This window comes from Gouania willdenowi, chromosome 24 (genome assembly GCF_900634775.1).
Source record: "Gouania willdenowi chromosome 24, fGouWil2.1, whole genome shotgun sequence".
In the NCBI taxonomy this organism is placed as follows: domain Eukaryota; kingdom Metazoa; phylum Chordata; class Actinopteri; order Blenniiformes; family Gobiesocidae; genus Gouania; species Gouania willdenowi.
The window spans coordinates 16,956,797-17,028,885 of NC_041066.1; the positions used below are offsets into that span (position 1 = coordinate 16,956,797).

Below are 72,089 nucleotides of genomic sequence, written 5' to 3' on the forward strand. Positions count from 1 at the left end.
CAATCATCAAACTACCTCTGTGTGGAGGAGTTACAGCTCTACTCTTTAATAACTAATGTACACATTTATGTATTGACCAATAAGGATTGCATATTCTGAATGTATTTAGCACATTTTCAGCAAATATGTTTGATTTCGCAAAGTTTATACTACGTTTTATTCGCTTCTAAACCAGGTTTTCTACTTCTGTCTAGTTAGAGCTGGGTTACAATTATCGATGAGTTGATTTTCCTTTGAATGGCCCGATATCGATAAATAAAATCCTAAAATCGATCATTTAAATATTTTTTAACTTATGTAAGGCATGTGCTGTGGGCTCAATTGGTAATGTAAAAACATGATTTTTTTTAAATTTTTTATTACTGCTCTAATTTAGAGTTATTTTGTACAATTTACAGCTTTAGATCCCTAAGAATTGCTTCCATATTTAGGTAAAATTCATACCGTGACTGAAATATCCTTAACCAATGGATATCCAGCTCTATATCTAATATATGAGAAACAAACACAGTGTTGCTCTTGTTGTCCCAAAATCTTTAAACTGGAATATCTCACACTGAAAAAGCTGTTTACTATTGGGATGGTCCTGTGTAGGAGTGTGCATTGCCATGAATCTGACAATACGATGTGATTCACGATTTGCATGTCACGATATGAAACAATTCGATTTACATCGCAATATACTGTGACATCAATAAATACAAATTTCACTTTTACAAGTGCAAAATGGTATGAAATACAATTTATTTCTTTAAAACAAACAAACAAAAAGCAAAAACAAAACTTGCGAAAACAAGTAAATGGTAACTAACTGTAATTCAAGAACTAGGAGTGTCCCGATCCGATATCGGATATCAGTCCGATATTAGCCTGAAAAAGGAATATCGGATTCAAATTTACAGATTTTCAGATTTTTTATTCATTTTTTTTTTTTTTAATTCATTTTTATTTATGTTATTCAATTGTAGAATACTGTAGATATTATGGGTGACGAAGGTTAAAAATTATGTAACCAATTGGTTAATAATAAATGGGTCAGTTTTTCTCATACCTACTGTTGCTGACTATTGTTCTCTGTTTGAGTAACATCACCTTGATCAAGCCTTTTCTAACATTCCACACTACAAAACAAGTAATTTTTATTTGTATTAAAGAAAAGAGAGAGAGGAAGAAAAAAAATCAAAGAAAAAAAAGTATTTATGATTCATGCTGATATCTGATCAATATCGCTATCGGCCGATATGCAAGGCTGCAATTTCGGTATTATATCGGAAATGAAAAAGTTGTATCGGGACATCTCGATCAAGAACCAATACTAAAAACAAGTGGTATAGTTTATCAAACTTTTGCTTCCACAACAAATTCTGATTCTGTTAAATTCTTAAATAAAGGAACCACATTCATCTATAAAAGTGCCCAGTAAATGAAGTGCAATGAACTTCAAGGCTAAAATGCATTGAGGAGTGAGGTAGTTTAACAAGGTCTGATGTGGTTCACTGACACCTAGTAACCAGCCGTTTTTGTGTTATGCATATGTTGGCACAATTAAGTAGTTGTTAAATTGTTAAAAAAAAAAATCAATTTATACTTTTTTTTTTTTTTTATCGATAAGATAATCGCCTGGTGAAATATCGCGATATATTGCAGAATCAGTTTTTTTCTTACACCTTTAGTCCTGTGTTTATTTGCAGCATGGCGGGCTGTGGAGAAGTGGACTGTTCCCTCAGTGCCGTGGCTTCCTCTAAGCTGTCAGGAGAAGTAAACGATAAGTGTCCAAACTCCAGCTCCTCCACCAACCCGGAGTGTGCCATCTGTCTCCAGAGCTGCGTCCACCCCGTTTGTCTCCCGTGCAGCCACGTCTTCTGCTTCCTGTGTGTGAAAGGAGCTTCTTGGCACAGCAAACGCTGCGCCCTATGTCGGCAGGAAATCCCAGAGGATTTCCTCGAGCGCCCAGTTCTGCTCTCGCCTGAGGAAGTGAAGGTTGCCGCCGCCGTAGGGCTAAGCCGAAGTGGAGGCACGGGCGACGAGTCCAAGGGAGACTACGCTTGGTACTATGAAGGTCGCAATGGGTGGTGGCAGTATGACGAAAGAGCCAGCCGAGAGCTGGAGGAAGCCTTTTCTAAGGGCTTGAAGAGCACAGAGATGCTAATCGCAGGCTTTCTGTACGTGGCCGATCTGGAGAGCATGGTGCAGTATCGGAGAAACGAGCACGGCCGCAGACGGAAGATAAAGAGAGACGTTGTAGATATCCCTAAGAAGGGGGTGGCAGGACTCCGATTAGAACCTGAAACTTTACCCATTTCTGCACTCTCACCCGTTACCTCAACAACGACTGAGCGTGTGAGCTCAGCTGATGGGTCAGACTCAGCAAACCAGTCCCACCCTTCCTCCTCGTCCTCCTCCTCCTATGGTATTCTACTGTCTCTACCTCCGGTCAGACCACAAACACTCCTGGGGCGCCACCTTACCAGTCTTCTGTCCCCCCTACCTTCAACCCTGGAAGAGTCTTTCTCTCAGCTTTTAATCAGCCAGCCCGAGAGTGACAACATGGATGCAGACGAAGACGACCTGCAGACGTACGACTTTGCGTCCGGCAGCAGCGAGAGCGACGAGGAGAACGACGGTGAGAGAGGGAGAACTGATACAACGAGGGAGGTTAAAAGACACAGACTACGGAGGGAAAGTCAGCCCACCAGAGTCCCACCGAGGGGGATGCCATCCACCTCTGCACCCAGCCTGCGCTCACGCAGCCCTGATGGACAGTGCACAGTGACAGAAGTGTGACCACACCGTTAGTTTGTCATCTATCAGCTCTGCAAAAAAAGAAAGTCTTAAAATTGGTGTACGAACGAAAACGTAGTAGCGTTTTTACAGTTGTGTTTTCACGCATCAATTCTGTGCCAAACTGTTGCTAGAGACATTTTTTCTCCACTATTTTAGTTTAGTTCAGTGGTTATCAACCTTGGGGTCGGGACGCCATTTGGGGTCGCTTGGAGTTTCAATGGGGTCACCTGAAATGTCTCGTAATTGATAAGAAATAAAAAAAAATATTACTGATTTAAAAACGTATTTTTGAAATGTTTTAATTATTATTCTTTTACAAATTAAAACAACACACAATCTTAAATAACTGTATTCTATACTTTAACATTGTCAAATATAAATCTAGGTAATAACAACAAAATGCAGTATAAAAATATCAAAGCTGGCACAACTTGTTACTAATACTGGCAATTATGTATTTGTAATATAACAAATAAGGGTCACCAGAGATTCTTGATATAAAAATGGAGTCACTATCCAAAAAAGGTTGAAAACCACTGGTTTAGTTGATTTAAAAAAAACAAAATACTACAAATAAATATCCTCACCTGGTTGGTGACTGCTTCCATTTTTAGCCACCCAAAACCAAAAAAAAAAAAAACTTTTAAGAGATTTTATTCAACATTCAAAAACTTCTTTTTGTGAAAGAAGTGCAAAGCTTCTTTAAAACTACGTTGTTTATGTGGAGCTTAAATCTATTTTGCGTGGTTCCAATTTTCTGTTTTATTTCCCATATTTGAATATGAAACCATCTTGAAATGTAGCACTAAATGATTCCGTAAAACTGCTCCCTTTTCTGCTGCATCAAGGGAGGGATTATTTTAGTATGATTCAGGATCGAAGAACTACAGTGAAGTATGTTTTTGAAGCAAGGTAAGGTCTCATTAGCTGCGCTTTATTGTGAAAGGCTTATTATAATAGTAATGGCAGGCGAGCCGCATCGAGTGTTGAAAAGCTACTGGCAGATCTACTGGAAAGTGTTGGCTAATCTACGTAGAGACACATTTGGGTTTCTATTTCTCCTCTCGGTATTGGAAGCTTCTATCTAACCAGTGACATTGAAGTGGATACGCATGAGTTGACCTCTTGGGGTTTTTTTTTTTCGCCTTAACTTTTCACTGCTCGTGTCTCATAACTCTAAAGTGATCCGTGACTAATTTTGTCTGTGTAGTGTTTCCACTGTGGTGTTTCTGTCAAACCAATAAAAGAAAATTGTGTGTTCTAACCTCACACTCTAATCCATGTGTTTGTTTTTTCATGATGTGATGGAAAATCCTTGGCGGAGATGTGGCAGCACTGGAAACAAGACAAGTGGTGATCTTAAGGTTAGCTTTCTGGTGAGTTCTTGAGTGTGATTTACTGATGTCAGTAAGTGTAGCGAGCGTTGAGTCCATAGGATGGAGCTGTTGCACAAAACAAGAGGACTGGACACGGTACTTATTTTATTTCCAATGTCATCCATTTAACCAAATCTTGGAGGTTGTTTTTCATGTTCAAGCATCGATTCAGTACATTGGGATTAATACTGCTTTAGGTTTTTACCTTAGTAACCAGCTAGTCTTACTGGGGTCCACAGAGTCAGCAATAAAATCCAAATACAGAAAACAGACAATCACATCAACAACGATATATCAAATTACAAATCCAGTTGGAAATATACAGGCACAAAATTAATCCGAAAACAAAAAAGAACCACTGTTCTATTTTAAAATTAGATTTAAGCTTCTTTTTAAATGGTTCCTAATTACCTTCGATGCACGCAGATAGTAAGGCAAACCATTCCAAATATTAATTGCTCTGTCGATAAAATATTTATATTATTATTAATCCTAAAGGGAAGTTACTTTATTTCCATAACTGAAAGATTCACGACTGTACCAAACAAAAACAAAAAATAAATGAATCCCAACTGAGAAAAAGAATAATCTATAAAATACTGTATGTGTATGAGTCCTAAAGAGTAAAAAGACACCAAGCAGGTTTTTGTTGACAATATGAGACTACAAATATAAAAGAAATGCCTTGATTATGGGCGGGGCTCCTGATCAGTTAAGACACGCCCAGTCTATTATCAAAATCTCCAAAGAACAATCTACTATGCTAACTACCTATTCAGTACTTGCCATGATACCTCTGTATTCACAATTCTCTGAATCCAACCTATTCACCACCGATTGCAGAGTTCACAGGTGCTAGTTTTTATAGACGGGGGCGGGGCCAACAGAGCTGATTCGTGACGTAAAAAGCCACCAAAACATCCCAAACCGCCATTCTCAGCTAATAGCAAAATGTAGGTGTAATAGCCTGGTTTCAACCCATAGATGGCAGTCACTCCTACATATTGACAACAAAATACAGTATGCCATATAGACCCTTTGTTTGTAAACATTGACGTATTTTGTTGGGCGGGGCTTAGCCTGGAGGCTAAACCACAATTGTCTTCATTTTTTTCTGAGCACGAGTGTTTGTTGGAATCCTATAAAACTTCAGTTTACGTCCACTAATGTTATTCCTCCTATTCTGGCAGCCAAACACACAATGAGCCTCCAGTCTTTAGCCAGCGGCGTTTCCTGTTTTTGCCTCCAGCTACAGTTGTGACGTCACTCGTGACGTGAGTCATTAAGGGGTCTGTAGCTATACTTTGACTAAAATGTTAAACAAGAATCAGTCAACAACACAACTTCATACCAAATACTTTTTTCCCCAGCAGAAAAAAAGTGGTTTTGCGGTTTAGTTTTCCATGAGTTCACCACAGTGTTGTTAAAAGCTGTATTTTTGTCTTTTTAATTGGTTTATTTAACAGAGACTGTGTACATTAATGTCAATACTGAAAGTATACCAGATTTAGCCAAAAGACTATTTTTCATCTGCAGTCCCTGGACAGAATGTCTTCTTGTTCTGCAGCTAATCCTCCACACAGTCCTGACCTGCATTCAGATGCATACGTAGAAGGTTCATGCTATTTTATTGCATCTCCCTCCAGACTAGGACTGATTTTATGCCATGGAAACAGACTGTATATAGATTGAATACTTATAGAACATGCAGCGCATGACTTGTGGGGACATGGTGACGCATGTCTGGGACTATAGAGGTTAAAAAAGTGACAATAATGGGGCAACATTAGATAAAAAAAAGTGGTGGAAAGGGTTTATATGTGTCGAAAATGTCTTGAAAGTGGGAGAAATATGCAGAAAAAGCATTGAAATTTGATGGAGAAGTGGCAGAAATGAGAGCAAAGATTTGGTAAGAAAAAGTGATGAAAATAGGTTATAATAGGGCAAGTTTGGTGTAGTTGTAGAAAAAAGGTAAAAATAAGCAAAAATGGGCATGAATTGTTAAAAAAAATATTCTTAGTTTCCTGAAGGCATCTGGCGACCCCCTCCCAGTGTCAAGCAAACGAAAATGGGGTCCTGACCCCAATGTTCAGAACAAGTACTTTGAGAGACTTTTTCAGCTGAACACAGACAGACAGACAGACAGGGAGGCAACAGCACTGACCACTTTGAGACACATTGCAGCTCTTTAACACTTTCGTATGGGTCGTATCATGCTCAGAGGCTTTTAGTAGATATAGTCCACACAGTCTCCAATACATCCACAAATAGTCCACCATACATCTATCATCACACTGAGGCAGAGCATTGTTGTTGTCTCGGCTATTTTTACTCTTGTTTTCATTGAGCACAGACGCTTTAGTCTGTATAAATGTTATCAAGAAAATGTAGTTGAATGTTTTTAGTTCCTTTTTCCAGGTTTATGAGCAGTGCTTATGTTTTCTGTCAGTATTGTGAATCATTTTGATTCATAGACAGGGTACCTCACTCCTGCAGGAGCCAGAGATGACTTCACCCCTACTGTAACTCTCATCGAGCTAACACCATTAGAGCCTATCAAATGACACGCCTCACTCAGTCTGGTGCTACTGAACCATTTATAACGGCCACGTATCACGTCATTACTATCACGACTCCTAAATGTGTAAAGTTGTTATTAGTGCTGCTGTAGGAGCGCGTGCACACTCAATCTTCAGAGCTTTGACTAAAGACCGCAACAAGGGTTGCACGCTTTAGTTTGGCTTTGCTCACCGTTTACTCATCCTTGCATTACAGCACTTACCGGGACTGCCTGAAAGGTATTTAAGATAAATCCGGCACACATGGGTAGTGTCAGTCAAGGGTGAACAGATGAGACGGTGGTCAAGCCTCAAGGTCACTGCAGTCTCACACGTTTCCTATTTGTGTAGGAGCGGCACTTCAAGAAAGCTTTAAGGGGGCGTTCTCATGTTGAGATGAAGTCTGAGAGGAACCAGGAAGATGTGGATGGTCAAAGGTCAAGGTGACCTTCATGCTAGTTAGAGCTGCTTTAAAAACTTTGTTGACTAAAAATGTCCTTTATAGATTTTGTCGACTACGTTTTTTAAGTAACAAGACTATGACTACCATAATTTCTGGACTATAAAGCGCACCGCTTTATTGGCCGCATCTTACCACACACTATTGGCTGATGAGGATGCCCTTTAGACGTTTAACGGAGATTTCCGTGAATTTCCTTGTATTCTGATGAGTTTTAACTGATAAGTTTCCTTCTCCACATCAAGTTCTCCTCCTCACTGCTCCACGTCTGCTTATCAGTCAATTTACAGCTTTTTATGGTCACTTTTCACTGGATCCAGACTGATGCACCGCGACTGCCGCGGAGCGATCACTCCGAGTACAGAACACGGACACAAGCGCTTCTGAACTAGACTTTTTATTTGGCAAGTTTATGCTGTTTAGTTTAGTTTGTAATAGAAAAAAACAGTAGACTTTTACTGTATCCAAGCTGTTGTGATCTCCGTCTCTGTCAGTTCTCCTTACGTAAGCTTCTCCATCAGCCTCAGAGTCCAGAGCACTGATTGCTTCTCTACAAACCAACTTGGTGATTTAACAACTTTATGCTGTATGTAAACTGCTTCACTGGTCCACCTGGTCTAATGTGACAGAGCTCAATTTTTTTGGCAGCATGAAGCTTGTAAAACGGAAAAAATACACAAATTAGCCGCGTCATTGTTTAAGCTGCAGGGTTCAAAGCGTAGGAAAAAGTAGCGGCTTATAGACTGGAAATTACAGTAATTCAAAAAAGTACAAGTGAATGAAAACTAAATCAAAAATATATTGATTTTTTTTTACACGCAACTTAACTATAATTTTCACAAGGGATGAAATCCAATCAGAATTAAGTTTCTTTTTTGGAAGGTATCCATAAAAACTATTGTTGCGTGGAAGGCGGGACAAGCCGATAAAGGATCTAATAGTTGTTTCAAATGTTTTTATTAGAACATTTTCAGGCAGTATATAAACATACAACACACTTATACATCGAGGTAACTTTTGTGTGCTCTAGTAAAACAGACAACAAACAATACCACTAACTAAAATGAGCAACATCCAAACCAATAAGTAGGAAGTAGATTGGTCTTAGCATTGGTTACATCAAATTTACAAACATTAATACTGTCTCATATCAGGTTGATATGGGTCGATAAGGTTTTCCTTTGCACTTTTTGATCATGTAAATTGAGTTGCCTTGTGTAAAAATGCGCTTTACAAATAAATTTGCCTTGCCTAATTGAAACTTTAAAAATTGGATTAACTTTTGCACTTTATCGTTTAGTTAACTTCAAAATCTTAACTTCATTTAGTTACTGTACCTAAAAGTAGACTATAACTGAACCTCTGAACCTGGTTCTGCTGGAGCGAGTTTTTTTCTTCCCACTGTTGCTAAATGCTTGTTCATGTGGATCTTGTTGGGTTCTTTTTCTTACTATTTTGTTAAAGCGCACCGAGTTGGCTTTGTTGTAATTTGCACAATATAAACAAAGCTGAGTTGAGTTGAAATAGTCCTGATGACGAGACTATGACTAAAACTAAATCAAAATGACGTTTTTTCTCCAAACAATATTTCTTTAACCAACTGTGTGACCTTCTCTTTGTCACCTTTTATGAGTGAAACCTTCCAGAGAAGTCTACACAGGATATTTTATGTATTACATTTCATAAAATATGATCACCACATGTATCATTAATGTCAAGAACAAGATGATCAACATCCACTCTTGTCTGTGCGCCGCAATGCTGCTCATGAGACATGTGACGCCTCATGAGTGAGCTGGAATCTATCGCCCCATAACACCTTCAGACAGGCTTCCTCGAGTGTTCCTGAGTGGGTGTGACGCCGCGCGCAGACCTCGAAGCAACACAGTTTTCCAGTAAGACAGAAATATAGATGCATTAATGTCTTTACCAAAAGCCAGGAGAAGATGAACAGTACAAAAAAGTAGAATGGAATGTTTGTTTTGTTTTTTTTTTTCTTTTTGCAAAGAAATGAATACTTTGGTATTTTAATTCTAAATGATAAACATCGCATGCCCTGCACTTCATATCAGCGATGATTAAGTTGAGCATGAGCATACGCAGTTAAGTGTCTCTAGAGTCCTTTTGTCGAGCTTTAGATAAGTGTGTGCATGTGTTTGCGTAACACAAACGTGGACACACTTGTGGCATGCCCGGCAGTCAGGGGCCAACTAGCAGCTCCCAGCTGACCGCTCCACTGAAGCAGGTTTAAAATTGGTCATTTGTCACCCGATAAAGAGACCACCATAGTCACCTCTGCCGAGCAACACCATCTAATCCCACGAGAGCACTCCGCTCTTGTTTTGAAAGGCGACTCTGGCCGGGTTCTCTTTCAAAGGGGAGATATTTGGGCCCCATTCTATTTTAATGGAGAGGGCTGAAATTCTTAAGAACGCTTTAGGTTCCTCATGGCTGTCCTTAATGGTCCCACCTCTTACAACGCCGCACTCATCATGAGGCACACGAGACGACCATTTCAATGGATGGACGCAGACTCACTGACAGTTCAGACAGGTGGACGAAGATAGAGCCAGCCAAACTCTGACCCCCGGCTTCAACCAAACCAATGGGAATTTTTAGACAAAGTGGGTGAAAATGGCTGCGTAGAGTAGTGGGATTTAAAATGAACACCTTTATTGTAAAAGTGGTGATCCTGGAATTCAGTCTAGGTCAGGGGTGTCAAACTCATCTTAGTTTGGGGGCCACATACGACCCAGTTTCATCTGAAGTGGGCCGGACCAGAAGAATTTATGTTTTTGTGAAAGAAAAGCTGAGGTTACAATATCCTGAATGTCAACCATTTGGTCAAAATTCTTTGAATTTGCAACTAATTTGCCAGAATTCTATGAGACAATTTTACAGGAATTTTCCAGGTTTTAGAGGAAAACTCCAAATAAAGTAGTGAGTATAGACTCAATCGTATTTTGGAGGAGTTTTTGAATTTGAAGGAAGTCTCTTATTTAAAATACAATGTTGAGGTATAAAACTGTCAACACTTTCTCATCAGTTGCACTGACTTGGACAAAGAAATTATTGTTTTTCAATTTTTTTCTGTTTGTATGCTTTACTATATAGCCTTACTTCTGAAATGTTGGTGTTTTTCACATTTTTCAAATTTTTCATGCCCTACTCCATTTTCACTCCAGTTTAAGCGTGCTCATTATATTTATCTAGTTTTTAGGGTCTTATGATAGCTCAGAATTCTTTTTCACAATTTTTTTTCATTGTTATGCCTTACTATATATAGCCTTACCTCCGAAATTTGGGTTCACATTTTTCTAATTTTGTTTGCCTTACTCCTTTTTCACCCCAGTTTAAATGTGCTCAATGTTGTACACTAGTTTTTAAGGTCTTGTGATAGCCTTATCTCATAAAAAAAAATTAAATTTTTTTTTCCATTCCTCAAAATTTGGGTGTTTTTGACATTTTTCACATTTTTCATGCCTTACTCCATTTTCACCCCAGTTTAAGCATTCTAATTGTATTTGAACTAGTTTTTAGGGTCTTATAATAGCATTTTCTCAGAAAAAGAAATTCTGAAATGTTTCCATTTTTCCATTTTTATGCCTTACCTCCAAAAGTTCTGCGTTTTTCACATTTTCCAAGCCTTACTCCATTTTCATCCCAGTTTAAGTGTGCTCACAAAAATGAGGGAAGGATGAATTCAAGTTTCTCTTATTTAAAATGAAATGTTGAGGCATAATAAAACTGTCAACACTCTCTAATCAGTTACACTGACTTGGCCAAAGAAATTAATTGTTTCCTCCACCTGATCTCATCACATGAATATGTTATGTTATAATTAAGGAGGAACTTTCTATGTGATGTAATCAGAGGAGTATTTATGTCGCCTTTAGTTTGAGATTTTCTTTCATTTCATCAAGTCGTAGTCCACATTTATCATATGAGATTATTATATCACTATAAAAATATTGAGACATGTAAAAAAGCTGGGTGGTTTCTTGATGACGAGCTTCAGCTTCAGAGAAATTAGGTATGGAAAATAATGCAGAACGAAAAAGAAAAAACTATTTTTCGATTTGAGTTTTTAGGCAATCCAATAATGCAGGATAATTGACACATTTTATGAATCATTTGTTTTCTCTGTTGTCATAAAGCAACATGTTAATCGATACAATGAGTCCAATGAAAATGTGAAAGTTAAGGTTGTTAGCTTTATTTTATTGTGTTTTTTCACAGCTGACCACAACGGTGCAAAAATCAAACCAATGAAGAAAGGAAAAAACAAAAAAAACAGGCTAAAATGCAGCTGTAGAAAGTAATCATTTCCATTACAAGTTGCTGCCAAAAGTTACATCATTTGTAATGTTGTTACTCCCAACCATTGCTAAATATAAGCACCAAAGTTCTACCCTTGGTTACAGATGGTGCCAACAACTTTCTCATAAACAGGTGTCCAGGTGTTCTCTCTGCCTGTTTATGAATTCATGTCCATGTGAAAAAACATTATTGCACTTACTGTAAGTAAACTCAAATGCCTGTTGTCCAAGATATGCAATATATCTGTCCACTTATGGTTTAACAAGAAAAGAACATTTTGTGCAATGCAAACAGGAAGAGCCGGGGAAGCGTGTAAAACCGCTCCAGTTCAGGTCGCACGGTTCCCTTTAAGTTTGACCCTTGGAGCAGGGTGGCCCTGTCACATTATTGCAAAATGTACAACAAGCACACACACACACACACACGGTAGTTAACCGTCTATTTTCAGTTAGTTGCACTAGCAACTGACACATGCTGAAGAGTTCCGTGTAGGCCTTCTAACCTAAATCCATTAAACGGCAGTGAATGGGCAAAGGGCAGAGGCCAGTGAACAGGTGGAAGTGAGCGAGATGAGCCAGGAAGGAACATGACTGTCCTACATGCCATGCACATGCAAGATGACATCATGCCAGACACCTGTGGCTTGGACACATGTAATTTGTTCAGTTACTATGCTGTATATGGACCCATTGTTATGGCATTTTAATTTTCAAAAACATTTAGCATTGTTCAACTTTAAGCAAACAAATCCAAATTAAACAACGCTTGGATTAGTTGAATAAAGAAAAGTGTCAAAAGATAAAAAAGTGGTTTTGTCAAACAAGAGCACATTTCTTTGGTTCAATATTATTATATCTCACTGGGGAAAAGCTATGGTGGCCAAAGGAATAAGATGGGTTTAAATTAACACTGCATTTGTGTGATTGAATGCAAATTCTCTTATAAACAGTACAACAGACGTTTTCTTTTTTAGTTCCCGTTTGACCAACATGTCAGTCTTGAATTTTCACTTTCATAAACTCTTTATTTTGTCACCTTGGACATCTGAAGACGATTTGACTTTTAAGGCTTTTGCAGCTCAGTGTATGGATGGAATATCCATTTTTAACAACTACACTCATTAAGCTAATATTAACTCCCAATCAACTGCAAAGAACAGTTAGTCTGATAATTATTTTCACCTTATCCGAGATGGGATTAGATTGAAATGTTAAACATTGATTCCATTCGTTTCTGGTCTCAATAGGGAACAAATGCCATGTGTTTGTTCCCATTTGTCTGCACTGGTCCTGTCCCAGGATGGTGGTGCATCATTAAACACTCCGTAGTAACTCATTCTAAAGGGCAGATCAGCACCATGCCATGATCAAAGTGGCAATCCAGCCTTTTCCCAGATGTCATAAATAGTTCTTTACAGAACTATCCATGGGCAAATGTATTGTTCACTTAGAGCACAGGAACGTAACGACGCACAATAAAAGTTACGTAACTTTTACGAGGTAGCTCCAAGAAGCCATCACCATTGTGACACAAAGCCTTCCTTTGAATGGGTTTCATCTCCGTTGGTTGGGGTGAGAGTGGTTGTGTCAGTCGGCTTTGCTGACGTAAAAGCAGCCATGGTTATGGTTCAGCTGTCTGCTCCCTTTCTTTACCTCGCTCCCATCTGTCTGTCTCCACTCTAATGAATCCCTTGCCCAGTGCAGAACATGCTGTGCTAGGTTCTCCATGCTGTCTGCTGATTGGACTGTTTGTTGTCTGAGATAGGCATAGGCAAAATTAGCTGGGTTTCCATTACAGATTTTGGCAAAATAAAAGCGATATTTCTAAGTGTCGACAAAGTATAGTTGCGCTTTGAACGTGTTTACATTGAAAGTTGGTTTGGGCTAAAGCCTCGTAACTCCCGTGAAATCTCATCCCGCGAGACTTCGCTGCAGAAAGGTGGATGCTCAAAACCCCCTTATAACACCCCGTATTCCTTTGTTGGTTCACGTGTAATGTAGCAGTAATAATTTTAAAGGATAATGCTAAGAAATGTAGAAAAAGACTCTGGTGGACATAAAGAATGAGGGAAAACAGCTTCAACACTTTTTCTAGTTAATGATGAACAAGAGAAATGGATAGGAAGACGGGGAGGAGAACCAAGCCTCCATCCCTCTCTTTATTTATACCTCTAAAGACAGCAGGCTAAGATTTCTGGCACCAAAACACACGTCACGCTTGCTATTTTAGTGTGAGGTGCCACATAGCAGCAAGAGGTTGGGTGACAGGGCTGAGGCATCGTGGGGCCGATAGACTTCCGCGCACGCACTCAGCCTTTATGTGACATTTCACACTATGGCTTTGTGTGTGCATGTTTTATAGAAATGTGTTACTTGGTGGAGATGCAGTGAGGTGTTTACTTAAAGGAAACTTTGTCCTGCATGTAAGCTTGAGAAGGGACTGAATGTGGGAACCCCAACCCGGCAGTCTGGGGGCGAAGGTGACACGGGAGAGGGCAGAGGTTGTTGTTGTAGTCTTATGAGGCGAGAAACGCTGAGAGGAACGCAATCTCCCAGGCTGGACACAAGATAGACTGATAACGATGAGCAATATAACTGCTTTTGGATGGATACTGTTGTGTTATGGTATCTTATAGTATGGCTTATGAGAAATGTTTTTTTTATATATATATAATTAAATGCACACAACACCATAGCATGTACCAGTATCTGTGGCAATGACTTGTGAAGTTTCTTATGCAATCAGTTAATTATGGTGTGTTTATAACGGCGACTATCTAATTTTAATCAACACAACTTGAGCTCTGACATGCACGATTGACTTGTCATATGTTGTGCTTGGTGTTTACTATAAATACATGACTGTTATACCAGGATGATTTAATGCTGTATCATAGAGAGGCGGAGTCACAATGTCAAAGCACTGTCATATTTATTACCAAGAAAAATACATTAAAGACATGGTGTCATCTTTGCCTCAGCTGTTTCTGAACATCTTAAATATATTTAGACAATATGATAAATCCAAACACACTGTTGCTGACGGTTAACACGTTCATGCTGGGGAGAACAGTTGCAACTTAATCTGTTGCCAATGGAGCCCAGGTTGAACTATTTTTTTCAATATAGCATCTGTGAGGACAAAACTTATGAGCATACATCCTTAAACCAGGGTTGCATGCAAAATTGTAACACACAGAAACCATCGGAGGGTAATTAGAAAAAAGGGAATATAGATTAAAGGGAGAGATGAAGGATAGCGATGTAAGCGATAGGCACAGAAGGACTTTAAAGCAATAGCAGCACTGGAAATGTCTTAATAGTAAGAATTTCTCTGTTGCTCACAGAAAGCACTTGGTTCTTTGGAAATGTTCGTACTATTTACACTTGGAGTTGCCCCAGAGGAAAAAAGAAAACCCCAAACAATCACATGATGACGGTCTCTGGCTGAAGAGAATAAGAAATGACGGGTCGCTGCTTCAGTGCCGGACTTGATGTCCTGGTCATAGGGCTTGGGGTGCGAGTCCGGGGACTTGGGGGGCGATAGATTGGGCCTGATGGTGCCATGATTCTGGCAGAGGGGGTCTGACTGGCCCACCTGGAAGGAGGCCGCTGGTTGGCTGGCCGTGCGGGACGAGAGAAAATCTTTCTGGGTATTGCTGGCATAACCTTAGGTTGGTTGACCTGTTGGAAAAACATTTTTTAAAAAGGCGTCAGCGTGTTGACTTCTATCAAGATTAGGCAATAAAATGACTGTTACAACCCCTACCTGTTGGGGCTCCTGTTTGTAAGAACTGTATCCTGTTTTGGAACTTGAACCATACTCATGTTGGATCTCCAACATATCCAGCAGCTCAATAAGTCCTTCATCCATTTTTTGGCCAGAGCTTAACAATTCCCTTTCCACTAACCCTCCCCTCTGGATTCTTGGGGCACCAGGTGAAGCACTTGAGACCCTGTAGTCCATTTTGGGCTCCATATGTTGGACCACAGGCTTCCTTGCAGGCAGTCCTCCATCTCTGTCAGCCCCACTGTTAGCCCTTGGTCTAATCTTTGGGCTCCCAGCCACCTGTGGTCGCCTCTGGGTCTGATGGGGACTGGGCTGGGACACTTTGGTACAGCTGTAGCCCCCTCTCTGATCCTTGTAATTTTGGCGACAGGAGTCCAAGGCTAACCCCCATTCTTGGCCTGGCTCTATCTCTGCTGTCAGCGCTTCAGAATCGGTTTGGCCTCTCTGGGTAGGCACACGCATTGGCACTTTGCCTGTAACTGCAGTGGCTCCCAAAGCTCTGCGCTGACAGCTAGGAGTTGGGCACTTTGCCTCTGGGGTAGGTCCTTGATTGGTCACCACCCCTGATTCAGTAAGTGTTTTACCTTCATTTTCTTGTAGCATGGCTCCAAACTTCCTGAGAACGGAGGGACTGTTGCACTTTCTTTCTCCCAGAACTCCAGGACCAAAAGTTTTCCGTTCCAAAGCAGGAGATTCAGTTGTGATAACAGGAACCTGTGATCTTGCCTGTGTGGACGAAACATCCCTTTGACCAAGAGGGGGCTTTGCACCTGTGTTTTCCTTGTTAGGGGAACTCTCTCTGCAGGGGGAACTCTTTGGATGTGACCCTCGGTTTTTCTTATTTTCAGTCCCTTCAAAACCACCCAAACACTTGTCTTGTCTGAGCCTGGTCAAGAAAATTAAAACAGAAGAAATGAAAAACCCTTAAATTTACCTAAACTCATAAGAATCTAAATGAACAAATCAGTAAAAGTCTCACCTTTCATCTTCAAAAGCTCGTAATGCCTTATCCTGGAGTGCAGCATCTTGACTCACATTGATCGTGTCACTAAAGTGCTGAAAGACATCAGAGAACATATCATTACCCTCAACATAAACATTCGTATTGAAAGAAATTATGACTTTTTCAATATCACTGGCAAGTAATTAACCCCTGAGGAAAGCTCAAATATAACCTCGCAAAGATTTTAGGAGTTTAGCGTCTTGGTGTTTTTGCGTTAGGAAAGTGCAAGAGTTGGGTCAGAATGTGAAACCAACTCCTATTTTGCGACCTGTCGATGCAAGCAGACTTAAAGGAATCTGTAATCAATATGTTCTGACGGAACACCAGCTTTGACTCAGAGCACGTCCACCTTATCTGGTTTCTTCAGATGTGCAAATGCCAACAGAATGAGTCGCAAATACAAGAAAACGTGAGCGGACTAATGGGCCTACTTACCACGTGACGGACTCCATTGTTCTTGCGGCTTATTGCTTTCCCTTTCCCCAAGTAATCCTGCAACAAGTTTTCGATCTCTGAAACGTTGTTGGGATGGCAGTATCCATATCCATTTTGGTGGCCTCCAGGGTAGCTGTACCCATTAGGGCCATTGTTACAGCCATTGCTATAATGAGGTTGTACATTTGTAGCTCCAGGATGGTTCTCTCTGTGATGCCCGGGCGGAAAAAGGCAATTTCCATGGTACCCTAGTTCACAATCCAATGGACCACCATTTTTCTGGTTGTCAGTGGGGGTTTCATTAGCTCCCCTACGGGCTTGCACATCATGATACAGCTAAAGGACAGAACAACAAACACAACTGAGTCAATAATGTATTCTTAGGGTAACTTTCTTTGTATGAGTGGTCTAGGAAAAAAAGTACATAAATCTTTTAAGAACATCACATTTCTATCTACAATTTTTATCCCTTTCTTTATGGGAAGCACATGCTGTACATACCCACTTTGCACAAGCATCTGTTTCTCACTGCATGCTTTAATACTTCTTTTAGGATAAGTTCTTAAACTCTGCGGGTTTAGCTTGTCTGTCAGCGTATCACACCTTAATTAGCTTGTTAGCATTTGTCTAAGGTTTTGAGGTTGAACTATTCTGGGAGCTTTCAAGTTTATTACATACATACATTAAAACAATGAAGGAATTAACACCAACCATTGAGATTTTTGTTTTTTAAATCTGTGTAGCACAAATGTCCTACCTCTTCAATTTTCCTCTGGATATCTTGAAGCTGGTCCTCCCACTCTTGCATTTCTGAGTCAAAGTTGTCCATGAGTTCCGGCCTCTGCTGCCCCCAGCCCCGGCTGCCGTGCTCCAGCCCGAGCTCCAGTTCGATGGCTGCCATGACACAGGCAGTTCAGATACCCAGAGCTCTTTTTAAATGGTGGTTTCCCCTTACTCCTGTTTCACTTTCCTGTCAGAGGTCAATGGAGGGTTCCCAGTGGGGGGCCAAAGGATCGGTAGCACTGGAAGCACTGCAGAGTTAAATACAAGTGGGACAAGCAATGATATGTTAATGATTTGCACATCCCATCATTAAAATTTTGTTGACAAATTCACGCTTGTCTTGTTGTGCTATTTGGCATCAGATATGTCTGATATTGCAGTACTTTCAAACATGATGGCCTGGTACAATCAAATCAGAATTAATTACCATATTGAACTAACTTGTAATTATTTTGTTCCTTCATGCTAAGGCCAGATATTTACAGCTCTGCACTTTGGCATTCTTTGGCAAAATTAACAGCCGTGTAAGCACAGCTCCTCAGCACGTGGGGACAAGAATATTGCATGACAGCACTACGGCAAGTGTTTAGACTCTTGGTTACTTTGACCTCCTGCCTGTCTTTGTACACCTCACTACATGTGAAGAAAAACATCTCAAGCATGCAATAAGTTATTGGTTTTCTTGGAACCTGACCTACTGTAGATGTGCTCACATGGTCCCACTTCTGTAAGCCTAAAGGCATTGCCACTGTTCCCACTTCTTGCAATGTTTGCCATCAGAGGTCCATCACCTGTTTGTTTAAACCTAATACTTCCCAATGATTCCAGTCCAACACCTGAAAGTGGTATTAAATCTCTATTTTGTTGAACATAACCATAACTTCCTGATGCATATTTCTCATTATTGACTCTTGAGAAGACTTTAGCAATAAACTTCAACAAGCTCTTCATCCTTTAGCTTTTTTTTTTTGTTCTGTGCCGCGTCTCTGATGAATTTCTATTCAGATCCTTTAAATCAGCCTGGTGGTGACAGCGTCACAGCTTTTGGCAACTAATCTACCTACGTTTTGTTGTTGTTGTCGCTGCAACCACGGTTGGGTGTTACAAGCTTGGTTGAAGTGCCAGAATAACAAGCTACATCTCACCGTCCTGTGATGTAAGCATAGGGATATTAATAATCTTGTAACTATGGTCGGTGATCAGGTCCCAGCGCAAGCAGTGGTAAGAGTAAATACAAGACGAAAAAATAAATAAATCTTAAAATAACTCCCACTCAAGTTTGAAAAATTTGATCAAAATATGAAAAATTCTTTATTATGAATAACTCCCAGTTGACATTTCAGATAACGTCATGGTTAGACATTTATTTACTGTGTATTTATTTATAACATTTAGGGAGTTATAATTATTTAAATGAACTTATTTTGCTTAAATTCTTGACCAAACTGTGCTTTAAAATCAGCAGCTGTTCTTACCCTGCTCTGATCCAGTAAAAAATCCACTGCTTGTTCTCTTGTCCCAGTAAGCAGTTCCACTCTGTGGCAAATTCCCCTTGTAGTCAAGTCCCCTCTGCCCAGTGCTTCCCTTTCTCTTTTCCTCCGCTCTGTTACGTAAAACCCTGATGAGTGGATTTAAAGAGCCCCCTTCCTCCAGCTGTAGAGCGAAGGGGTAAACAACTTTTGTTCCAGACGGCGTACCAAGACTTTATACTGCCCCTCAGAGTTTACGTGGGTGTGCCTTTGGAGGCGGGATCTGGTCTCATAATGTCAAATTTATTCCAGCATGAGGTCTCGATAGGACAACTGTCGTCACCAGCCTCCTGGCTATAATTACAAGGGCTCACGGAGAGAGAGAGACAGAGAGAGAGAGAAAGTGTTTACATAGCTATTTCAGCTGCTGAACACTCCGGACCAATGGGCATCTCTGTTGCTACTCTGTTTTTAGGATGCTTGGGCAGATCTGGTCTTGTGACCGTGTCCTCTTGCAAATAATTTATCTAAGGGAAGCCAAATGAGCGCGGGTGACACAGTGACTAATAAAGTGTCACAGTCAATAATATCTTTATTGAGGATAGTCACGAGAATATGAGACTAGAAGGCAATTTAATGGCATTATTGGCATTTTTAGTATCCCGGTCAAAACTGAAATCCTCTGGCTTCCTCTAGAAAAAGGGACTTGGACTAGAAATAATCATCAGAGCATGCAATCAGCAAAGGATTGGGATTGTTTTTAACTTCAGAGTGCTGAAAGGAACCTTAATGTGTATAATCTGAGTGAGCACGCAGCGTCCTAGAGTAACCCATACTCCAGTCTGTGTTCTTGACTCATCCTCCTGCAGTTGCTACCAGTCATCTACCAGTCCATCAACTCCTAATGCCTGCCTCTAATCAGGGCTCCAGCTGGGGAAATCGCTTTAACAACATCTGACATTTGCCGCTTGACATGATGATCAGAATTCCTTCCTTCACCTGCTCTGTTCCCTAATAAATTAAAAAGCCCTCAGGGTTTAAAGGAAATGTTCATCACGTCACGGCAGCAGGAGGAAGGTTCTAAAAACAAAGAGGGCATCTCTGCTGTCATGACCTGACACGGGAGATTGGACTGTATATTTATGTACAGAGCAGTCACACCAGGACACCAAGCATATAGAAAGGCAATGTAAGTACAGACGGAAATTATACTTAAAGCTGCTGGAGATAAAACATTTTTATTACAATTCTAGGTTAAATATGCTGATGAAAAATGTCACAAAGGCACATTTATTTAACAAACAGCTGCACAATATGTCCCACTTTTGGCTTTTTCTCCTCTAAGGGACAGCACGTGTGAGTGAGTTCTGTAGTGTGGCTTGTTTAGAGGAAGGTCTGGGTTAGGACGCACTCAGAATTCCACCTAACTGAGCTTTTCATGCTGTTCTGAGAAGTAGCAAAATCAGCAACTCCTAAAATAAATATTTTAATCCAAAATAATCTATAAAATAAAAATATTTCAATATAGGCAATACTGTAATTTTTATATCGCCAAAATGGAAAACTCGATATATCTTGAATCTCGATATATTGCCCAGCCCTACTCAAAGGTTTGTTTTTATCTCCACCTTAAACACTTTCATTTACATTTTTGGAAAAGATTTGCGCATTGCATTGTGGGATGTGGAGTCCTGTAAACGGATGCAAAGAAGTGTTTTCCTTAATTCTTACTGTGATTTCTTGCATTTCCTGCCAGGCAAGGATTCAGATTACAGAGAAATCCCTGTAAGAATAAACTAAAAACACTACTTTTCATCTGTCTACACGACTCCACATCCAACAACACAATGCACAAAAGTTTTCCAAAAATGCCATGAACAGAGTGTGTACGGTGGAGATGAAAAACTTTCGAGCAGTAATTTCAACCTTTTACTTTAATTTTGAACAAATGATCTTCAATTTATGGATCTATGAGGCCTATGGATTTATCTGATTTAAAAAAAAAAAATTGTTTGCAGCAGCTTTAACCTTATTTTACAGTAGCTTCACTTTCCCTTTTTGCACACCGACTACCAAGTCAGATTCCTTGTGCTGTTCTAAAAACTGTACTTGGTCAATAAAACATTTCTGATTCTTTGCAAATGACAATGAGCACTGAAGGGACACAGTTTTTAATCCTTATTTTCTCAGCATGGTGAGGTTGGTTAGACGTTTTTTTGCGGACAAAATGTATAACAAAAAAACAGAAACAAAAAAACACGAATGGTCAAAGTGCAACACTATTACTAGGCCATAAGGAGAGGTACTGTATATGTTTCTTATTGCCAGCAGAGCCACAAACTGATGCCTCCGAAACATCTGTCACAGATATCCACTCGTGACCATGTGAACAGTATGAGGAAGAGAGACAAGTAAAATAAATGATGTGGGAGTAATACGGAAGGGAGTGTGGACATGTGGGTGATGTGTTTGTGTGCTGACAAAGCGGCTCTGAAATGGATGGATGGATGTGTGTGTGTGCTGCCTGATGGAGCGCTGGGTTGTGAGTGTGTGTGTGCCTGTTGCTGTGATGACAGTGTGTGTGATTGCTGTGTTGCTGCTGAGGTGTCACTGCATGGAGTTGCTCCGTTCCTTGGACAAAGGTCTTCTCTGCCTTTTTTTGCTGGCTCCGCCATGATATAAGTTTGAGAAAAGTGAATTTGTAGACAACCGTGTGCAGCCACGGGGCTGGCCATAATAGCATTAGTTTGTATTAGGCTGCCGTAAAGCAGTACGTCTTGACACCGGGTCGGAGGCAGGGAAAGTTGCAAGTGCGATTTTCTGGCCAGAGACAGCAGGGAGAGATGAAAGACCCCCCAATCACCCCATAAACACTTGTATTACCCTCACAGAGAATTTGAGAAGGATTTATTAAGGTGAAAAAGTTACTTAGTTCTGCTTTAAATGAATATCAACAAAAAGGGACAGCAAATTTGGATCCAGCCATTACTTAGAAATGCAAAGTCTGCTTTGCAATTTGCTGCCACCAATGTCAACATAGCTTTAAATAACTACTTATTCTGTTAATGGCATGTGATACTGAAAAGCAAATTCAAAATGAAGGAATTAAAACCTCTTCATCTGCAGAGGTGATATTAACAAAGTCTAATGAGTCACTTCATGACTCACCTTCTTCAGCAGCGGATGAGCAGATTGACTGGTGTAGAATGATGAAGGTAGATCCAGGGTTGCGAATAGCCACACTTCCACATACGTAGGTGCAGCCTTGGCGAGTGCTGAGCTTTTTCTGTGCTTCTGATTGCCTTGGCAACAAAGGATGCAGGGATGGGAACAAAAATCAACAGCAAAACAAAAAACAGACAAACAAGGGATGATGAGAACAACCCGGTGGCAAAAATCACAGAACAAAGAAAAGAGTAAAAAGAAAGACAAGTTTGAAGATGGTGGCATAAGAAAGGGATGAGAATAAGACGAGGATGAGGATGAGCAAAATGATGGGCTGGAACATCTGGGCGGAAGACGATGGAAAGGGAGGGTTTTTCAAATATTGAAGAAGAAGCAGAATTAGGATTTGGTGTGTGAGACACTTTCAGAAGGATATTTAGTCTTTGTCTCACCGACATTGGCTCCTCCGTCTCCCTGTCCTCCAGCCTGGGCACTTCCAGTCTGTCAATAAACGCCTGCAGCTCCTTTCGAAAGGCCTTCATCTGAGCATTGATGCGATACAGCAGCTCATGTTCCCTGATCCTGCTCCCGTCGTCCTCTCCTCCCTCCTCCCCCGCCCTCCCAAACATCAGGTCGCCGTTGGATACGTAGACTCTGGCCTCCGAGATGATAGTTGCTGTGTCAGCGATGAGCCGGTCGATGGTGCGGACGAGTCGCTCGGCCTCCACTCTGATGTCTATCATCTGCTGCCTTTCACGCAAGCTGCAGCGCCCGCTCGGCAGAAACCGGGACAAGGCGGAGGAGGCGGCGCCCTCAGGCCCAGTGGGCGTGTACAGGCCTCTAGTGGGCGTCAGGCATCTGCTGCTACCGTTATTGTTCCTCACCTCGTCTGAGTCACTTTCCCCACCGACGGGACCCTCGCGCTTGCGGTGAGGAGGAACCAGGCGGGAGGAGGTGGAGTCCTCGTCGCTCTCGCGGCGCCCACTAGCCGCGCCGCCAGCATCGCTCTCTGCGTCGCTGTCCCGTGGGCTGGGCCTTAGTGAGAGGTGGGAGGCCAGGTCATAACGCTGCATGTTGGAGAGAAGCACACGGTTCTCGTACTGAAGCTGCATGACCTAATGAGAGAGAGAGATAGGTAGCTGGGTATTACTAGGTAGACAGGTAGAAAAAAACTTAAATATCACCTTTTTACAGAAACTTATTTTAACAGTTAATGCCTCTTTTAGTCCTATCTTTTAATATATGTTGTGTTTTATTTATTTATTTATTTATTTTTTAATCCTGTAGCACTTTGAGATTTGGTATCAAATGTAAAGTGCATTACAAAAATGTTTTATTATTATAATTACTCCTCCAGGGTTCTCGCCAGTGCTGTTGTTGAGTGTAGGAGCCCCCTACACTGCGATTTTGACCCCCTAAGGCATTATTTTGATCCCCTACGGTGTGTTTCAACCAGCGTAGGGGGCTTTTCTGTTGTTTTTTTCCTTTTTCAATCAGTACTGTCATAATAACTGTTGCACACTTGGACACAAAAGGGACTTTCTGGCATGCCGGTGTTGTTTGAACTCTCTTTTTAATCAGCATAACCCAGAAACAAATACATCAGCCGCAACGTCTATTTAATACAGGCAATTTGCTAAACAAATTTTGGCCTTCAGAGCTCGTACGCCTCGCGATCCCCTACGCTGTGAAAAATTCCTAGTGAGAACCCTGTTCTGTGAAGTACATATTACATATTAATACATATATCTAGAAATATAAAAACTATATTATGGTACAGTGTTTTATCTACATTGGCTCATTACTATTTTTCTAATTTTAAATGATCCATGTGTTGCGCTGCTCCTTGTACGGCAGAAACCAGTTTTAACGTGTGCACACGCACACAGACTTGTGTTCACAAAGTTGAATTGTATAGTTGGTATATTGATGGATTTTATTAACTGGACATTATGTTTTTATATCAGATAAATCTGTAGTGTATTCCTCATAGATTTGTTTTAATGTTTGTATGTGTGCATTTCTCAAACTTCTAAGACCGTTTCAAGCAAAAAAAAAAAAAAAACTAAATTTCCCCAAAATGATCATCTAATATAGTGGTTCCCAACCTTTTTTGGATGGTGACCCCATTTTCATATCTGGAATATCTGGTGACCCTGAAGACTTTTTTTCTACAATTACTTTTTTTTATTATTATTTTGGTTATACTGTATTTACAAATACAGAGCCAGAGTTATTGACAAATCATTCCACCTCAGATATTTTTTAACTGCATAAAATTATTATTATTATATATGTGTATATATATATATAGATTTAGTTATAATAATAATAACAACAACATTTCTTGTTTAAGATTGTCTTTTAATTTGAAAAATAATAATAATTTAAAACTATTTCTAATCAGTATTTATTTTTTTTAAATCAATTACTAGACATTTCAGGCGACCCCATTTAAACTCCGGGCGACCCCACATGGGGTCCCGACTCAAAGGTTGATATAAATAAACCTATATAAAGAAACCAAACAGGTTAAATAAGTGAGTGGATTACATGATTTAATATTAAAAAAAACACCTAATTACAGTAAGTTTATGGTCTGTTCTTGAGGCGACACTGTAACTAGGATCTTTCCTACCTTGCCGCTCAGATCATTGATTTGTAATCTTGCAGTTTTCAGCTCCTCCTGCAGAGCTTCTGCCTTGGCTGCATCCAGCCCCGCCCCTCCTCCATGCCGGCCCCCTCCTTCATGTGTGCCGGCCTTAAAGCGTAGCTTGTTCAGCTCCGCCGTCACCCTCTTGTTCTGGTCCTCAGCGTCGGCCAGGTTCCTCCTCAGTAGCTCCGCCTCATCCTCAACCAGCTGCAGCTGCTGTCGAAGCTCCGTCAGATCGTCGCCCAGACCTCTCCCCGTGCCCGCTGCGTCCGTCCCAGAGCTCCCAGCGCCATCTCCTTCTCCTCTGAGGTCATCGAGTTCTGACCTCAGGCCACGGTTCTCAACCTGTGTGGACGAACATCAATTAATCTTTGGCCTCGTAGTAACGCTCAAAAAGCATCTACTACTCTTACCTCTAACTCGACTATTTTTCTTCCTAGGATGTTGGCTTCTTCTTCCACCAACCGAAGCCGCAGCTTCAGTTCAGACTCCCGGGTGGTTGGAGGTCCTCCTGCCTCACCTTTTGGGTGGGTGCTGTCCAGTTCTCCGTAGAACGAGCGGTACTTTTGCAGCTCTTGCTCGAGACCATCTTTCTCCTTGTCGATCTTGGCTGCTTTCTTCCTCATGAGGACGGCTTCTTCTTTAATGAAAGCTAGCTGGCACTTAAGGTCCTCGTTGTCCTCCTTGAACATGAAGAGATTGGACAGTAAGGCTGTGTTCCAAATGTCATCCTAACGTACTACTCATAATAAGTCTGACGTCAAAATGAGTATGTAGTGCGTTCACATTAGATAGTATAGAAAGTACGCGAGAAATACTATATCGGGACAGTTTTCAAGTATGCACAGTGGGCACACTACTCAAACCCCCATGATGCATTGCAAGTGGAATGTAAAATCATCCTGGGACCAACTTCAAGCTAAAAATCAAACATCTTTTCAAAACAAAAGCATCTCCTTGTCTTCCATTCGTTTTTTAATGCTTTTGTAAATAGGGCTCTTGTGTTGGACTTAACTGGAGGTTTTGTCAGTAGCACAATGGCGGGCCTCCGAAAATCTCTGAAATGTTGGCATGAGATGTGTATACGTGTGTTTTATGGATTGGTCACTTTCTCGCTTAAAATGATTTCAGAACTTTCAAAGGTGGAGAATCAACAGAGATATTTAGACTCAGCTTTTTGTTGTCGTAGGTTCAATCTTGGGAAAACTTGGAAGTATTCTTCAGTGGGAACTCTCATCATCGGTCATCATTTTAATCATACTTATAGTATATACTCATTGAGTTTGTAGTGTATAGTACAGAGTATGCTATTTCAAACACTGCCTAAAACTTAGAGCTCATTCATTGGAGTAAAAATGGTTAAAACCTAATCCTTAAAACTCAGCGAGTGAGTCTGGAGCAGAGACAATTGTAGATTTAAGTGAGTGAAGGATAAACGTTTACACTCTGTAGGCCTGAGGTCTGAATTGCCAGGGTTGGATTAAGAATATTATGTAATTATTAGATTTATCCATCCATCCATCCATTTTCATACCCGCTTATTCCCGTTTAACAGGGTCGCGGGGGTCTGCCGGTGCCAATTTCCGGCTCTCATAGGGCGCTTGGCGGGGGTACACCCTGGACAGGGCGCCAGTCCATCACAGGGCAACACAGACACAGACAACCATTCACTCTCATTCACTCCTATGGGCAATTTAGAGACTCCAATCAACCTTACAGTCATGTTTTTGGATTGTGGGAGGAAGCCGCAGCACGGGGAGAACATGCAAACTCCACACAGAAAGGACCCAAGTCCACCCCAGGGCTTGAACCCTGGACCTTCTTGCTGTGAGGCGGACGTGCTAACCACTAAGCCACCGTGCGCCCTTATTAGATTTATTTTAGTCCAATTTGATTCTAAGAGAAATCAAATCACAGTTTGTAAAAAAACAGATGTCACTTTGTGAGAGTTGTTTTAGCGGGAAAAGCAAATATCTCATAAAAGAGATCCGGTCCTCACCTCAGTTGGAGTCTGTGCTGCTTTTTTGTCTTTTTGGATGTCTTTGCTCCCCCTTCTTTTCTAAAAGTATAAAAGAACAGGCACCTTTTAATAATAGAAAAACAATGGGCAGAGATGGGTATGGCTCTGTAATGGGTGTGTCCAACTGTTTTCCAACCTCTTTGGTCTTGTCCAACTCATTCTGCAGAGCTTGCTTGGTCACTTCCACCTCAATGAGTTTCTGTCTCAGTTTCTCGTTCTCCTCTTCTGTCTTTGTGCGCTTCTCCTCCACTTTTTCCAGCTCGTGGTGCAGCCGCACAGACACATCCTTCGCTACCTGCAGAAAACGCAGCAAGTTGGCAAAAAAAATTGTGGCTTCAGAAAATCTAATAATTAGTGCATAATACCACAGTTATTGATTCTTCAGCAGCAAGGGTGCTTTCTTTCACTATCTCCATCATCCTACCTTCAGGTCTTGCTCCAGACTCCTGAGCAGCTCTTCATCAACCTCGCCCGTCTGGGCGTAGCGCAGCCGCTTTCTCTCAGCCTTCCGCAGACGATACTGCAGGATCCGGCAGTTTTTATTGGCTCTCTCTAACTCGTGCCTCATCTCCTGGAGCTGACACGTGTCCTCCTCGTAGAAAGTGTCTCTCATCTCATCCATTTCAGTCCTCATTTCTTCAATCTCACACTAAAAGAATTCAAGAAAAAATCAGCATGAGGGAGCGGAATTAGTTGGTTTAAAATTTGCATACGCTCTCTAGTATTATATATACTGTATATAGTAGGGCTGGACGATAAAGACTATAACCCATAACTCAATATTTTTTCTCAAAATAGCAATACATGATATAAATCTCAATATTTTTTACTCAATGAAGTCTTATCAGAGATTAGGGGAGTCCCGAACCGATATTGATATTGGTCCGATATCACCAGAAAACGAATATTGTATTTTATCGGACTATATCTAAATTCTCCGATATATAATATATTATATTTATTCAATTGTAGATATTATGTTGAAGGTTAAAATGTATGTAACCAATTGGTTAATAATAAACGGGTCCATTTTTGTCATACAAAATAGAAAGCCTTAGTTTTGTCTTTTGGACCACTCCATGGATACTTCACAGCTTTTGTGAATTTTGTGCATTTTGTGCAGATTTTTTTTGTCATTTCAGCGAAACACAAACAAGATCATTGTGATTCTAGTAATTCCACTGAATCAATGCACAATTAGTTATTTGTAGCCTGGGTATTTGCAGTTTAGCCAATTGATGTGTTTTCCAGTGAGAGATAAACGATAGTGGAATGAACAGAAATGTCTACAAATATTTATTTAAAAAAATAAATCCTAAAATAAGGCCTGGTTTGGTCTTGAAATACGGACTGATGTAGATATATTGTGGTTTTCTTTGAGTCTAAACCACACCTTTAGGTCTTCGTTCTCATCCAGCAGTCGCTCCATCTCGTCCTCGTAGGCCTGGTCCTGGTCCTGCTGGGGCAGGGACCCCGCCTCTGTAGCCGGCTCCGGTTCGCCCGGGGAAGGGCCGCTTTGGGTCTGCATCCTGGCTCAGCGGCTCCTTCGGTGTGTGGAGTGAATCAGTTCAGCTTTCCAGCATCCTCGTATCGAGCTTCTAGCAAAATGTCAATAATGATGTTCAGCATCCGCCCTGTTTGCAGACACAGGCCCAGCCTCAGCACCACCCGGGGGATAAAACGCTTCCGCCTCCGCGTCTCCCCGGTGTGTAGGCCTCTACCTTAGCCTGGTTGGTAAGGCTGGTCAGTGAACAGAGGAGACCCTGGGCAGCCCCGGGGGTCTGTGGGCTCGCTAGGACGCCTCTTCCTGGGTAGAGTTGGGCGGATAGGCCGGTGACTGTGTGACTGTCCGCTATATGATCTACAGCGCCCCCAGCGGCCGCCCTCAGCTACAGTTCACAGAGTTTCACCAATAGTTTCACCACACGAATCAAGCCTGGTCGGACCGGAAGTTGATATTTTCAAAGTAAGAGCGCGTTTGAGGACTGTGCATAGGAGGATTTTTTTTTCCACTGCTGTGAGAAGTTGATTGCCATTGGTCAGAACGTAGTTTTATGTTTTTCGAAACAATGCAAGAGTGTTTCTCAGGGAAAAGGGCACGATTGCAAAATAACAAAAACAAACTTCTTCCACCCTTACTTTGCTGTGAAATGCGTGCAGATTTTTGTAGATATCAAACCTTCTTGTTTTGCCATTTTGTGTTTATTTTCATACTCTATGTTGAACTGATCGGGAAAGACCAGTACACGAGAGCAACTTTATAAAACAAGCTTTACTATAAAATTGTGTAAATTACATTCATTTGTAAACTTATATTTTTTGGCAGAGGGATGCTGGTAAAGATATTCTCAATTGCAAAGTTTTCATTCAAAAGTTCAAAAAGTATTAGTAAAAGTAAAAACTTTTTTTTTTTATTGACTATGTATTTGTTACTACTTAGCATACTTGTTAGGTCAAATACTAGAAAATGATTGAACAAATTAATTACCAAATTAAGTCCATAAAAAATACCCTTCAAAATAAAAGCACAGCATTCACTTTTTGGGGGTCCCACGTGTTGAGAACAAACTACAGTAGGCCTATATCTCTTCATCCATCCATCCATCCATCCATTTCAGCCGGTAGAGGGCGATATTTGCATAGAAACCACATCAGCTCCAACAACAGTAAAACGCTGACTGTTTCCACTTTGTTGGGTCAGGATGAACTCCTTACTAGTCCTTCCTCAGTCATATGATAACTAATGAGATGAGGCAGTGACAGGTCAGGTTTGTAAGGATTTCAGTCTTGCAAACTGACCCATTCACCCTCCAGCATGTGTTCTCAAAATCTACCTTCAAGAATATTTATATATAAAGAAGAGTGCAATGATGTTTTTCTTCATATTACTGTTTTAAACATTAATTGGATTAGTTCTGCATTGGTTAATATTTATTATAATGACCAGTTTAGAGTTGCTGGTCTGACTGAGTGCATCTGTACAGCAGGAGGAGGGATACAGGTTATAGTGACCTGTTCTAAATGCCTTTGAAAGAAAAGCCTCGGCCCTCCTTGCAATCCCATTAGTCCCTGGCTTAGATCCCTGTGTGTCCCTGAGGAGGACAAATGCACCACCTCTCCCTCACCTCACCCCTCCTATCATTCACATCTACACCCTACAACCTTTCTAACTCAATCCTGGTACACTGGATGGAAAGAGACAGGTGGTAGTGGTGCTCCAGCTCCAGTGTGAGCCTTCAGAGAGAGAGTAAATGGAAAAGGACATGCCAAAGATCCAAGTTACCACAATAGGAGAACAACATGACACTCCATCTATCCATCCATCCATTTTCAGACACACTTGTTCCTGTTTGTCAGGGTGGTGGGGGTCTGCCGGTGCCAATTTCCGGCTACAACTTGACACTCAAAAGCTATAAATAAATAGCAATTAATCTTGAGTAATAAGAAAGATAAGAATCACCTGAACTTACAGAAACAGGATGTGATGGACAGGAAAGTAAATATGACCTGTATTTATTGTACCACTGAGCCTGGCTGCGCTGTTGTTTTGTGGTGGGAAAAAAAGGGTGGTAACTTGTAAAGAAAACACAGAGTGATAATAGAACCTGAATAATTGCACAGTTTTAAATTTAATTAAAGAATCGCCAGTTTTCCCGTAAGTCACATTAATGTCCCCAGTCACTGCATATATACACAGGTGGAGAGATGGAGGAACAACCTGAAGGCAGATTAGTGGAGGCTTCTCTTCCAGTGACCTGCTTTCCTGGGTAACTCATGGAGTGACGTGGAAATAAGCTCTTTTGGAGCTAAAGCCAATTTACCTTTAAAGATTAGGGCAGATCTGTCTGGACAGGGCAGCGATGTGGCCTTTCTCTACCTCTTTCTCTTTCTCACACACACACACCTATAGAAGCTCTTTACATTCTAGCAATCTCAAAAAAGGATGGGAGAGAGCGTAAATCAATATAAGTTGCATTGACCAATGGTTGTCAACAACTTTAATAGATTTTGAATGTTTTGTGCACTCATAACACAAAAATGACAACTCAAGTGATGCTAACATTGTCTTTATTGGAGTTGTACGTGCACACAGCCAGGAAGCTGTGTGCATGTTCCTCTTTCCATGAGACAATGTCAGTAACTTTTCATTTCTTTAAAAAAAAAAAAAAAAGCGGTTTTCAGGACACGTTTCAATTTCTTCCTATGTGGCAGTGAGGCAGTCTCTTATTGTTGCACCTCAGCTACACTGAAAAAAGACGCACAAAAATATGCAATATAACAAAGAAATTCACAAATTTTCTTAAATACTAAAAAAAACCTATTATTTCATGCCAGAGGTGTTATTTTTTTTTAAAACAATCCACAATGAACACGTCCATGATAATTTGGTAAATAGTGCAGCTTAATAGCAACAGCACGGGACACATATGAAATGTAATTTGACTAACGAAAAGCTTTGGATTGTTCTTAACTGGATTGCGTAACTTAACTTAAGACAAAAACTCTTTTAGAGCACTAGAAAAAGAAATTGCATAATAAAGACTAGTTAAGCACACGAGTACAAAAGTTGGTGGTGAGTTTTGGTAGATGCTGATGCAGGTTAGAGGTCCCGTAAGATTTTTGGTTCGATTCCCAAACACGGCTGGACAGAGGGGGCCAACGTGCCCCGCAATTAAGCTTCTTTTGATTGAAACACAGCAATGAAATAAGAAATACTCCTTTTTTTCTTCTTTAAAACAGAACCCCCCACACACACCCACAAATCTACACCCACTGCCTAGTTACCCTCTCATGTTGGTCCCACATCCCATCCTTCTACAATACTTGTAGTAACGGGCTTTCTGCTTTCAACTCTTTATTAATCATCCTCTTTCTTTTTATTCTTCCTCTTTACTCCTTTTTAGCTCTTCCTTTCCTTTGCTTCTTTCCATTACTCTGCACCTCTTCCACCTTGCTGTGACCGTTAGTTACCGCCGACGTGCCGTTTGCCACTAGTTTGCTTTCTTTCTGGAAGGCTGAGGGTTTGCGTCTGTACGCGTGGTAGTAGAAGTTGGCGAAGAGGATGATGAAGGTGACGGCGTAAGCGATCAGGGCCCACTGCATCCAGCATGGGAAGGGACAGCCGGTGTAGAGGGAGTGGCCGGCGTGTCCAATGGTTACATGGAATTGGATCTGTAAAAAGATGGAAAACAACCAATAAAATAGACTTAAATGGCACAAAATTATTAAAACATTAACATTGTTTGAAAATCCTTTGCTTGGTTTGTAATCACTTGTAATGCATTACCTTTTCTCACAGTACACATTTCATTAGAATTACTTATTAAATTTACAATAAATATATATGGTCTGATTACTTTGATGGAAATCATTATGTAAAGTCATATGCAATATGTTATGGTTTCATCTTTTTCTTCAACTTTGATCTTTCAAAGGCTTGCTTTGATACATCAAAGCAATCAGTAGATGACTCTGAGGAAGACTGACACTTGGCAGTCCAAACAAGTCGGGAGATCAAAGTCAATTTCAAAGTACATTTTCTGAAAAAAGCTGTCTGAATAAATGAAACATTATTTCAAAAAAGAAGAGAAAAGGAACTTGCTGGAATTATAAAGTTAAATGCAAATCAAAGTCAGGCCTATGACGTAAATTCTCAATATTTATGAAAATTAATAGTTATACACTGTTTTGTACTGCATCTCAATTTAACATGAGTACAATGTGGTAATAAATGTCTCATTAATACAATTGAATGAGTCAATTTTTTAAAAGGCACCCAATAGTTTAAAATGAAGATAAATAAATAAATAAATAAAAATAACTATCATCTTATGTGCCAAAAAAAAAAAATGGGGAAACCAGGCACTCCAAAATTGAAAAAATCAAAATGAGGAATGAAGAATATTAGAATGGCCAAATCATTAAAAAGCAATTTTTTGATGCATTGATGTTTTTCCAAGAGCTCCCAAAACTGCTATACTTTTAACACTTTGAGCAGCCAGTCATCCCCTGTTGTTTGTTCCATCATCATATGATTAACTTAATCAAGTCAAAGTGTGAAAGGTGGTTAAATTACTGTATCCTGTGATTTGATTCAGTTTTATTGTAAATTCGTACACAGCAGGAAGTAAAAACTTTTATTAGCATGTAAAGGGTTGGTTTATGGTAAACTAGTAAACCACAGCATAAAAATAAGTAAATGAGTAAAGCTTTAAACAGAGACTCTAAACATTCTGTCTGTCAAAGGCAGGTAAAGGAAATTGTATCAGAAAACCCTGTTAACTACAACTATATTGATCATTTATGGAATTATTTAAAAACTGATTGGTGCAACAGTAAAAGAAATGCCTACCATTTGAATAATGGTGAGATATTTCTTCCACCAGAGGTACTTCTGCATCATAGGTCCCAGGGCTGCCAGGCCATAGTAACCATACATGGCTACGTGGATGGAAGAGTTAATGGTTGCTCCAAAAAATGCTGCAAAAAAAGGTCAAACTTGGATTAAACCTCAGCTACAAAACTACAAAAAAACTTGTATGAAACTAACTTTTTATAGACGGTGAGACAAACAGAAACCTGAAAATGACTCACATTGTCCACCAGGGACCCACTTGATGCCGATCCACCAGAGGATGAACATGGTGCAGTGGTGGTAGACATGGAGGAAGCTGACCTGGTTGAACTTCTTCCTCAGTATGAAAAAGACTGTATCCAAAAACTCCACTCCTTTGGAGATGTAGTACCACCACAGAGCAGATGCTATCTATGAACAACAAAAACAGGCAGGAGTAGATTATTTATCAGCAGTAGGAGCGTGTGCCAATACATTTCCAACATATGGGAGGTTAAATCTGTAGCAGGCAACAGTGGAGGCTCAGGTCAGTTAAGGCTCATCTACTCACAGCCTCTCCTGATCCAAGACAGTTAAAGTGAAACGCTGCAATGCATGACTTTATTGTTAAGAGACATTTTTACACTTGGACAAAAAAATAATCTAAAAATATGTTTTAATGCGTGATAATTATTGTAAAAAAAAAACCTGTGGGAATGTTAACTAGACACATTTATTTTATTAAAAAGACAGAAAGAATGAAATGAACTTTTAAAGTTGGTTGTTTGTACAATCAAATCTCACTCTGGCTCTCATACAAGCCTGTCCTTTAAGCTGTGGCCCTGTGGCTGTTAGTGGGAGGAGTTTGACGGTGGTGAGATCAACTGGTCCCGCCTTTCGTGTGTCCTAAAACAATGAAGAGATGACCTTTTATCTCTTAGTCTTTACTCTTGTTCCCACCAACGATGATGCATTATGGCTAAGGAAAAGGAGAATTTTGTGACTAAACATCCACGCCTTCCACAGAGTGAGCATATTGATTACAATTGGTTTTGTGGTTTAACTGGTAGATAGAGCTGGGTTGAAGGAAAAAAAATGAAATCATCGATTTTCCTTTTTGTTGCCTGATATTGATTAATAAAATCCTAATATCGAACACTTAATACGTCTGTTCTACCGTGTATAATGCAGTGCTGTGGGCTCATCCATAAGGTGCGTTCACACCAAATGTGATTTCAGCAACTAGATTACATTAAAATGAATGTTAAATGACGCCACGTCAAGCAACCTCCCATGACGTCACTCAAAGTTCAAAATTTTGAACTTTTCAAGCGACTTAGAGTGATGTCGCGACATCCAAACGGCAATGAGGTTTCTCCCTACGTCACTGTCAGTGCCCTATCTTTTCACATGATCTTTTCGGATTCTTTCAACACATACACGTAGACTATGTCACTCCCTTCACTCGCAATCTTTACGACAGAGTTCCTGGGACGTGATAAATGAATGTAAACCAACCATACAACGTTTTCTTAAATATTTTAATAGTACACATGTAAATATGTGACTGTTTTTGTGTTTTTAATTGTTAATCACGTCACTGGGGTAGATGAAGCAAGCAAAAAGCGCAACTATGTTCAAGCGACTCATCATGGGTGAATTAAGCAACTACAGTCGCGTTTGGTGTGAACGCACCTTTAATGTAAACTGTTATTATTGTGAGTTACTTTCTACCGATTACAGCATCATTTCCCTGATAATCTCTTCCATATTTAAGTAAAATTGGTAGTGTGACTGAAATAACCTTAACCGGATTGAAAATGGGATTAAATCGTGAATGGAATTGAATCAGGCACATGTAAATCAAATCCAAACGATTCGGGAAGTCATAATGGATACCCAGTGGTATCTGTAGTGGTAAAGCACTCACCCTGACTTCATTGACATCATTGGAGTAGTTGACAGGTTGACAGAGGTAGCTGTATCCAGCTGCTCTTGAACCTATTAGGAGCTGATGAGAAGACAAAAACGTCAATGGGAGACTTGATAAAACATCTGTAATAAACAATATTATGCTTTACTGACAAATATAAAAGCAGGGGGAGGAGTTGTCTTTAACAAAACTTATACACACATGAGAGTCTTGAGGTGCAACAGGACTGACACGACAGTCACATGGTCTCACAGCTACTGACCTCTTTGGCGATGTAGAAGTTTAGGACCACCATGCTGAAGTTGTACACTATGAGGGTCTTCCTGAGTGTGTAGGGCTGGCGGTCCTGCATAAATCTAGGCCCCGCCCATAGGAAGATCAAATACAGGCAGCTGATGGCCAGAGTGGGAATGGGAGAGGCCATCATTGGCCAGCTCTGCACTCGTTTGTCTGAAAGGGAAATGAAGAGAGCAAACATTTCAGCACGACAATTAAAAAACTTGTGTGGGTAAATATGTAATTAATGGTAAAAAAAAAAAAATCTAATTAATGAAATCATTACTGCTTTAATATGATTCCTAATCCATGTTGTCAGATAAAGTGAAACAGTGTGTGTGTGAATAAACCACAAGAAAGACCAGGTTTTCACTGCTAGATAAATGTAATTGTTAGGAAATTTAAGAGATGTAACGATTCACTCAACTCCTGATACGATTTGATTCACGATACTGGGTTCACGATACGATTCTCTCGCGATTTATTTTACCAAATGAGAGTGTAGACAAATGATGACTGAAAAAGATTCTTTTTTTTTTTTCTTCAAAAATAAAAATACTGTGCTATTTTCTTTTATCTTTGTCTAATGAATCGCTTGATAAACTATGCAAAACAATGCAATTTAATTAAAAATAAATCCTGAATTAAATAAATAAAGAAATAGTACAAATGAAGAAGAAGCCTATTCATTTCTGGCTCTACAGTAAACTAATGAAAAAACTGCATAATAGTTTCTTTTCTTTTTAAAAGTGCAACTGAAAATGTATTTTGTGCCTTAGCAATTGGACTTTTAAACAAATCCCATATCAAATAAATGATTTAAATAAACTAACTATGGCTTTAATTCTCTCTCTCTTGTTTCTCACTTTCCTCTCTGTGACCCTCTTACCTTGGATTTCACATGTTCTTTCTTTCTCACCTCTTTCATTTTGTCTTGGGGAAGCCAAAATGCTTCCACACTTCTGATTTAAAACATGGTGGTGCGGCCTGAATTTCAAATTCTAAATAGATAGCGCCTTCTGCTGTAAAAAAAAAAAAAATAATTATTTTATTTTATTCAATTTCAGAGTATTGATTTGAACCGTGACACCTTTGAATTGATTTTTAACTGCCTCACGATCAATCTTTACATCGCTAGTGAATTTAATTCATTCCCCATTGATCCGAAGTAGTCAGTATTAGCATATCCAAAATAGCAGCGCGAGAATAAGCTGGATAAACAGCGGAGCTTCAAGGAAGTGTTCTTACCTGCTATAGTAAGGCTCCATTTGTAAAACTCTACAGTGTCATTCACAAAATGTGTTACCACCTCCATGGCTCTGCCTTTGCTCCTGATTACACTGTGGGATAGGAAAGACATGAAAAAACATCAATCAACATTTCAATTACAGCAATACATTACCTTTCAATAGGACCTGATAGCTTAAAATTTGTTTTTTAACCCGTTCTCCAAAGGCAGTGGCTATCCGTACGATTGCTGTATCAATATACCAACATTCTATCCATACACAGCGCCCCTATTTGGCCAGTTTAGGTCACGTGACTAAGACTAAACTTTACCCTACACTAGGGCTGGGCAAAAAAATCAATTTGACCGATTAATCAAATTTGTAGATAAAAATTATTTTTATTTTGCAAATTCGAGATTAAAATGTTTTGGGTTTTTTTTTCCCACCACAGTTTTTTCGGACTTTTTCGCTTTCCGATGTGAGCCAGTCCCCTCTTTGTTTACCCTTTGAGTAGGCTATATGTGTGCCACAGCCATGTTTAATTTTTTATTCGCACTATTCTGAGATGCTAAGTGATGAGTTTATTATTTTTTTAATTGTAATATTATATGTTATAGAATATGTAGTTATGTGATTTCTTAATCAGAAAATTTAAGCTGCTGTGAAGTTGCTGTTGCACTTTTGCTTAAACCTGGGTTAAAGCTTGAAACAGTTGAATGACAGAGCCTCATTTACTTTTTATTTTGGGATTGTTCTATGCATTTAAACTCTTGAGGACAATCACAGCAATAAAGTTGCACTTTTGACAGTATATCTGATGTCTGCAGACATTTTTAAAATTTTTGAAAATCAAATCGAAACTGGAATTTATCTTTAAAAAATCTGAGATTTTTTTTAGGCAAAATCGCCCAGCCCTACCCTTAACCTAACCCTAACCCTAAAAATTGTTGCAGTATTGGGTTATAACCTAACCCTAAGATGCTACGTACTTATACTTCGGTAGCCGTAACAATAGCACCGGGGGTTGTCCGTATGGCAACCATACAAATAAACACTTTCTTCTCCAAAGTGCTAGTTTGGTTGGTAGTTTTCTTATTATTACTTTGAACCTTTCTTGTTTCTTACATTTTAGTCTTTTTTTTTCTTTCATCTTTTTCAATATTCTTTTTTTATTTTCCACAAATCATAATTTTACCGGCACTGCTTAGTTTCAAGAAAAATATGATATTTATTAATACATTTATACACCACCCTGTAAATACTGCACAAATACACAACAAGCAGAATAATCAAATAAACAGTACCAACATGTTTAGACAGATAGAATTAATGATTTTGACTCAGGCACCCTTTAAATTGATAATTACACTGTTACACAGTAAATTACAGCATTTACTGCATGTTTATTGGCAGTGAGGGGCTGAGTTATTTAACCTATGTTTCCATGTAGCGTGCCTAACAATGGATGACTTTGACAGGAGTTTTTTTTATTTATTTTTTTATTAAATCAACGTACACACACTCAAACAGGATCCAGAGGGTTAAACGGAGTCGGACAGCAGACAAAAAGACTGGGCCCACATGTGTCAGCAGGTTTTCGCTGTGACCGCTCAAGTGGCTTAAAGACTCAATTGATCGACAAGCTTAGGACAGGAAGCCTAAGTACAAATGCCCAACGATCCACAAGTATGTTAGATGGTTATCAGTCGTTTTAGGCCCCAGTCCTCTGCTATACAACACTGAACAAGGATGTGCTGATTAAATTTGCATGTGTTCAGTTAAACCAGTGGTTCTCAACCTTTTTTTCATTATTTAATTAGTTTTTGATGAAGTTTGTGATACTTAATTATAAATACAGAGTTGCCAGCATTAATAACAAGTCGTGCCAGCTCAGATATGTTTATACTGCACATTATTATTTTTAAATAGATTTATATTTATATATATATATATATATATATATATATATATATATATATATATATATATATATATAACAATAAAGTATAGAATACAGTTGTCTAAAATGTAGTGTTGTTTCAATTGGTAAAAGAATAATAATTAAGAAAAGAAAAAAGATCTAATCAGTCATTTATTCTTTATTTTTTTAACGAATTACTAGACATTTCAGACAACCCCATTTAAACTCCAGGTGACCCTACATGGGGTCCCGACCCCAAGGTTAAAAAACACTGAGTTAAACATTTAAACTTTTGCGGTTAAAACAAATCCAACTTCACAATGATCAAAATAATGTAGTAAAGAAGACAACACTTAACTTATAGATAGAAAAACTAAATAGTTCCCCAGTCCTCATTTTTTAATTTTTTCATTGGGATTATATATATATATATATATATATATATATATATATATATATATATATATATATATATATATATATATATATATAATGTTTTAAATATAGCCCCATTGAATCCATTACACTTTGTTCTCCACAGGGGGATTTAGGTTTATTCTAATGGGCCTTTTTGCCAAGGATTAACAGGTGGGTGCTGGGAGCGGATGAAGACGGGAATAAGATTATCTTGCAAACAAGAAAATATCACGTTTTCCCGATATAATCGATTTATCGTAAATAAAAACAAAACAATAAAACATGACCTTCCTAAATAATTAAAACCCCATATGAGTGCATTGCTTTTCCTCTATTACTGAGATCAACCGTGGCAAATTAACTAAGTAAAACATGTAAAATAACAGGTGTAGATGAAAACAAAGCAGCTACTTACATCGTTGATATCTCGAGGCGTACAAGGACATCCGGTGCAATTTGATACCCAACTCGTCTCCGTTATTGCTCCTCGTTTTTCTCTTTTTTTTTTCCTCTCCCGTCAAAGCGTCTCCGTGTCTCCTCCGCAGGGCGACATTAGACAACACAGTTTGGCAAGAAAGTCAATAAAAGGCAAGAGGGGAAGCTATCACTAACACAGGGCCAGGTATGGAGCATGTGGTCCGTGCCGGCAGCTCAGCCGCATCTTCTCCTTCAATCTCCCGAACTGGGGGAAGCCAGCGCGCACTGCGCATGCGCTCAGAGGCAGCGACCTACTGCGCGTGCTTGTGCGCGCGCGCCCATGTTGGAGATAAATTATGTGTGCCAGCTGTAAATTACTTGTGTTTTCAGAGGCTCGATAAACATTACAAATAGAAAGAATAGACACTAAAAGTAAGAAAGTAAGAGAAAGAAAAACGTACATAATTAAGTAAATGACTGGTAATCAAATAAGGATGAATTAAAAGTGCGTCGGAAAAAATAAAACAAGATAAAATAATAATACAAATGTATTCGATGTATTTTGCTCGTGACTACGTAATATACATCTAATCATTCAACTTTTCGACTCTAATACTATTCAAGAGGGAGATGTATTGTTTAAGAATCTTTTTTTTTTTTACATTTTTACCCTCTTTTTTCTTTCTTTTTTCCCTCTTTTTTCCTTTTTCTTTAAAAAAAATAGCTTTTAGATGTGCAGTAAACAAGCAAAGTGCATTCTCTTTTAAATACTTATTTATAAACACCCTTTAGGTCAGTGTTTTTCAACCTTTAGGTCGGGACCCCATGTAGGGTCGCCTGTAATTAAAATGGGTTTGGTAATTGGTATTAAAAAAAACAAAATAATTGATTACAATTATATTTTTAAATTCTTGAAATGATTATTCATTTTCAAATATACATCACACATAATGAATATCAAATAATATAATCTATTTCAAATAAAATACTGTATAAAAATATCTCAGGTGGCCACTCTGTATTTATAACACACTTTAATAAACTTGATCAAATACTAACTCTAGGAGGGAAAAAAAAACTGCTCTAGGGTCACCGGACGTGATATCAAAATGGGGTCACGACCCGAAAAAGGTTGGAAACTTTTTGAAGCTGCTTGAATAAATCTGAATAACGTTAACCTAATAGTGGGGCAGAACGTCTCGATTTACTTTGCAGTCACCGTCCATGATGAGACAACTATAATATATCTTAATAATACGGTTATTTGCTGAGGTAGAGCTGTGATCTTTCTGTGCGGAGTTTGCATGTCCTCCCTGTGCTTGTGTGGGGTTTTCTCTACAGTCCAAAACATCTGTGTATTCTATGTTACGTATGTCTATAACTGTGTCCAAGTTGTCCATGGGAGTGAGTAAATGAGTGACTGTCAGCATTAAAGACTGGGATGAAAAATAGACAAACACAGGCCTATGGATGACTACTATACTAGTTTTAGCTGTGAGGATGATGCCCAGGTTTTGCCAGTAGATGGTGCTGTCTGAATGTCTCCTGGATTCTCATTTCACCTCTGTCTGTTTAAGACAACACAACAGAAGAGTCATTCAAAGGTTGTTGAGTCCTAATACTCCTAATACCCTCATTATAGTGCAGCATTAAAGTGTACATTGAGGTTTATTATACATGCATATATACATACAAAAAAATATGAGTTTATATTTGGTGTTGTCTTTAAAGCTGAATTATGTAAGTTGAAAAAAAGTTTTTTTTGCATCATAGGTGAAAAATCCAGACTAACAGAGGTCGTCATTGGGTCTCTGCGCCTTCTTTTGGCTCTGTAATTAAGATTTCGCATTGTGACAGAATTGTTAGCCAATCGGAGTTCTTTTTACAAACTAAGTGTTCCATGAGATGTTTTGGGGGCATTCAAGCTAAAACTTTTCAAAACCAAAGCATCTTATCTTGCCTTAAATTAGTTTTTGATGCTTTTGTAAATAGGGCTCTTTTTTTTTTTAAGTTAACCGGTAGTTTTGTCAGTAGCACAATGGGGGCACTCCGAAAATCTCCGAAATGTTGGCATGAAATGTGTTTCCGCGAGTTTTGATCACGTGTTCCACTTGGTCGTTGTAGGTTCAAAATGCAACTTTGGAAACTTGAAAGTATACTTTAATGGAAAACGCTCATCATCCAATCATATAGCAGACAGTAGACAGTATATACTCACTGAGTTTGTAGTGCATAGTACGGATTATGCCAATTCAAACACAGCCTATGATTTAGAGTGATAACAGATGGAATAAATCATGTGCAAACCTTGGACAAGCATATCCAATGTGGAGAGAGCTTAGCGATAGCATCGGGACAAAATTAGATTCTAAGCTTGATGTTCTACTTATGGACAAGTAAATAAACGGAATATGGAAGTGTGTCTTTGCCATTCATGTATGCAACTTTTGTGGTAGTCAGATGTTGTACATGGTTTGACATAATGCTCAACCAAAGAACCCATGGCTTTGACAAGATGGGACCAGTTACTTCCATTCCAGTCTCACGGATTCTGTAGCTTTAAGTATAAAGGTATATGGAAGTTTTCTTATGCTTAATACCATCAGTAGTAGTTCTCTTTGGCACAGGTAGGTCTCTTTGACTTGATGGTTCACTTCATGATGATTGTTGCACGTAATTACAGTATTTATTTGCTGTTATTTGCCGGACACAGAAAACCACACACTTTCTAGAACTGACTCCTACTTAGACCAGTGAGCAACCAGTGTTTGACAGATTCTAACGCATTGCTCAACGTCACTTCTTTAAGATCAGATCAAATGTCAGAGGGTTATTATTACACAGTAGTGTAAACGTCACAAAGACCTCTGTTACTCACACTTGTTTAGGCTTCCAGCTTAATGTATTTTCAATATTTGCTCTTGACAAGGAAACATCAACTCATTGCTATGTGAGCATTATATTTTTCCTTTTCAAACGCACATATTCTAACTGCTTGCATGTTCAAGTTTCTTTTTAGCCAACATAAACTGCTGCGAGGGTCAATTGGCTATGTATTATGTACTTCATGCAATGCGTGCAATATGAAGTAAGAGGTAAAGATTTATAAATATAGAAATGTCCACAAATTTTGTTTTAGAGTTTTTTTTTCCCCAATTATATTATTTAAAAAAAGCATTGTAGGAGATCAAAGGCCACAATGAAGGTAATTGTCAAATTGGATGTATTACAAAAATCCACCAAAGTGCACTAATGTCTTTTTAGCTGCTCCAAAGTAAACTCTATTTATTTGTATGTCTACATGTTGAGGTTAGATATCATGTGCTAAAATGACATTTCTCCCCCTTTTTCCTCTTTTCTTCTCCAATCTTGATATTTTTGCTGTTTCTGTTATCTCTCTTCACCCTTGTCCATCTTTTTGTTGTAATTTCACAGTTTGTAAAGACACCATATGTTATTCCCACACACCTATATCATTCATAATGACAACAATCTTTTTAAGCACTTGACAGTTCCATTTTAAAAAAGTATAACATTTCAGTTTCCACTCAAATAAAAGTGAGTGTAGCCATATTTTCTGGAGGCCATGTGTTGTCCATCAGAGATCCATATAAGTCACTGATTTATCCTGAAACGCCTGGTTTGCAATCTACCAACATCTCAGTAGGGGAAATTTCCTTTTGTGGGCCACATTCACAGCCAACCAGCTGGGATAAACCATTTTTCCACATTCCTCTGGTGCAGAGCATGGGTTTATAACTGTGATTTCTGAAATGCTTTTGTCCTAGTCTGTTCTTTTATTTATATAAGTAAAGTAGCTCCAATAGGAATAAATCCGTCAAGATTTAAACGTTGCTTTAGCAGCATTTGGCTCCATCTATACGTGTAAATTCTGCATGTAGTCGGTCATAGCAAAGATCCGCAATGACAAACAAATCTCTGCAGAAAATGTATCTAAGTTGAAACCAGGTGAAATGGCCATAATCAATTCCAAACTCTCTCATGAAGCGTTTCAACTGTAAGTATAATTTCTCCAGTTGCGTGAAATTTGCTTTTGAAAGCTTTTTTTTTCCATAATCTGGATTTAATATGTTCTGTTGACTCTTCTAATGTGGTTTTGATTTTAAAGGGATATGTATGGGATAGAGATTGAACTGAATTTACTTTCTATGGTATTTTTCTTCTATTTGTTGCTATTTCACTATTTTATGCTTCCTGTCTCGTAGTCTCATCTTAACTCATCATCATTCCCCGGATTTCTTTGTCTTGTGGTTTCCTTCTGCTGACTTATAGGATATCCTTATAAAGTCCATCATGACATTAATTAGGAACACCTTTTTTAAATATGAAATGCTGTGACTCCAATGGAGTTTTATATTTTATTTTCATAACTAAGAGCCTGATTTTACCAGTAGAAACGGAAGAAGTGCATGTGTCATTTGGCATTCTCCTACAAAATAAATGTTATCTTGAAACCTATTTGGGCCAGTTTTGGCTGAATTATGGCCAGTTCGTGTTGACTAATCTGGATGTGAGCCATAAATTAGGTACCGTATCTATTTGGTCTGTTCTTGGCTGCCATCTGGAATTGGGATGGCTTGGTTGTGGCCAGGTTTTGGAAAACAGGAGCGGAGCACTCAAGTACCATCATTCCATGTGGTATGTGGGCCAGATGAACAATCCAGGTGGGCCCACTGGGCCAGATATGGACAAGAAGAAGTAACGCCTGATTGTATTGAGTGTTTCCTCTCTAAATTCAACAGAAGTTGTGATAAAATAAAAGACTGGAGTTAAACACCCTCAATGGGAACCAAATGTAATAATATGAATGGAAATTATTTAAATTGGTCCGCGTAATAATCACAGGGAACAGCTGTGTGACTGTCATATTTGCTCAGACGGCTTCATAATTGCATTATGGAACAGTCCAATGGTAGGAAACTCATTTCAGTTGGCTTTTTCTGACGTTATTTGAACAATCCATGCTATATTTATACAATACCTGCCTTCCATCAGTAAGTTGGCTATTAGTGAGTCTTTGCACCAGGCTTAGGAAGCAAACAGGGTAATTTTAATGTTTCTCAACAATCATTGCACAGACTTTAACATTGAAAGCTCTATCAAAATAAGGTCCCATTCAACACATGTGGTTTTAGACAGATTAAATTAGTAATTTCTCTGAGATCCTACTGTTATTTTTGTGTTACCTGTAGCAGAGCCTGTCAGTCACAGCTGAATGAGAACCCACAGACATAATAAAGAAGCGGTTTGGGCAGTGAGAATGGGGCCGGACTTGTGGAGACTGCTTGGTTTGCATTCCTCTGTTTTCAATCAAAACCTCAGTCTTGTCTCACTGTGCCTTCTGTAGGGATGCACAGAAAAACACTGCTGCAAGACTTTTGCATAAAGAAGTGATTAATATTCCTGTTAGTATAGTTAAAACTAAGGTTTGATAGTTTGATATTTGATATTCTTCATTACTTTGAATCGTTGAAATTGTGAAATCAAGCTTTTGCATTGCCCATGACATCCAACCATAGATAATCTAATCTAATCTGTATTAGTAAAGAACTTGGCAACCCTTCAATTAATTTGTCACATGATCACATGTTTTGAATTGTGGGAATAGATTTTATATTGGTGAAAATGAAATGGCAATGAACTACTTGGGAGTGTATTATTACTATTGTCTACACTTGCCTTAGGTTGAGCCCCCCAAACCAACGCCCCACCGCTCGCCAAACGCACGGCCTGTGACTGTGGCCTGGAAAGCGAGAGTCAACACGATGCTCTTCCAACACAGTGTGGCAACTAATTGCATTTACAGCTGGACCAGCTTTGCCAACAAGACCATAATGGAGACATAGTTAATGGGCACACAGTCTTTAACTTTGCTACAGCTGTCCTGTCTGTACTGTTTTTTAGTGTTTTGTTCCAACAAAGCTCTTAGTAAGACTCAGTAAGGACATAAGAAATAGAAGAGCCACATACTAAATGAAGAGATGTAGCACAAAAGCCAATACTGCATTAGATCTTGCGTCACTTAATAGTTTAGCACATGTTTGGTTTTTAGAATTCACAAAAATGTTTAACTAATTGTAAAGCTGTGAAAAAAAAAAAAAAACACAGTCCAAGAATAAATCTAATTCCCTATCTAAATACCAGTTTCATTTATGAAATCTAAATATTTGTCACAAAGCAAAAAAAATTCCAAGATTTGAATTCACACCACTTTAGACTTTCACAATGGCATTGGCATGGTTTCCCTGCCTTTGAAGTATTTGTGCCGGCACTCATCCACCTTTCCTGTCAGAATGATGTGTATGTGTCAGCAGGTTTTGCTTTTTAAACTGTTAGACTTCAGCAGCACAGTGTGTTCCTGCTTGTAAATCCAGATTGTTTATTATCATAAGAAGTGAGACCGTTTTCAAATAAGAACTATATCTACAATGACCAAAGAACTCAAAACCTTCATAAAAACTATGTTAGTAACTCATCCAGGTTGAGCATGCAGTGTGGTGTAAAAACCTGCTTATGATAGTGCATAGTATGAACCGGTAATTGGGACAGTATTAGCTTGAGGTAGGCACTTCAGGTAGCTGCCGGTAGTTAATCCTCAGCCTCAATGAGCTCAAAGTCTCTCAGCACTGTCACGTTCTGTTAAAGGTAATCTTATGGGGACGAGCTGCAAAGAGACTGACCCACTGCCTGCCTGCAACCCTGTGTCTGACGTCACTTCCAGAGGCATGAGCGACCTTTGCCAGAAGTGCTTTAGAGTCACAATTAGCACCAATTACTTAGATCAAATGCCCTAGTGCAAATTACAACAAAAGTCATCTCAAAGTGCTTTCAAAATATATAATAAAAACCCAACAAATCCACATGAACAAGCATTTAGTGACAGTGGGAAGAAACACCTCCCTTTCAACAGGAAGAAATCTCCAGCAGAACCAGGTTCAGAGGTGGCAGCCATCTGCGTCGACTGGTTGGGGTTAGTGGACAGAAGGACCAACAGAACAGGATAGAGAGATAGAACATCAGAGTGTTTCAGACTAGTGGAGCCGTGAATCACAGATCAGGAACTGCCATTATCAGCTTCACGACACCTGAAACAGAGCAGAGAGAGAATGGCGAGGAGAAGGCACTGACTGCAGAAAAACATGATACATTATTATAAAGTCTGCCTGCATGGTTCTGGGCTTTGTTCCTAGTGGTTAGGTTAACGTTTGTTAGAAAGGCGAGGAATCTCTTCCCGTAGATTGGTAAGGTAGTGGCGACTCCATGGTCTGTAAATGCGACCGTTACAGACAAGCCCATGTCCGCTCTAGCGGTTAGGTTAACGCTATTATACGGTATATGCTTATGACATATGCTAAGGTTGCGCTATACTTTTTTGCTGTCTGTCAGAAAAATCTTCATGCTGTCTATGAAACAGCAGAGTTGGAACTGTTGCCCCCTGCGGTCACAGATTTTTTCAGGTCACGGATTTTGTTTATCAAATCAACTTTTACCAATTTTTAGAGCAATCCAAAGCAGCACAAGTTGCCATTTTGACTGAAAAAGCTGCTAAATGATCCTGAATGTTTCACCTCTTATAGAACTCAATGGACTAAAAGGGGCGACTTACGTCATCATTGAAGTCATTTCAACATGGCGGTGCACATGTCCCATTTTTAAAAGTTAATAAAACAAATATGGTGCAAAATAATGTTTTGTTAGGCATAGATTTTCTAATGAGGACATTTCAAAGGTTTTAGGCCACATTTGTAAAAACAGTGGAAGATCCCTTTAAGAAGTGTTGCCATTGCACTCTTCAGCTAAATTTTGACCAAAGGTGAAAATACCAATTGCAGAGTGCAGTCTGTTTTCTTTTATTCAAAGTTTAGCCAGATTCAACCTTGTATTTGGGCACAATTTGGCTGCAACATGTTCATGTTCATGTTTTTCAATGACTGTCCTCATTCAAACCAGATTGATAAATCGACAGGTTATGTAGCTTTGTCACTATACCCAGTACGAGCTGAGAGAACGCCAAAAATATGGTGATGTCAACATTGATCAAGGCTTGCAAAATTCAAAAGGTTCTGAATGCATGAAGTCAGGTAATCATCCAGGATAGGCTTTAAAAAGTGTGCCATTCAAAGACAAAGGATTTTTATGTACTGTACTATAACAGCCTGATCATCAGTTGACCCAGTGCATGGATAAATCAAATAGATTCCTCCATTGGTGAGTTATAAAAATAACAATGAATAATGCCTGTTGCAAAAGCTGACCATCAAATTACATTACAGACCGTAGACAACAAAGGCTTTTGTTTAAAAATGACTTTCAAGCCCATCCAGTTAGAGATAATTTCTTCCAAGTACAGTAAGTACAATGCCTTGAGCAGTAAGAAGACAGTTCCTTTGAATCCTTCTGCTGAAAATAAAGATTTATTATGTGAACTTAAGAAATCAAAGACAAATGGCCAAACTGGTTCAGGCCCATGTGGATAATTTATTCCCAGACCTAATGTGATAATCCTTTCATACCAGCACTCTCTTCACTCTTCATTTAATTTAATTTATTTTCTTTCAACTGAAGTGGAACAGGCAGAAAACAGGCACAAATCATCTTAACATAACGACCAGAGTTTAAATCTTCATAGGTTCATGTCTTTCTAAAGAGTTTGCATACACTGTATGGGAATGTTTGGCTTTTTTTGCTTACATTCAGGTGAGATTCTGTAGAAACTCTAAATTAGAGGTAGATGTGTGTGAACCGTCGCTGTAAGAATTTACCCTGCCAACACACATATTCAGATAGGATAGGATTCAGGCCTCCAAAACACTAGATTTGACACTATAGATGTTGAATATTTTACCAAGCAGTGTGATGCAACTTTTTACCTTAACATCTTATAATAAACTCAGTTCCTATCCAGATTTGACAATGTGCGACAGGTCGTATTTGTGTATATACAGTACTGTACATTACTCACTTCCAATATGATAGTTGAATCCAGGAGAAAAGACAGAGGGGAGCTCTCTTTGCGGTTAACACTTCCGAAATATATCACTTTGGGAATAAGTTGTGGAATCTTCAGATATCTTTCTGTCAAAGCTTGGACAAAGCTTGGAAGTTTGGATTTCAGCACTCTGGTACAGAACAAACTGGTTTAAACAAACCAACAACCTGTCTTATCTAAAAAGTTAAATAATTAAGCTTTTAATGCTTCAGTAAAAGCTTAACATTTGCACTCCACATCCAAGCCTTACACCTAAAGATTATTTAGAATGATTCACAGGTAAATCAGTCAAAAGGCTGTGCGTTAAAAGACAAATATGTAATTGACGAAGGGAAATAAAACGCTTGCCTTTTTATTGCCTGTTCCCTTTTATTATGCTCCATCAATTCTTTTTTACAACAGTTAGGCCCCTAACATGTTTTTATTGTGTCTCCTGTTGACACTGTGATATTTGTTTTCTTTTGTCAGATTATACGGCCTTGTCAAGCCGTTTACAACACACGTCTTTTAAAAAGCTGAATAAATGAACATTGGGGGATGCAAAAGTGGTAACTGTTAAATCAAGGATGCATGTGTAGTAATTGAAAAATTTGTTATTTTATCAAATATGAACTAAATTGGCACAAAATGACCGCATCACATAGGGTCCCTATCGTTACATCTTGAGAAACAAGGTTTTCTAAATTCTGAACGCTTACTTATACAACTCTTATATCCTAATGCAAAATCTACAGATTAGCTTGTTTTAGCATAGAATACAAACCAGTGCAGTAACTCTTAAACCTCATCTGCACACGCTGTCACGCTGCAAAGTTAAGAAATTGTCCAGGAATAACTGATTAATACTTCCTTCCTTGATTTGATGGTTGTCTGTTATGTACAGCTTCTGGGGAAACTCAACTGCCTGGGCTCTCTGTAAAGTGTTGTAACACATAAAACTTACAAAAGCACAACTAGTCATCAGGATGTTTTCACTGGTATTTTAGCTATCTGTGACATAGGGTGCATAGCATGACAATTATTTAAGACAACCAATAACAGGACACTTAAAAAAAAACAAAAAAAACTGCTGGTCATTAACCTGAAGTGACCTTGTCACATTCAATTAGTAAAGCTTTAACTTGCAACATAAATCACGGAGTTAACGTAGGGTGACCAGACGTCCTGATTTACCCGGGACAGTCTCGGTTTTCAGTTATGTCCTGTGTCCCGGTCGATTTCCCCAAAACCATTGATTTGTCCCGGTTTTTGAATTTTCACAAGCTCATTCCCGTTTGTCCCGTTTATTGAGAAATTGACATGTTGCTGCTGAACGAAATGACCCCGAAAGCAGCCGCGCATTTTGCTTAAAAACATGATCTCTGTTGTAAGCTGTCAATCACGACTGTTGCCATAGTAACACTTGCAATATAAACCAATTAAAAAGCTCAAAAGTCTTCTACGCGTTTGCAACTCGATGCTGAATCCCAACGTTTGATTTACTCGACCCTATGACAAGGTCCACGACACCACAGATGTGTCCACAGCAACAAAAACATAAAACTAGTGTTTAACACAAGATTATTATCAGTTGTAGCGTTTTTTCCCATCACCCAGGTTGATTTTATGTGACACCCGTCTTGTTTCCCAGTGGGCCTTTAGCTATCAAAGCAAAGAATAAAGATATGAACCCCTCAGAGGCAATAACTGACGTCTGTTCTGACAAGAAAACGGCCCGATTTGTGACTGGAACGATGGTAAAGGCTGTAATTAAGAGAAGAGAGAGGAAGGCTCCGATATTTTATGATGCTTCACATCAAATAAATCAAAAGTGATTTATCCCTCTGTCAGTGGAGGGTGTACATAAGGGGCCATGGGTGTATGGTATGTGTGGAAGTAAAGGCTGGGATTGCTGGGACAGATTTGAACATAAAATGATTCATTACAGGACAAATGTCTACAAACAAGTCAATGATGTGGCATTTGTTTGCGGCGAACAATAGCTAAAGAGTTGGTATATCATTGACACCCACTCACACAGATTGTTGGGCACAAATGGTACAAAAAAACAGCTCATAAATGAAAGTATTATCGGATGATTGACCTCACTAAAATATATAGACATTGCAATATATAAAACACAAACACAATTATTCTTTAAAAATGTTGCTGTTTGTGGCATAAGTAGGTAGGACTTTTGAGCTCTATTCCAACGCAGCAAAATTAATATGATTGCGGTAACCCAGATATGTGCAGTGTTCCTTGGAGAAGTGTGGTTTTCAGATTAGAAATGAATAAACAAGATTCTATGATTTTATGTAAGAGTTAAGTTGGAAAAGTGAAATAGCTGTCATATTTGATTAATCGGCGTTATTATAACTGGAATAAGTGGTTATGCAGTGGCTCAATAAGAGGAGAGATGCAGAAGCTTGACAGCAATCAACTGCATCATTCATTTTCCTCGCAGGAATAACAAAACTCGTAACCAAGCTGCAGGAGTTCATTATTGGGGAATTGGATAAAGTCGTGAATGCGCTTCAAATAGAAACATTTCACAAATTTTATTTTGTTTTAAATGTAACAAAAAAAAGGATGTATCTATGTATTCATTCATTCTCTTTACTCACCAACATGCTTGTATTGTGGAGATGTAAATACACTTGGATATCATCAGCATGTTGTATAACTTCATTACATCTGCCAAGGAGGGGTTTTTTTTTTTTTTTTTTTTTTTTTGCCGGCTTGTGTTTATTTGTTTGTTTGTCCTGTAGCAGGATTATTTCAAAAGTTTTTAATGGATTTTGACAAAATTTTGACGCCATGGAAGATTCCATTCAATTTTGGAGGGGATCAGGATCAATAAACTGATTTTGGATCAGTCTCTCATTGAAGAAATTAAAAAAAATTCATATCTTGGTTTGTAATTGACCGATCTTTATTCAAATTTGACACAGTTATGTTGGGTTGATTCTTAAATTACCTCTGAGCTTCATCCGGATCGAATCTGGATTATGCATTTCATCTCGATTTTTTGAAAACATGGGAGTGCCCATACATTTGGATCTACTGTATCGTTATAAATGGGGATGGAATTCTCTTTCTTGCTTTTAAAGCAGACATGGGCAACTGGCAGCCCGGGGGCCACATGTGGCCCTTAGTCTAATTTTTTGCGGCCCTCTAAAGCAAATCCCCAAAAATTGTAATTCAAGACGTTGGAAGGGAAATGAAGCCCAACAAAATACACAAATTAACTCCCAAAAAACACAAATCAACAGTAAAATGCACAAAGTGCACAAAAAACACACAAAAATTGGAAAACGGACACAGCTCTTATGTATCAAATCAAACCATAATTACAAATCAAATGCCACTCAATTGTAAATTATATATTTTTTTGTGTATCGTAAAACAATATAGCTCTATGTTTAACAGGTCAATGAACTACAAACGGAAGCATCTCAAGATTAAACAAACAAGACATAATAAACTATGTGGTGTTTGTTCACTGTAAATACGGATTTCCCTAATGTTACACAAGGACTCAAGGATAGTGCAGTTGTTTTCTTTATGGTTCAGGCTGTATAATGGAAATATGTTTCTGCTCTCTGAGATGACGTATCATCTTTTATAAGTATTCCCTCTTTGTTCCTGCTTTGGTGATCTCATCCTTCTTCTCTCCAAGAGCAGAACACTATTCAGTTAAGTTGAGAAACAGGAGCTCAGCTCACAGTGCGCTAACTAAATCCCTGACAGCTAGCTGTGGCATACGCATTCCTGGCAGGTCAGTGTATCTCTGTGTTCATGATTTGTAATAGAAGTTGTAAAGTGGTATTTTAGTTTATGACCTGACCTCATATGGAACTTCTTTTTTTTTTTGCCTTTGTGCAAAAAAAATGTAAAATAAAATCCTTGAGTTCACAAAGTCAACATAAGTAAATATGTACGTCCATATCACACTCACACTTATTTACAGTTCTTATAATATAATAGCACAATTGCTTTTGCAGCTATCCAAATAAAATTCTGTACAGTGCACGTCAGTGTGTGTTGAAATGCTTTCCCGATGCTGTTTGTGTTGTTGCAGCCGTTGTAGCTAATCTTTGGGAAATCATTCCCAGTGTGTCCACATTCCCACTAGGGAATACAACAATCCTGGGTAAATGCTACGTCAACATTACAATCATCCTACCTACAACATGAGGCTCAGTGCAGACCTGCAAGAGGATGCTAAAGAAAAAGCCTTCCAGCATTTTCAATTAGGACATACTTAATGTCAGGGGTTCAAAATCATCTTTGTTCAGGGGCCAAATGAGGCCCAGTTCATCCTCAAGTAAAGGCTGGGATACACTGTGCGATTTTTTCAATTGTTGTACTCAGCTCCAGCTCAAACTGTGCGACTCAGGTGCAGAGCCCGAATGTGCGCAGCTCACGATTCATGTTCTCACACTGTACGTTCATACACAACACGTCGGGGTCTTGTTTCCGGAAATGCAATGTACAAATTAGAAGAAGAAGAAGAGGAACTCTGAAGTGTCACCATTAAAACAAGACGAAGAAAAAAAATATGGAAGCAAAAAGAGCTTTAAAAAAGAAAAGACGGTGATGTGATGGACCAGTCATTTTGTGTTTTTGTTATATTTTTTGTGTTATTGTTGCTATTTGTGCACATTCGTTAGTGTTGTGGCAGTTTTGAATGGAACCAGACGGAGTCAAGTTGTAGGGTTTACTGGTCAGATGTGGACACAGGGTTTATTAGAGTTTTAGAGGCAGACCGGTCTGGGATTCAGAGATTTCCATGTGTGTGTGTCCCCATTAATCTGTAGTTATTCTGTGCTCTCGTGGTTTTGTATGCTGCTGATAGTGCTGAGCATAACAATGACAGAGTCTCTGAGAAGAGGACTTGGCAAATGTTATCAGTGCACAATGGTATCTGACCTGCTTAGGGCATTGTGACCAGGACCAGAAGAGATTCTGTAATCACATATCAATTCCTCCTTTGTTAAAATCAATCAATCCCAATAACAGTCTGTTTCATTTCCTATTTAACCTAAGTCTGAGGGTCATTTACACTGGATCCATCGTCTAGGATATCCTATCCCTGCAGTTCCACATCCTAATTAAAGGCAAAAACATTAACAAATTAGCAAACCTTCAGACAGTGACCATTGTACAGTAAATGCAAATCTCACTGGCAAACACCATGCCTGGTCCTAAATTGCCCAAACACCAGACAAGCAAAAGATGGCTTAACCCCAGTGTTGTGCCCAATCAAGCAACACTGTGTGAGTACCGTCTTTTGCTTGTTTGGTGTTTGGGCAATTTAGAACCAGGCTTGGTGTTTGGCGGTGAACTTTGCATTTACGGTGGTCATTGTCTCAGGGTATGGTGATTTGTTAATGCTTCTGTATCCTCAATGGGAACTGAGACTAATTAGGCCGGGGATAGAATATCCGAGACAGTGGATCCAGGTGTAAGTCACCCATGGGACTTAGGTAAAATAGGCAAACGAACAGGCTAATACTGGGATTGATTGGAAGTTAGCGTGGTTGTTCGGTGTCTCACTCTGGTCTCACTGCAGATCCAAAAACTGAATAAAAAGCTTCTACAAATCAACAAGAAATTGTGTACAGGTCAGATGAGAATATAATCAAAAAAACACGTTTTAATTGACCAGAACAACAGAGATCCCACATAAAAGTTACGTCCTAATGACATACATGCACATCCCTAGAGCTCAGAGACAAGGGAACTCAACAAAGGACACATCTGTCGCAAATCATCTGAAGAAGAGCTTAAAAGGTGCCACGTTGTTGATGCTGTTTATGAGTGAGCACACTTCAGATGTTGACCTTAAAAACACACCAACTTTGTGACTAGAGTTACGCAGAAACCCCTTTAGTTTAGTTTGCATTTCACCAGAACAGATTAGTTAAAGATGCTGTGGAACTGGAATTTAATCTGGCGAATTCATCTGTATGAAAGCTGTTTCTGACACACACACACACACACACACACACTAGAGACGACGAGTGTGTTATTTTTCTGCTGTGAAATATGGTATGTTATTGGATATTTCAGTTCTTAAAATATTAGTACCAACACTTACGCAGATGGAGGGAGAACATGCAAACTCGACACAGAAAGGACCCAAATTTACAAACTTGAACCCAGGACCATCTTGCTTTCAGGCACTTGTTAATCACTAAAACACACTTTATTTTATTCTACTGTTCATTGTAGGACTCAAACACCATTTAGTTAACAAATATGCCTTTTTTTCTGTGTGCATTCTGTTTTATAGACCCTTTCGCAATTGTGGTCTGTGCATGCGCAGATTTGCTTTTCGTCAAGGAACACAGAGTAATCTTTCTTTTTTATATATTTAATTATTTTTTTCAAATATTTTTTTTTTATTTGATTCTGTTTTATGCGGAGTCATTTGTGATAAACAGAGCTTCTCCCCATTGACTTTGAATGGAGAAGGTAAAAAAATAAAGGGGGTAAGTCAGAAAAGTTGCTGTACATGTTTGTTCAGGTATGAAATTGTTAAAAAAAAAAAGTACTTTTTCACACAGTGTGTGTGTGTGTGTGTGTGTGGTGTGTGTTTTAAAAGCTAGAAGTGTGTACATTTTGTTCATTGGTAATTCACAAAACACATTTGATGTTGGAAATAAGACTAATAGCATATATCTGTCTTCAGTCATGTTCTATTCTATGCTGTTCTGTCTTTCTATCCTCAGATTACCTTTGTCTCTGCCACCAACTCTGTCTGTTTCCCTCTCCGACTTTCTTTGTCCTACTTGCTTCCTTGCAGGGTATCTGCTCACCAGCTGTGCTCAGATGTCCAAGAGCAGCCGTCGGGTTGACTCTTAGTGGAGCGTACGCACATGCACACACACACGCACGCACACACACACACACTGGTACATAAAATATGCATGTGCAGAGTGACCAGTTTCAACAGAACCAGGACTTTTGTCCCTGGAGTCTAATGATGTTTGTGCTCATTTTCCACATCTTTTTACTGTCTATGACTACATCGATATGAAACAGATTACACGAATTCAACAGTGGAAAGGCTCAAGAATTTGGCATTTTCCCCCTTTAATCTGATTAGTGTTTCTAATATGAAAGTCATTAAACTAGAACTGTTAGGCCAAAAAATGGAGATCATTTTTGATCAAATCAGAACTGCTTGAATCAGCTTTAATTCTATTTGGCGTGTAACTCTTTCTCTGTGAAGTATTGAAGAGGAAACTTCTTAAAGTTAATGAAAAAAAACAATATCAGCAATTCAGGCTGTGGCTCAGCTGTGGTTGCTCTCAGTTTTAGCATGACTCACACGTTAAAGAAAATACTCCACAAACTGTTTTTATTCCACAATCAGACTGTACTTCGTTCCCCGAATCAGAGTACGGTAATCTGTGTAACAAGACAAAAGTGAGATGAGCATCAAATATATTTGTGCATTCACTTGACATCTCGTTTTCTCCTGGTGGTTTACAAAAGTCTGAAACACCGTCATTAACATGTTACACACTCAAATTTTCCAAGTTTTAGGCCCCTGACCACTCAGGTCAAACAAACATTGGCGAGGAAATAAACTTTCCTAGATGAAAATCTGCATTCTCACAGCTGAGGTGAAGAAAAACAAAGATGTGCTTTTCGGTTGTGAAAACTGGAATTTAAGGAGCTCGTTGTAAACGCTCTGTGGAAGAGAATAAGAGAAGCACTGAAGAGCATTTCCGTATTGAAACGGACTCGGGTTGAGGGTATGGCTGGGCAATATATCGAGATTCAAAATTTAACGAGTTATTTTCTATTTTGACGATATAGAAAACATCAATATTGTCTATATCTATATATATATATTATTTATAGCTTATTTTGTAATAAAATACTCGTTTTAGAAGTCTCTGCTTTCACTACTTTTCTGAACAGCATGAAAAACACAGTTGGATGTCAATAACCCTGACCTTCCCCTAATTAAGCCACAGTAAAGAGCTCACTCACATGTGCTGTCCCTTATAGTAGTCTGGTCTGTCAAGGGAAGAATTATGCAAATTTGTCTACAAGCATGACATTTGGCGTGCTTGCCATTTTTGACTTGTTGAAGTGAAATCTGGCGGGAGCTAGAGCCAATTGTCAATGTGGTTATATTAGATAATTCAAAAATGGCGGCCACCCAAAAACAGGTTTTTTTGTTACTAGCCAACCAATAGTCACATAATTAAAAATAAGAACAGGTTCTGGACCTCAGGGATTCTAAATATGATGCCTATTTGATAGTAAACTTGACTGGCCTCGCCATATTCAAAAATCCATTACCACTTGTAAATATTTAACATTTACGACCAAAAATGTCTTTATTTTATAAAAATAGAAGCCTGACATCCCAGATCAAGGTATCCTTAATTGATCAACCAATTCAACTGTTAATAAATGTACCTGTTTGGCATTTTGCATCAGCAAATTAAACCCTGAATTGTCTTTTTGGTCAGACTAGAGAAAAAATATTGAGATATTAGTTTTGGTCCATATCGCCCAGCCCTAGTTGAGGGTTGAAATAAATTATCAATAACAGGGAATGATGGATTAAATGAAATGTTACACATCCACAGCCTAAATTCATAAATCCCTGCTATTTGATTGTTACAATTCTTTACATTTAGTCGAGTCAGGCTTGCCATGAATGTGGTCGAGCGCACGTCGTATGCTCACATCTGAACGTACAAACGGTTGATAAATAAGGGCCATTGTGATGATGGTGCTCGGACCCGTCGGACTGGGATTCATGCTTCTCTGAAGTAACAGCAAGCTTCAGTTCTCACATCTAACCGTTAAACCTGTGATCTGTGTGTGTCCAGACTGTGTGGTTGCCATGGTGAGTGAGTTGCCAGCCCCCTGTGACCTATGGGTAAATCGTGAGCAGCTAAGTCTGCATTGTTTCCTTTTGACTGATTGTTAACAATGACATAACATCCTGAGGTCCTTTTCTTGACCCCCACAGCAGCGAAAAAAGGTGTGTGTGTGCACCACTGATTACTCTCTGGTGTCCAGTCAAACTCTTCCAGTGAACCACCTTTTCTTTCAATTCTCTGAGATGATAATAGTAGTTTTTGTCAATAGTGTTTGGTCAGATCTGGCAACTTTGTGTTTGCATTCCTTTTCACACTCTCTGTGTGTCTTTGTTCCACCTTCACCCCTAACCTCGGAACCTTAGTGGAAGGCCATAAATCTGCAATTACAAAGACAAGTAGCTCAGTCGCTGTCAACGTTTGACGTCACCTTTACTGACATGGGGCTTCTTTCCTTTTGAAGGATCCCATCTATCAAGGTCCTGTGACCCAAAGCAGTTGTTTTTCATCAGAGGAAAAACTACTGACTGACATATCTGATGACCGAGCCTGATATTCATGGATGTGGACAGTTTGTTTCAGAGAAACACATTTTCTGACGATGAGACAAACACATTTATGACTCAAGGCGAAGCAGATTGCAGTATTTCCTTTTATTTTCCTGCATGTCAGTGGGCTCCCTTCGACCATAAAAGCCCTTTCCAAAACACGGCTTAATCAAAACACTCTGATTACATAAACACCATCCTGAAACTGCATGGTGTCCTTATGGCTAATGTTGGAACCAGAATTTCCAAGATGTGTATTTTTCCACTCCTATAAGTCAACCAGCCTTGTGTTGACTTTGTTGGTCGTTTACACAGTCATTTGTGTAGTGACTGTTTAGAATAAAATAGGATTAAGAGACAGAAAGTAGGTCAATCAACACAAAACTAACAATGAAATACTTTTGGGGGACCACAGAAGACACAAAGGAAGTGGAACCATACAAAAGGAAGAAAAAAAGAGTATGACAAGTTGATGATTGGTTGAGTTAGATTCATTATTGGTGAACTTAATGTTTGGGGATTGAACCTGGACCATGGAGAACAATATAAAAAGTCATCTTAGATTTTCTGTTTTTCTGCCCTATTACATTTTTTTCTCAAAAACACATTTTCTTCCAAAGTAGCCTACGTAAGCAGTTCTGCTGTTATTCTGTAAAAGAAAATACTATTTTCAATCTCACAATACAAGTTTTAAATGTACATCTTTCCAAACCTATAGTGGCAAGCAATACCGGATATAAGCAGATACAGTAATGTGTTGCAAACACTGGGAAATGCAGGGAAGGAACAAGATCTTAGAGAAAACGAGAGGGAAAAAATGATGCCTGTGATTTTACAGTTAGGCAGATTTTTCCCTCATAAAAGCACATTACAGAACTTTGTTAGAAGACCATGGTTTATGAGATGCTGTCTGACTATGGTTACAGCACCACACTACATCACAATTAGTCATTCTGTTTTTGAAAATGGACCATTTGTCGGTGCTCTGCAAGAAACCAACCACTTCCATTTATGAAACTGGCAACGGTCGGAAGAAGGAGATTTTAGCTGGAAATGGTTGAATTAAAAAAAAACTACTCATTAAACAATGTAATGGTCCAAGAATCTGAGACCTACTGATGTACACAAGATGTAATGTAAAGTTCTTTCAGAACATAGTATTTTACTTCTGTCTTTCTAAACTCTAATGCAGGGGTGTCAAAGAAAAGAGGAAATTCCATATTAATGTGCCCTGGTTTACACTTCTACGTATAAATGATAAAATATGTGAGTATGCAAAGGAGTTGCAACAGGGTAAGCAACACAGGCAATTGCCTGGGGCCCTGAGCTGAAGGGGGCCCCCGAGGAGCGGCTGACGTTAGTCAGTTTCAATGACAAAATCATGTAACTGCTTTGAGACGCTACAGCGGCAGCGCATCAAAAATCCCCTTCATGGGGCCCTTTCTGAGTAGTCACTGGCTAGTTGCTAGTAGGGGGCCCCGACAGATGGCAGATATCAGCGACACAACTTGAAACCCCCGGACACATTACAGTGATATGTCGGGAACCTCCCTAACGGGGCCCCACTACTGCATCAACGTGCTGTTGTTATCAAACACACCGAAAAAATGAAGCAGACGTATCCCACAGGGCTCACGAAAAGAAGAAAATAAAGAAGAAGAGGATGAAAAGAAAAAATGTGATAGTGAGAATGTGTAAACTATGTGTTACATTATAAAAAAAAGTTTGTCCCAGTTAGTCCCAGTCACTTTGTCCCAAAATCCCAGTCATCCACCCAGCACCAGAAAAGTTAACTGCACATTTAATTATGTGTAAAGTGAATTCAGCCATTTACTTCTAAACACATTCATAAAGTGTGTTTATATGTATATATTAATCATTCAAATTTCACAGTGTGGTTAACAACAAACTTCTGTGGTATGACAAACTTAGAGCACATATTCATTCTTACTTTACATCAATGTCAACAGCTTTATGTTAAGAAGTAGTCCAGCTTTGCTTACACAGTATGTCATAAGTCTTGTTGCCAATGGCTGTGTACATACAGTACATTCATAGCCACACTATAAGTTAGTCCTTTGCTGCCAATAATATTTTCTCCCAGAATAAAGTGTTTGTTGTCAAATGCTAAAACTGATACCAGCATCAATCCTACTGTCAGTTTAGTCTAGAATGTGGCTAATTTGTATTTAGAATTGAAAGATAATATAGTAATATAATACATCCATAAATGTTCTCCTATAGCCTAAGTGTTACATTAAATAAAATGTTAACATGAAGCATTAAAGTTGATACATACATACTTCTCTACATGAAAGTAGGAACTTATTTAGTTTAACTTTTTAAAATACATTTTAAAGTTTAAACTATATCACGGGAGCTATCTGATTTAATATGACAACACAAATATTTGTCTTAAACAGTTGCTTCTTATACTATTTTCTTTCTGGCAATGTCAACCTCAGATCATGAGTGGGGTCTTGAAGAAGAAGAATAGGACATGATGAGACCTTCATGCAGCAGCAGCAGCATGGCAGCGCTGCATTCCATCACCACCTCTTTATCACCCCATGACCCCACATCATCAGAAGGTACTCAAATAATAGTAAATTAAATAATATCAGATGATCCTGTGCTGTGGCCAAAAGCAATCGATGACAATGCTCGGTGTCAAATTGTGAGAAAAGAGCCACTGGTAAGTTTGTCATACCACAGAAGTTTGTTGTTAACCACACTGTCAAATTTGAATGATTAATATATACATATATACACATTGAATTCACTTTACACAGACTTAAATGTGCAGTTAACTATTCTAGTATTTGGATGACTGGGAGTTTGGGACAAAGTGACTGGGACTAACTGGGACAAGCTTTTTTATAATGAAACACATTCTCACTTACCACTGTCACATTTTTTTCTTCTCATCCTTTTCTTGTTTTTTTTCTTTTTTTCATGAGCCCTGTGGGATATGTCCACTTCATTTTTTTGATGTGTTTGATAACATCAGCACGTTGACGCAGGGACCGGTAGTAGTGAGACCCCATTAGGGAGGTTCCCGACTTATCACTGTAACGTGTCCGGGGGGGGGGGTTTCAAGTTGTGTCGCTGATATCTGTCCAGTGACTTCTCAGAAAGGGCCCCGTGCAGGGGATTTTCGATGCGCTGTCGCTGCAGCGTCTCAAAGCAGTTACATTATATTGTCATTGAAATTGACTGTCAACCGTCCCTCGGGGGCCCACTTTAACTCGGGGCCCTAGGCAATTGCCTGTGTGGCTTACCCCATTGCAACGCCTCTGCCTGCAATGTGTTCAAGTACCCCTAGGGGTACATGTACCCCTGGTTGGGAACCACTGCTTTAAAGGGCCGGATTTGGTCCCCGGGCCTTGAGTTTGACACATGTGCTCTAATGAGACAATGAAAGAAAGTCTTTCTTTGGTGTAAGGCTAAGTCCTGTTTCCTACCGTATTTGCACTAAGTAGCTGGTTTCCTTATTGACACGACTGGAATTCAGGCTTGCTTTGAGTGTGAAAAGGAGCATCCCAAGTGTCCTGTTTACTGTGCAAACACAATATACCACACGCATTAGCAGCAGCAACATAGGCACCCACACCTCCCATGTACACACAGACATGCACGCTGCACGCGTCCCACGTGTGATAATGCATGTGCTCGTAAAAAGGAGGAACACTTGATGCTTGATAAAGGTTGCATTAATGGGGACATATCATGCTAAATCCACTTTTTTAGCCCTTAAATGCATTTTGTTGTATATTTAGAGTGTTTAGAAGTACAGAAAAGTTCAAATTAGTCTCTTCAGGTGCTCCGTAGATATCTTTATATTTTGTTTTGGTCATATTTTTCAATCTGTTTCGATTTTTCTATTCTCTATTACGTTTTTTGAACAAAAACGTCACAGTATTTGCAGCGGAACTGCCAAATTAGTAATTACAATCATCTATACATTTATTCAACTTAAAAAAATGTTTAATTTAAGTACATGTTTATAAGATTAAGAAATAAATATAATTACTAAATAATAACTAAAACTACACTATAGCGTTTTTTTTAATTATTATTTTAGTCATCTTAAATACAAAATTTACAAAGACAATTAATAATTCATTACACAAATGCAGAAAGTTTGAATGACATAAGAACTATATTCAGATGATAAAGAATGTGTCATGGGTTTGATTTTGTGTAGAAGCGTTCATTGAGATAAGTAATTTTCCAGTTATTCTAGTGAATTCAAGTTTTTGTCAGAAAACTAAATTAGGACTAAATTGTAAATTTTTGCTCAAATTCAACACTGTAGGCTTTGGGTGTAAACAGGGTAAAAAGACACAGAAATCTCCCCATTCACACAACACTGTTAGTACTCATCCATTGGTAAAACCAATGAGGTAAAAAGTCACATTTTTCAGAGCATCACTCAGGTCAGAAGAAGCTTTTCTGTGGATCCACGAAACTAAGGGGATTCAGTTTTCCCTAAATCTTTCATCTGGATAAAAGTAGTGCATCAGACAGTTCTGGAAAGCATCATGTGTTTGGACCAATGTCTGAGAGACATAATGTTCAGCTTTAAAGCCAGGGACCACAGCCCACGAATGGTCTTTCCAACAGTTTGAATTGATTTATTCGACCCATGGCGTCAATCTTTACTCAAGTTTTGTCTTGTGGTTTTATTTGCCAAACCAAACCAAAGAAGTTGGTCGTTTTGAATACATTAGTCACAACAACTGTTGTAAAAAGTTGCTACATTGTAAAGAGGGATGTGAACTTGTTTTTATTGTTTAGATTTTTTTTTATTACAACACAAGTTAGAGGACAATATCACACATCAGTGATTGGAAGAAAGGGCTTTGATAAAAAAAAAACAAAACAGCTGTTTTTCAGGACATTTACTTTGATTTCTTGACACGTTTGGACTGTCAACTGCCAGTCTTCTTCAGGGGCATCTGCTGATCACTTTGATGTTTCCTTGACTTCTGCGTAAAAAATCATGCAAGTTATTTTTGAATAATATATTAAGGTTTCATTTATTCAGAAAACTGTTTTCAGGAAATGTACTTTGATTTCCGGACATGTTTTGACTGTCAACTGCCAGTCTTCTTCAGAGGCGTCTGCTGATTGCTTTGAAGTTTCCTTGACTTCTGTGTAAAAATTCCGGCAAACTCTTTTTCTCTTCATTTTCAATAATATGTTTTGGTTTCATTTATTTAGACTGTTTTTCAGGAAATTTACTTTGATTTCATGACATGTTTCGACTGTCAACTGCCAGCCTTCTTCAGAGGCATATGCTGATCACTTTGATGTTTCCTTGACTTCCGGGTAATAAATCCAGCAAGTTTTTTTTTTTGAATAAAATGTTATTCAGACAACATTTTTTTCAGGAAATTTACCTTGATTTCTTAAAATGTTTCGACTGTCAACTGCAAGTCTTCTTCAGGGGCGTCTGCTGATCGCTTTGATATTTTCTTGACTGCTGCGTAAATATTCCAACAAGTTCGTTTTCTCTTATTTTCGAATAATATGCTGAGGTTTAAATTATTCAACTGTTTTTCAGGAAATGTACTTGGATTTCTTGACACGTTTCGACTGTCGACTGCCAGTCTTCTTCAGGGCCATTTGCTGATCGCTTTGATGACGCTTGACTTCTACATAAAAATTCCAGCAAGTTCTTTTTGTCTTCTTTTTGAATAATATGTTATGGTTTCATTTATTCAGAATTATTAGAATGGGTGGCTGTTGGATGATGGGCGATATTCATGTTTTTCAAAGTGCCTTAAGGAAGCAGCAGCTCATATAAACATACAGATCGGATGATACATGATGCTGTAAATCTGAACTCCAAACAACTACAGTCATTTCTTGACGTCTGCTTTAACTTTCCGTTTCCTCCAATGAGGATAGGCTATATTTAAACAGGTACAGGTGTGTTTTTGGCATGAGCAGCGAGCTGACAGGTGTGTTTGCTGTTACAGTGTGATAATGACTATTATTACAGCTCCGGTAAGAACAGGCCTGTACAGAGGACTGTGATGGAGACGAGAGGGAAGTTGTAATGCTTCTACCAGGATGTGAGACACAAACACGCACACACACACACACATTGGTAAAACAATAGGGCGAAACGCACAAATGAGTATTTTGCTCCTGTAAATGCAGCATCAAATGCATCATTGCAAAGAGGTTTTTAAAAATAAAAGCCCATCCCAAATATTCATTATTTGATTGAAGGATGAGCATGCAACTCAGAATATAACATCCATAAACATAATGTGAAGAGGTTAAAATTATCCTTTGGAAGATCATTTCCAAACAGAAATGACTGGATCCATGCTTCTGTGTAACACAGTTATACTAATAATAAATATAAATTCATTGACCGCTCAGTTGTTCTCTTGAACCCCTTCATTGATAATGTTAAAGACCAACCCAACATTGCAGTCCCACATTATTATACATTATTATAATACATTAGTAAAAATATGTAGTAACTTAGTATATATGCGCTCACTTTGATTTTTTTAAAAAATATATATAGAATTTTTTTTATTGTTGCTTTCTACTTCTGTAATTTATTCAGTTATTCAAAGTGTCAAAATGTCACATGGGGCGACTGTCTGGCCATGACTTTTGTTTTGAAATGTTTTTTTTTTTTTTTAAATTACTCTAAATCTATTCAAATAAATTTGCTGCCCTATTTTAGTTATATTATAGTCCTGTACAAGATTTCAAAGTATTTCTATTTTTATTTCCATCATAACATTCATAAAAACCCTGTCCGATGATGCTCATATTATGAAATATCATGCTGTAAAATCCTTATACGTCATTGACGCATACACCAACTGATGTTTATTATTATTGGTTTTATAAATAGTCTTGCTCGGGTGAGGGTCAAGCTTTGTTCATTTAATCTTTTGTTTTGTTGAGTTGTTATTTGCGTTTAGTTTTTTTTTTTTTTTTCTCAAACCCTGAGATACAGTCATGTAGTATTAAAAGTCAAATAAGAGTTGTGATGAAACTGTATTTTTGTGGTTATAAATTTCAATAAAAAAACATTGTGGTAAAAAAATATATATAACTCGTGTTCGCCATCCAGAGCAAATTATTTCTTTCATTTTTTAATGTTTGACCAGAATAATAAGTCAGAACATATTGCTTCTCCCTTACCTTCTAGAGCTTATAAATGAGGTAAAGGTGTACATGAGCATGCAGAGATGCACATTTTTTTTAATTTTTATTTATTACTGTTTAAAATTAGGTATGACTTTAATCCACGACAGCATGCACAAGAACTTTATAAACGTGAACCAGTTGAACATCATATTTTCATTGATACTGTAATTAACATTTTGTGACATCAGGAAGGAAGCGCTCTCTCACACACACGCACACTCATGCACAGGCACGTGCACTGACTCTGGTTGAGCTCCAAAGAAAGCAGTGTTCTCTCAAGTGATGTTTAAACACTAAAAGTCTGCAGCCAAGACAAACATCGTGGCATTGTGACCACCAGCTGAACCATTGAAAAGCTTAAAAAAAAAAAAAAAAAACATTTTTTCCACATCACACATGTCATATGGGTAATAATAATAATTAACTTTAAAGGTGAAAAATACGTAGTTTGTTTTGTGACTTTAAAAGGTCAGTGAAACTTAAATCATAGGTATTTCCTCATTTGTGAATGCTTGTAAACTTCCTTGTGCGTGTGTGCGTGTGTGTGTGTGTGTGTCAGATGTTACATTGGAATGGAGCAGATAGGAAAATGCTGTATGTGAATCCTTAAACATGAAATAGTGTAAATAGGTGGTTTTTAACTTCTAATGGACTATTCTTACCGTAAAAGCATGACTTTTCTGTCCCCTGGTTGTATTGTGTATTTATTTTTTACTTTAAATTTAGTCATATTTACATCTTTATATCAATGTTTTGGTCACGTGGGGAAATATTGTTTCTTAGCTCTGGTTACTCTTAGTAAAAAGTAGTTTGTTCAAGTGTACTACAAGTATACTTAATTTATACTGAAACTAAGGCAGTATACATGAAGTGTACTTTTTATATACTATATTTTGTATACTTCAGAAAAGTGTAGTGACGTATACTTAAGAATAGTCTAAGACAAAGTACATTAATACTTACACTTATACTTTACTAATAAAGCTTATACTTATTATTTATATTAAAACTGAAAGTTTACTTTTTATATACTATATTTTATATACTTAAAAAAAGTATAGTAAAGTATACTTAGATTATACTGAAAAGTAAAAAGAATAGTCTACATTAATACTTAGACTTACACTTATACTTTAACATTAAACCTTATACGTATTCTTAGTTCATAAAAGTATACTCTAAGTATACTTTAATAAACTAAAATGTGGACTAGAAGTATATACTTAGTATAGTATACTTGAAAGTATACTTTTATAAACTTAAAATAACCCTATAAAGTATACATAAGGTATACTTTTATAAACTTAAAATAACCTTATAAAGTATACATAAAGTATACTTTTATAAACTTAAAATGTTTCAATTTAGTCCGAAGAAGTATTAAATTAATATACTTTTTAGTACGCTACAAGTACATGGTCCATAGTATACTTGCTATACTTATACTCAAGTGTACTTAATAAAATAAACTTCAAGTATACTACTTTTTGCTAAGGATAAGTACATTTGGATCACCCACATGAGTTAAATCTTATCATAAATGATCAAGACTAAAGGACAGGCATTCCTCCTTTAACTAAACTAAAAGTATCGACAGTGATAAACATGTTTTTGGCCCTTTTGTCAAACAAAGCTGGAACATCAATGTATTCTCCAGCTGAAAGAGAATGAATTGTTTCCATTTGAGATGATGTGGCTTGTTTTGTTGTTTTTGAGTTTAGTAGGTTTCAGTTTTGGTCTTCGGGTCATGTTTTGTGGAGTTTGTTATTTGCGGAATTTGTTTATAACTGTTGGTTTATTTTACTGCTTTTGTTTGCAGTATGGTCTCATTGTATTTTGCAGTCTTTTCATTTATTCGGTTTCATGTTTGGGTTTCTCCGTTGCGTTTTCTGTCTGCTCAGTGTGCTGAACGAGTGTGATTAAAGCTATTATCCTTCAGTCTCAGGTCCTAGCTATTTCTTCTTTTTAAACCACGTGTCAAACTCGAGGCTCGCAGGAGGAAGTAAAAATGAGAGAGAGAGAGAAAAAAAAAACATGAATCATGTGTGAATTGACAAATAATTTAGATGTAAATATCTCAGCCTTTGCAACTTTACAAATTCAACAAACTTGACAGTATTTGCACATACTCGCTATTTTACCGTGCCTTATTTCATACCTCATCATTTCTAATCTGCAATCTAAACAGAGTTCATTCTAAATTCTGTTGCAATTTTTGACAAACTATCCCACAAAGGTGTCCTAAATTACACAAAAAAAATATCACAAAATTAAAAGATTTTTAAGGAGAAGATCCAGCACTGATATCTGTCATTTAGTGATGCTCTGGCCCTACATCACCGTGCGGAGAGGAGGAAGTCACTGTCACGTCTACAGACACGCCCACTCATGAATATGCATAAGAAGGACGCAAATCCGCCTGTTTCTGTAGAGTTGCTTTAAATGCAAAAGGTTTTTATTGCGCATAGTCTTCTCCCAACGTCTGGTCACCAACTGCTAATTTATGAACGTGGACAGAGTAAATCAGACGTTTGTCAGAGTGAAAATGTGACAGTATTTTTTTTTTTTGTGTGTTATGATGTTATCCCTTTTAAAGACTGGCTCTCTATCCAGGGTGTATCTTGCTTTTTTACCGTGAGTAAACTGAAAACCCAAAGAGGGACCAAAAAGTGAAACAAAAAGTTGGACAAAGTGTTTTCATCAATTTCCAAACAAACTTATCGATGGTTTTCATTGTTTCTTGGCAAAAACCAGTTAAACAAATATAACCACGCCACTCAAGACATACTGTACATAATCATTTTTAATGATGTTCCAAGCAGCGTTTTTGTCTGTTTATTTTTGTCAATTTCCAAAGAGCCATTAGCCAGTCCAGGGCAGTGTCGGATCCAGCAGTTTAAACTTTCTACGCAACCAGACGTAACACAAACGCCTAAGATTAGGGATGAACCTGAATTATTGCTGCTGCCGGCCAAATACTTGACATGTGAAGGACCTGGAAAGTCTCATAGTAGCTTTTTTTTCCCACATGTATATTATATTTAATATCACCATTGGTTTACCTGATATTAAAGAATATAAGGTTTGACTTTTAGCACGAAACCTAATGTTGCACATGCTACATGCTAGGTTTTTGGAGTAACACACAGATTGAACAAACACACAGAGGCTCCTCCACACTATATTTTTCTTATCTTGTGTCTTTCACATATGCACAGACACACAGATCGTTTCTCACAGTCTTGTCTGGCTGCATTTTGATTTACTTGCTGACCTCTGACCCTGACCGGGCTGAGCTGGACGGACTTTTGGTCACGTTGCTTCTCTAACTGGTTTGGATCCAACACAACACTGTTGAACCTCATGCATGACTCATCGAGAAATGTATTACTTTAGTACTTTGGAGTTTTAGAGCTTGCAATGAATTCATTTTTATTTGAAAGTATCAACTTTTACAAAGGCTGTGTGGTTAAATTTACTTCCAAAATTCCAAAGTTTGTGCATTTTAATGGTAAAAGATCTTTTGGTGTTATTTCCTAATTTTTAGAAGCTGGAATTAATTAATATTGGCACCATCGATGCAACTTTGTCTGATCTCAGGCTGAGAAAAATCCTCACATGGGGTTGAATGCAGTTCATTTTAAAAAAACAATTTTGTTTTTGAAACATTTGAAAGTTAAAGGTGCAGTCCGCAACTCTCAGAACCCCCTCTCCCCCTCCCTCCCCCTTGCTCTCTTGCCCTGCCTCCAAACTTTCCAAAGTCCCTCCCCCAGAGGAGCTAACAAGCTCACGTTAGTCCAACAGCAACATCATAGTACTATAACATGCTCTGTTAAAAGCATATTACTGCAGCACTTCTCTCTTTCAATGTGCACACACCTCAGCAGCAGCAGCAGCAGCAGCAGCAGCACAGTGTCACTTACAGCAGCCCACATGGAGGCTGCTGCACGCACATGAACAACACATGCACCACAGAGTTCTAGTGTAACAATTACAATTCAAACATAATGTAAATCAAGCAGCAGTAATTACCTGTCAAGCTGAAAAGTCACCAATTCCATCTTTAACTCCTCCAGACCATACACTTTAAAAAAGACGGCGCTACATGCCGGGGGAAAAGGGGCGGGGCCTGTCAGCAACAGCTGTCAGACAAACACAATCTTGGCTCTGATTGGTTCTTTTTGCTCGGTCGCGGTGCATTCTGGTAATTTGCCAAAGGCAGCAGGAGCAGCAGGGGGCGGGACAACGAGCCTGTTGTTTTTTTCACACAAACTACTAGTTTGATGTAAAGTTGTCCTTACAAAGTGACAGCTTTAGCAAATATGACAAAAAGTCACTTTTATAAGAGTTGCAGACTGCACCTTTAAAGCATAAATGAATGAGCCAAACATTTGCATGATTAATTTACTAAACAAGCAAGTTCATTTTAAACTTCCAAGAAGCCAGATCTTTATTTATATAGCACAAATTACAACAAAGTCATCTCAGTGCGCTTTAACAAAAATGAAAATAAAAAGTCCACATTAAGAAAAAGAACCCAACAAGATCCACATGAACAAGCATTTAGTGACAGTGGGAAGAAAAAAAGAAATCTTATCAATTGTATGTTTATTATTATTATTTATTAAAGGTTGATAATCACTCTGCGCATATTCCTTTATATTTCAAGTTTCGTTGACCGTAGCATATTATGTATCATAACCCGGGTCACATTATAGTGTCACTCCAAATGTCTCTCTTTCCTCAAACAGAATAAGTGCATAAAAAGCTAAAATGAAACAGTATGGTGGTATTGACGATGTCCATTGCTACAATTACTAAATCTGCACCAAATAAGTTTATTGTCGACTGTTGGACTGAGGAAATAAATCAAATAAACATGTTTTTGTGCGTGTGTGTGCGTGCGTGCGTGTGTTTTTTTTTTTTTTTACCCAACAGCTTTGAAGGCAGACCTCAGCATTTTCAACAGATGTGAAATTTCCAATGTGTTCTCAATCTGTAGCACGCCAGCCTAAACTAACACAGTCAATCATTGGGGATTATAGTTTTTACATTTAATAGTCTGTCTTTGTGAAGATCCTTTATTATTGAAAGGCATTTTGTAAACAATTCAACACCACTCAATGTCTGGCATGATTTGTGTAAAGACCAAGTCAGCTGGCAAATAGCTCAATTTAGCAATAAGCTTTGGTCTGTCAGAGGCTAATAAAATCTGCCTCCCGCCACCTCTGAAACATGTTTATTCATTTTCTTTTCCGTTTAATCTCCTGGTTCTTACAAACTGTAGACATTTGTCTATTGGAGTCGACTCAGAAACAGAGCCAGACTTACGGTTTCCCATATCACCTCTCACACCACACTGCTAAGCTGACTAGCTGCCGATGGTATCCCACTGTTCAGCGTAAAATCACAGTTGCAATAACAGAGCAAATTATAGCTGATGCGCAGCAATGGTTGGGGCCAGGCAATTATAAGCAATTCTAAGCAAATAGTGAATAGATTTCAGACTTACCTCTGCTTAATGTTTGCTTACATTGGTTCAACCGTGCCTAAACTTGGATATTTGTTTAATGTTAGCTATACATTTTTGGGGTACCATCCGCAATTTAGTACATACATAAACATCACTGCTTTTCTATCATTACTACTACTCCCTTTTTCCCATTAATATTTTTTGCTATTTATTATATTTTTATTTACCTTTTAGGTATTAGGGCTACGTGCAAGGCAAAACGCACTTTATATTCTTTAAAAAGCGGTACTCCCAGAATCATATAATTGCTATTGCTGGTACTTAAATAATGTAATATGTATTGAGTATTGTGCACTTAAATACTAATAATAAACTTTCCAAAAAAAAACCATTATCAAACATTGGCAATGTGGTTAAAACAGCGTTCACAATCAAATTCTTGATGTGTGATTTTTCAGAATACAGAAAAGGCAGCAGGCTAGAGTAACTAAAGTCTATTTAATACAAACTAAATTCTAGTCACAAAGTCTAAACAAACTTGAAAAAGTACAACCTAAAAGTATTAACAGAGTCCACAAACAATAAGTTAATCACAAAGAAAACAATCCAGGAAACAAACCATCAAACTTAAAGCACAAGGAACAGAAAGAGCTTGAAACATAGACAAACCACCAACAGCCACACTGTGAACTCACTCCTATAATAGCGCAGGCATCAGGGTGTTGGGATTCACCTGTGAGAGCACAAACAAGTGTCTTACTTCTAAAAGTAAATTTTGAAAAATACATTCAAGTCTACTATGTTTATTTAATAAGTGAATTTTAAATGGTGTAGTGTAGAAAACATTTTTAAATGTGATATCTGTTAACTTTACGCATCTTTTTTTAAATCTTATTTCCAGAGATGATATAATGCATGCATCACATATCGTAAATCAGTGCATGATACATATTTTTTTCCATTTCCATTTCCTTAGAAGATCTTTTTTTCTGCACTGTTCCCAGCTGTCGGCACACACCATTAACGCACCGATTATGCATATCCTAAGCTGTGTTACTGGGTTAGCTCTATTTCTTGTTGTGCAACACACTAAATACTTCAATCCTTTCTTCTCAGTTCCTTTAAGCCCTTGATGAGGAAGTGGACTCATTTTCTGCCTTTTTTATTTTTTACCTACCAGAGATGAGGCAGGTCTGCTACAGTGCAATAGCCAGTAAATCTGTGTACCGAGGCGACACCGGCGCATTGAGTACATGCCCACAGAGGAAGGCTAATCAGCTTTTGGCAGATGGGCTAATGTCCTTACAGTGGCTAGGAGGGGGGCTAAATTTAGTGCTCACTCTCTCCCGCTTAACAGAGGATAACACTGGCCCTGATTTCTCTCCGTAACTCATCCGGTCCTTTATTACAATTTAAACTCAGGGAAGAAAAACTTTGAAAAGAATTAAATAGACTTTTTACTTGACATGTCAAGAGAAAAACAGAAGAAGAAAGCTATGAGATAATAAAAAAAAGAGAAGTTGAGCAAAGAGGAAAGAACAATCATGGATGAAAAGTGAAAGCTTTTTTTACTTGTGTGTCAGCATTGAAAGTAACATCTGGAGGCTTGGGCTAGACAACAATAAAACAATGTGCACAGATCTTGAGTCAATCCACCCAGCTAAGTTAGCACGTGTCCCCGGAGACCAAGG

General features: G+C 38.6%; 4 protein-coding genes across 4 annotated transcripts in view; 1 reads left to right on the plus strand and 3 right to left on the minus strand.

Moving 5' to 3' along the window:
• Positions 1–4,053, plus strand: part of LOC114457660 (E3 ubiquitin-protein ligase rnf146-like) — a 4,523-nt gene extending 470 nt beyond the window's left edge. The window contains exon 2 of the mRNA XM_028439662.1: positions 1,692–4,053. Within this exon, the coding sequence (XP_028295463.1) occupies positions 1,693–2,784 (1,092 nt within the window). The 5' untranslated portion in view covers position 1,692 and the 3' untranslated portion in view covers positions 2,785–4,053. The remainder of the gene's footprint in view (positions 1–1,691) is intronic.
• A 10,359-nt stretch (positions 4,054–14,412) lies between these two features.
• Positions 14,413–19,240, minus strand: LOC114457426 (uncharacterized). The gene is made up of 6 exons (XM_028439203.1): positions 18,984–19,240; positions 17,483–17,756; positions 16,726–17,061; positions 16,267–16,343; positions 15,267–16,173; positions 14,413–15,181 (listed from the first exon to the last, which is right to left on the minus strand). The coding sequence occupies exons 2-6, from the start codon at positions 17,624–17,626 to the stop codon at positions 14,924–14,926; spliced, it is 1,722 nt and encodes a 573-aa protein (XP_028295004.1). The 5' UTR covers positions 17,627–17,756; positions 18,984–19,240; the 3' UTR covers positions 14,413–14,923.
• A 2,911-nt stretch (positions 19,241–22,151) lies between these two features.
• Positions 22,152–28,696, minus strand: LOC114457425 (protein SOGA3-like). The gene is made up of 8 exons (XM_028439202.1): positions 28,209–28,696; positions 27,240–27,464; positions 26,952–27,110; positions 26,795–26,854; positions 25,209–25,478; positions 24,781–25,140; positions 22,595–23,257; positions 22,152–22,485 (listed from the first exon to the last, which is right to left on the minus strand). Exons 1-8 carry the CDS (start codon positions 28,341–28,343, stop codon positions 22,375–22,377), a joined length of 1,983 nt encoding a protein of 660 aa, XP_028295003.1. The 5' UTR covers positions 28,344–28,696; the 3' UTR covers positions 22,152–22,374.
• A 2,335-nt stretch (positions 28,697–31,031) lies between these two features.
• elovl4b (ELOVL fatty acid elongase 4b) lies at positions 31,032–39,606 on the minus strand. Its single transcript, XM_028439204.1, has 7 exons — positions 39,341–39,606; positions 36,607–36,698; positions 35,345–35,532; positions 35,080–35,160; positions 33,410–33,581; positions 33,168–33,295; positions 31,032–31,987 (listed from the first exon to the last, which is right to left on the minus strand). The coding sequence occupies exons 2-7, from the start codon at positions 36,671–36,673 to the stop codon at positions 31,706–31,708; spliced, it is 918 nt and encodes a 305-aa protein (XP_028295005.1). The 5' UTR covers positions 36,674–36,698; positions 39,341–39,606; the 3' UTR covers positions 31,032–31,705.
• Between the last annotated feature and the right edge of the window lie 32,483 nt (positions 39,607–72,089).

Bases quoted from the DNA above. Each gene is read 5' to 3' on its own strand.
- LOC114457426 (XM_028439203.1), bottom strand. From the start codon at position 17,626: ATGGCAGCCATCGAACTGGAGCTCGGGCTGGAGCACGGCAGCCGGGGC. The intron at 17,062-17,482 runs GTAGGACATTTG...TCTGTCCTTTAG, and splicing joins TCCAGAGGAAAATTGAAGAG to CTGTATCATGATGTGCAAGC. The intron at 16,174-16,266 runs GTGAGACTTTTA...TTTCTTGACCAG, and splicing joins CGAGCTTTTGAAGATGAAAG to GCTCAGACAAGACAAGTGTT.
- LOC114457425 (XM_028439202.1), bottom strand. From the start codon at position 28,343: ATGCAGACCCAAAGCGGCCCTTCCCCGGGCGAACCGGAGCCGGCTACA. The intron at 27,465-28,208 runs GTGTGGTTTAGA...GAATTCTTTTAG, and splicing joins ATGAGAACGAAGACCTAAAG to TGTGAGATTGAAGAAATGAG. The intron at 23,258-24,780 runs GTAGGAAAGATC...CTCTCTCATTAG, and splicing joins TCAATGATCTGAGCGGCAAG to GTCATGCAGCTTCAGTACGA.
- elovl4b (XM_028439204.1), bottom strand. From the start codon at position 36,673: ATGGAGGTGGTAACACATTTTGTGAATGACACTGTAGAGTTTTACAAA. The intron at 35,533-36,606 runs GTAAGAACACTT...TTTCCCTTTCAG, and splicing joins ATGGAGCCTTACTATAGCAG to ACAAACGAGTGCAGAGCTGG. The intron at 31,988-33,167 runs GTAGGCATTTCT...ATCTTTTTACAG, and splicing joins ATCTCACCATTATTCAAATG to ATCCAATTCCATGTAACCAT.